The sequence below is a fragment of the Macaca mulatta genome, chromosome X (assembly GCF_049350105.2).
Source record: "Macaca mulatta isolate MMU2019108-1 chromosome X, T2T-MMU8v2.0, whole genome shotgun sequence".
NCBI lineage: Eukaryota > Metazoa > Chordata > Mammalia > Primates > Cercopithecidae > Macaca > Macaca mulatta.
The window spans coordinates 136,359,208-136,412,047 of record NC_133426.1 but is presented as its reverse complement, the minus strand read 5'-3'; the positions used below and the strand labels follow the sequence as shown (position 1 = coordinate 136,412,047).

Sequence of the window (52,840 nt, the reverse complement as noted above, 5' to 3'; positions counted from 1 at the left end):
CTCGGGCCCACTTCAGAGATTACTGCCCCCATTCTGAAGATGAAAGAAACCGAGGCTGCCCAGAGAGCCCAATCTTTTGCTGAGCTCACACAGGGAATTAGGAATAGAGGTTTAAAACACAGCTTGAGGCCGGGCGCGGTGGCTCACGCCTGTAATCACAACACTTTGGCAGGCGGAGGCGAGAGGATTGCTTGAGGCCAGGAGGTCGAGACTGCCTTGGCCAACATAGCAAGACCCTATATAAAAAAAATTGTAACAAAACGCAGCTTGGGAATGGGAGCAGGGTTGATGCTTAAGACTCAATTAAGCAACCGTATCCCTCACCAAGTCTCTTCAGACACCCACCCCACTAGCTGAGTGCTACTTTAGCAAGCCTCGATTATTCTCTCTGATGGCACACTGCCGTAGGGCTATTTGACTGTGTTTTCGTCACCTGTGCTAGATTAGGAGTACCTCAATAATGGAGATAGGGTCTCAATATTTATCATCTCACCTCAGTGTCTACTAAAGTGCCTGGCACATAAAAGACAATAAATGTTTCTTTGTTGAATGATAGAAATTAGGAATCCAGACTTCCAGCCATTTTCTTTTCTCCTTCCTTCCTTCCTTCCTTCCCCTCCCTTCCTTCCTTTCTTCATTCTGTCCTTCCTTCCTTTCTCCTTTCTTTCTTTTCTTTTCTCTTTCTCTTTCTTTTCTTTCTTTCTTTCTCTTTCTTTCTCTCTCTCTCTCTCTCTTCCTTTCTTTCTGTCTGTCTGTCTGTCTGACAGGGTCTCTTGCTCTATTGCTCATGCTACAGTGCACTGGAGCGATCATGGCTTACTGCAACCTTGACCTCCTGGGCTCAAGCGATTCCTCCACCTCAACCTCCTAAGTACCTGGGACCACAGGTGCACGCCACCATGTCCAGCTAATTCTCAAAAACATGTTTTTGTAGAGACAAGTTCTCTCTGTGTTGTCCAGGCTGGTCTCAAGCTCCTAGGCTCAAGTGATCCTCACGCCTCAGGTCTCCCCAAAATGCTGGGATTACAGGTGTGAGCCACCATGCCCGTTCATCCCTTTTTCAAGTCAAGTGCTGCCTTATCTACCCATCCACCTACACACCTGGCTTAGAAGCACCCCATTTGGGGCAAGGTCTTTCTATTACCACACATCCCTGGTGCTGGGCTTTGCACTTAAGAGGGGCTTTCAAAAATAGACACAAAGAGTGAGGGGCCACCTTTGGCTTGCCTGGCCAGGGGCAGGATCAAGCTGCCCAGTTACAAATCTGTTATGTATGTTCTGTGCCCTGGTGCCCTTCTTCCAAACCAAAATATAGCAGGCAGTGCAAACATGTATGCAAATGAGCCAGGAGCCCTGCTGCTTTCAAAAATAAATGATGGAGCCCGTATCAGTAGTTGCAGTGTGTCTTGGCAGGGTTTAGAAGGGGCCCTGCCCACCCCTTGCTAGTTCTCTTGGGAAGCGCAGCACAGTGAGAAGCAGTGTCTCCTACCCCCCTCGTTTCCCCCTCCCCTCCAAAACTACAAACAGCCACAAACCACATGGCCCACAAGCAACTGAGATTTGTGGCCTTTGGAACCTCCCAGGGCAGGGGTCAGTCAGCAGGTCAAAGCGGGTGTAGGCATCACACAGTCCAGAGTCATTACTCTAATGCCCTCTGGGAGAGTTTCGAATCAATGGGCCTATTTGTCCTCCCTCCAGGGAGGACTGGGGGTAGGGCAGCGGGGGTCCATTATCAAGCTCACCCCCACAACACTGCGTTCAAGAAGCTCACCCTTGGCCTGGCATCCTGCAAACCTTACTGCTACCCAGAAGACAGAAACCGGAAGTGGGATGATGTCTGTGGGGTTGGGCAGATAGGATGTCTCCTTTGCATTCTAGGTTAGGAATCTAGGAGTCTGGACTTTTATGTGGGAGTCTCTGTGGCATTTACAAAGCCAGCCGGGTGACTTTGGGCCCCTGTTGACCTCTCCACATTTTGGCAAATAGCCAATTTCCAGCAAGACCATGCCCTGACCCAATTGTCTCTGTTATTTCTGGGAGAGTTTTAGAATTACTCCTTGTGGGAAAGAGGTTGGATAGTATAGTGATTAGAGGCCTGGACTTGGGCGTTGGCCAGACATGGATTCCAAACCCAGCTCTGCCACTAACCAGCTGTGTGACCTCTTCAAGTTACCTTCTCTGAACCATAGTTGCCTTATGTGTTGAACGGGGATAATAATAGTACCTACCATATAAGACTGTTATTGGGATTAGTGTGCTATGTACTTGGCAGTTTGTGAGGGTTCAATAAATAGTAGTTGTGGTGGCCATTCTTACTAGGTTTGGTTGCAAGCATGTGCTATTCTGCCTGGTGCTTGTCAAGCCTGAGGCCCTTCTCTGCTCAAGTTCCTCCCTGAGATACTGGAGATGGAATTCTTTCTGTCACCCCTCCCCTCCCAGCATTTGGGTCTTTTGTTCTGGGATTGGCCAGGGCTATGCCTAAGGTGCAGCAAGTGTGGCTCTGGCCACAGGCATATCCCCTGAGGGCACTTAGCCTTATTGACTAAAATGGTATTAAGTGGTCAGTGGGGGGCTGCGGGGGGCGGAGGAGGACTAAGGGAAACAGTACCTCCGAAGACTCTCAAATGCATGCACATGGTTTTTAGGGCCAGACTAGTGCCACGGCTCTAGACCCTAGCTAAGAGTGCATTTGCACTGAGGCTGCTTTGAGAATGTTTTGTCTGATTTACTGGATAACCTTGATCTTCAATGGCCTTGGTATGGAATGGGAAGGAGCTCACTTTTCATTCCAACTTTTGGTGGCAGGAGTTGGTAGGATGGGAAGGGCCCCTCGCTAAGTGCTGGGCAACATGGCCCAGAAACAATCTGGTTCAGCCAGAAGTTCACGAACACATAGGCCAGCTCTGCTTTTGTAGGGCACCTTCAACCCACTTTTGGATTCATCCTTACTGTTGAGTTTGAACTGCTAAAGGGAGAGAGACTGGGTCTCTCCTATCAGACCTGGAGCTCCCTGAGGTCGGAGATCTTGTCAACCCCACTGTACAGGGAACCTTCCGACGGCAGGGGCCGAGTCTCTTCCCTTAGGCTGGCCGTTCTCCAGCCTGGGAACCGAGAAAGCTGCCTCCGCCCCCGGAGCGTGTCCCCCACCCGTGACCGGTGTATTCCTTGGTATTCGAAGCACCCGGAGGCTCAGCACCCGCGGCGGAGCGATTGGCGCGAACAAGGCCCGGAAGGATGCTTCGGGGCCCGAACTCCCCAGACCTCTGGCTGGACAGGGGAGAGGGAAGCTGCCGGCTGCCCGAGGAGGGAGGGGCCACGTGGTGGTGGTGGGGAGCTGCAGAGGGGTGCTCCCGGGTCCGTCCAGGCCCTTTTGTCTGTCCCCCGCGCCGAAGCCCCCTCCCTAGAGTGGGCTGGCTGCTGGGGAGAAGGGAGGCCCCGGCGTTGGTGGGGGGGGGGGGCGGTGCGGAGGGGAAGGGGAGAGGGAACGGCACTGTGGGGGCTGGGAGAGGCTGGAGGGGTGGAGGGCCAGAGGCCGCGCCAGAGAGAAGCCGCTGGAACTGCCCGAGAAGGCCAGGAGGAAAAAGCGGAGGAAGGAAACCCATCCTGCCCCCAACACCCGAGTGTCTCCTGTTACCAACCGAAAGGTGCTGCCTCAGGAAGAGGTGATCGGAGCCGTTGAGAGCAGGCGGTCACGTGAGCCGAAGAGGCAGAGCAGAGAGAGAGAGAGAGAGAGAGAAGAGAGAGGAGAGCGAGTGAGCGAACGCGCAGAGAGCCAGCACGAGAGAAAGCCGACGGACAGACCGACAGACAAAGAGCCCAAGAGGGAGGCCAGCGTGGACCGCGAGAGAAGGGAGGAGCGCGAGGGAGGAGGGGAGGGCGGCCCCGGCTCTCCTCTTCCCTTTCCTTATTTTCCCCAGCCTCAACTCTCTGGCCTCACACTTGGGGGGCCCAGTGACCGAATGGGGGCCAGAGAGCCCGTCCTTCGGCAGAAGGAGCCCTTTATTCTCGCTATCTCACTCTGCCCAGGCAGCTAGTTTTGAGGCTTCCCCACTCCTGGAACTACCAATGGGGCTGTAATTGGGCCTGGTTAATACCCTTGTTTAGCTTGCAAAATACAAGCAATTCCCTGTTATCCACAGGCGGCTTCCCCAGGGCCTCTGGAATCTGGAATCTCCAGGACCCTACAGTACCCCACCCCAAGCCTTCTGGGAATTGGGGCCCTGGGTAGGCCCCATTCCATTCTGTCCATTTCACTGGGCAACAGCAAATGAGGCTGGGGGAGGAGTCCACTGTGCCAAGCACGGTACTAGGTCCAAGAGGCTGCTGAGATGGGCCAAACGGCTGAGCTGCCTTCTGGAAGCTTTTACTCTAGAGGGAGAGGAGGTCACGGACAGACAGAAAAGGCTGACAGTGGAAGGGTCTGTGCCCTGTGCTAGCAAAGTGCCAGAGGGAGTATGGAGAAAGGAGAAATGACAGGAACTAGAAGACTCCTTGGAGGAAGTAGGATTTGGGCAGGCCTTGAAGGCTGAGAGCTCTGGAACCCAAGGGCTGCAGGGGCAGGTGGAGGGATTATTCCCGGGGAGAAAGACTGGAACCAAGGCCGGCTCCTAACAGGAACCTGGACTGGTTCTTAATTATAAAGGTAAATCTGTTGTTTTAAAACAAACTGGGGGCCGGGTGCAGTGGCTCACGCCTGTAATCCCAACACTTTGGGAGGCCAAGGTGAGTGGATCACCTGAAGTCAGGAATTCAAGACCAGCCTGGCAAAACCCCATTTCTACTAAAAATACAAAAATTAGCCGGGCGTGGTGGCACACGCTTGCACTCCCAGTTAGGAGGTTGAGGCAGGAGAATTTCTTGAACCCAGGAGGCAGAGGCTGTAGGGAGCTGAGATCGCCCCAGCACTCCAGCCTGGGTGACAGAGCAAGACTCCGTCCAAATAAACAAACAAAAAATCACCAACAACAATAACAACAAAAATTGGGGCTGGGCACAGTCAGGAGTTTAAGACCAGCTTGTCCAACGGTGAAATTCCGTCTCTACTAAAAATATAAAAATCAGCTGGGTGTGGTGGCAGGTGCCTGTAATCCCAGCTACTCAGGAGGCTGAGGCAGGAGAATTGCTTGAACCTGGGAGTTGGAGGTTGCAGTGAGCTGAGATTGCGCCACCGCACCCCAGCCTGGGCGACATAGAGAGATTCTGTCTTAAAAAAAAAAAAATACATTAATTAATTAAAATAAATTGGATTGTAAACATTACTATTTTTCTTTAATTGCAGGCCCATCGTTAGTGCTGATTACTGGGAATTGGCTATGATTTTCCAAAGTGCTACAAGTCCCATGAAAACTTTCCTCAGCCTGCTTTTTCCATTGAGGAAACACGGGCCAGAAGGAAATGAAGTCAGTATCCTGTCCCCTGTCCCCCTGCCCCACAAGGATAGGAGGTAGCCACCCACTCAGTAAGTATGGTCCAGGGGCACTAAGAGGTTTGCCTTGGCATTGCCTTTCTCTCTTGTCGCACATGTGGGCTCACAATTGGAATCACTGGGGTTGGACAGCCCAGCCAGGGATTCCAAATCCAGATTCCAGGTCCCTATGAGCAGGTCAGGTGTTCCTTGGGCATCTTGGTTCTTTCCGACTGGCATCTTAATCATGTGAATCACATTATCTGTTATTCCTTTTTTTTTTTGAGACAGGTTCTCTTTGTCACCCAGGCTGGAGTGCAGTGGCACAATCACGGCTCACGGTAGCCTCCACCTCCCAGGCTCAGGTGATCCTCCCACCTCAGCTTCCTAAGTAGCTAGGACTACAGGTGTCCACCACCACAACCGGCTAATTTTTGTATTTTTTTTTTTGTAGAGATGGGGTTTTGTCATGTTGCCCAGGCTGGTCTCAAACTCCTGGGCTCAAGCGATCCACCTGCCTAGGCCTCCCAAAGTGCTAGGATTATAGGCATGAGCCACTGCACCTGGCCATGTTATTCTTTTTAGTTTGCAAATTTCAGTCAACTCCCTGTTTGCCACAGGGGGCTTCCCAAGGGCCCTGGGAACCCAGCATCTCCCTGAGCTTAGACCACTCTCCACTCTGGCTACCACTGGGCTGCACTAGGAGTTGGGGCCTGACAAACACAGGGGTATTTCAGTGGGGAGAAGGACATAGCTACAAGCCCAGTGGGTGGCAGCCCAGAATGTGGGGTCCCCAAGGCTAGGAATATCATTTGAGAAATTGCTGGCTGGGTGCCCAGGGCCATGGGGACCAAAGTCTCATAAGAAGGCTGTAGACCTAAGGGCACCCTTCTCAACGTTGTAGTGAAAGACTATTCTCTCACCAAACACCTTGTGTATACAAGCCAGTAGCATCATCACAATCAATGTTTTTGTGACTGTTACTCATTTATTCCTTCCTTCAGTCCTTTATTCTATAAACATCTATTCAACATCACCGTGTGCCCCTCTGTGCTCAGGACTGGGGACAGAGTGCCTCCCCACCAGGGACTCTGGGCTCTACTGAGAAAGAGGTCACAAATTCTAAGGAGCAGGAGAGAATGCTTTCTTTTATTCTTAATATAAGGATTAATTAGATGAGGAAAGGGACTGTTGGGAAAAGGCAGAAAGCAGATGCTCATTATCAAAAGTTTAGAAGACAGAGAAAAGAAGAAAATAACAATTTCTTTTTATTTATTTATTTTATTGAGACAAGGTCTCACTCTGTTGCCCAGGCTGGAGTGCAGTGCAGTGGTGCGATCTCAGCTCACTGCAACCTCCGCCTCCTGGGCTCATTCGATCCTCCCACCTCAGCCTCCTGAGTAGCTGGGACCACACGTGGCCGCCACCACACCCGGCTGATTTTTGTATTTTCACTAGAGACGGGGTTTTGCTATGTTGCCCATGCTGGTCTCAAACTCCTAAGCTCAAGGGACCCACCAGCCTCGGCCTCCCAAAGTGTTGGGATTAGAGGTGTGAGGCACCGTGCCCAGCAATAATTTCTTTTTGAGACAGGGTCTTGCTCTATTTGCCCAGGCTGGAGTGCAGTGGCACTATCATGGCTCACTGCAGCCTCAACCTCCTGGGTTCAGGTGATCCTCCCACCTCAGCCTCCCGAGTAGTTGGGACCACAACAGGCACACGCCACCATGCCCGGATAATTTTTTTTGTATTTTTTGTAGAGACGGGGTTTCACCATGTTGCCCAGGCTGGTCTCAAACTCCTGAGCTCAAGCAATCTGCCCACCTCAGCCTCCCAAGGTACTGCGATTACAAAAACTAATTTTTTTTTGAGATGCAGTCTCACTCTGTCACCCAGGCTAGAGTGCCATGGCACGACCTTGGCTCACTACAACCTCTGCCTCCCAGGTTCAAGGGATTCTCCTGCTTCAGTCTCCCAAGTAGCTGGGACTACAGGTGCACGCCACCATGCCCAGCTAATTTTTGAATTTTTAGTAGGGACAGGGTTTCACCATGTTGGCCAGTCTGGTCTTGAACTCCCGACTTCAAGTGATCCACCCACCTCGGCCTCCCAAAGTGCTGGGATCAGAGGCATGAACCACTATGCCTGGCTCATAAAAATAATTTTTAACTGATAATTTTAATAAGGCTATTTCTGAGCTTTGTGTATTTTAGCATGTTAGTCTCTGGGAGTCTCACCTATAAACTGGGAGTGGGAGTAGTTGCCTCACGGGGTCATTATGCAAAGACGTGGTGATTATTTATTTATTTATTTATTTGAGAGACAGTTTCGCTCTTGTCGCCCAGGCTAGAGTGCAGTGGCGCCATCTCAGCTCACTGCAACCTCCGTTTCCTGGGTTCAAGCGATTCTCCTGCCTCAGCCTCCCGAGTAGCTAGGATTACAGGCACGTGCCACGACGCCTGGCTAATTTTTGTATTTTTAGTAGAGGCGGGGTTTCACCATGTTGACCAGGCTGGTCTCGAACTCCTGACCTCAGATGATCCGCCCGCCTCGGCCTCCCAAAGTGCTGGGATTGCAGGCATGAGCCCAGCCCATGATGATAATTTATGTAAGTAGAATGACAAACGCAGAACCTGGGGCTTAATAAATCCTTACTATTTTGCAGGTATACTGTAACATAACTATCATCCAGAGACAACTGCTGTTAACATTTTGGTGCATTTCCTTCCAGGATTTAAAAAAAATGCTTATTTTTTCCACGTAGGTTTGTGATGTAACTCAATACACAGTTTTATAGCTTGCCTTTTTAAAAACTTAAAATTATAACAAGAATTTCCTCATGTTATTAAAAAAAGGTATTTGTAAACATCAGTTTAGTGGCCACATAATAGCCCATTGTGTAGATTCCTGTTGCTTTTTAAAAGTTCTCAAGCCTACTGTCTCCTTTGTCCTCTACCCTTTACCACCCAGCAGTATTCTTGACTCTGAGGTGGAACCACCTGTTCCCCCTCCCCCACATTCAGATCCAATTATTTCCTGAGACATTTATTGGGATCCGTACTTTCACTGAGGCATTTCCACAGATGTCTGCCTTTATGCTTAGTGGCAGCCAAGAGATCCTCAGACCTTGTGTGTGGTGTCTCCCTTTACGCTTAGTGGCAGCCAAGACATCCTCAGATCTTGTGGTACCATGTTGTAACTCAATCTGACTCTTGCCTCAGCAGACTCTCTCCTCTTTCCCCTGGCCATCTTTGCCTCTCCTCACTCCCTAGAATGCCCCCTGAGCCAAGGCTGGGGACTTCCTCAAGGATTCCTTGGAGGCCAGTCCTGTTTTCGCCCTTCCAACCAGAGATAGCACTGCTCTGCAAACTCAGTTTTGATGGCGCCAAAAAAGTAAATCACGGGGGAAATAAAAGTAGACCAAAGGGTGAGCACTGTAGCCATCAGCAGGCCTCAGGAGAGCCAGATCAAGCTCCCATGTCTGGAGGAATCTTCCTAGATGTTCTTCTCTCCTGGTGTTGGTGAGAATGATAATTACATAATAGGGAGCCAGTGAGGGGATGGGGTGCTTTAATTGGGTCCTTCCTTCCTTCCTTTCTTCTTCCTCCTCCTCCTCCTCCTTCTTCTTCTTCTTCTTTTTTTTTTTTTTTTAACGGACTTTCACTTTTGTCGCCCAGGCTGGAGTGCGGTGGCACGATCTCGGGTCACTGCAACCTCTGCCTCCTGGGTTCAAGTGATTCTCCTGCCTCAGCCTCCTGAGTAGCTGGGAGTAGTGCCCACCACCATGCCCAGCTAATTTTTGTATTTTTGGTAGAGACAGTGTTTCACTATGTTGGCCAGGCTGGTCTTGAACTCCTGACCTCAGGTGATCCACCTGCCTCGGCCTCCCAAAGTGCTGGGATTACAGGCGTGAGTCACCGCACCCAGCCCATTTCTTTTTTTTCGAAATCAACTCCTCTTGTTTTTTTGTTTGTTTGGCACAGTCTCGCTCTGCCACCCAGGCTGGAGTGCAGTGGCGTGATTTCTGCTCACTGCAGCCTCTGCCTCCCGGGTTCAAGTGATCCTCCCACCTCAGCCTCCCAAGTAACTGGGACTACAGGTGCATGCCACCATGCCCAGCTATTTTTTTTTTTTGTAGAGATGGGGGCCTTGCTCTGTTGCCCAGGCTGGTCCTGAACTCCTGGCCTCAAGCGATCCTCCCACCTTGGCCTCCCAAAGTGCTGGGATTACAAGCGTAAGCCACCAGGCCCGGCCACCCCTTTTATGCCTTTGAGGTTCTCTCAACTGGGGCTGGAACTGTCAAATAGATAGCTTGCTATGGGAAAGCCTGAAGCTCAGCAGACGTACTCCTGAATGCAGCCCTTCAGCTTCAAGACAAGCACTTTTTTTTTTTTTGAGATGGAGTCTCGCTCTGTGGCCATGTTGGAGTGCAGTGGCCTGATCTCGGCTCACTGCAACCTCTGCCTCCCGGGTTCAAGTGATTCTCCTGCCTCAGCCTCCTGAGTAGCTGGGACTACAGGGGTGCGCCAGCACACCTAGCTAATTTTTGTATTTTTAGTAGAGACTGGGTTTCACCATGTTGGCCAGATGGTCTCTATCTCTTGACCTCATGATTCACCCACCTCGGCCTCCCAAAGTGCTGGGATTACTGGTGTGAGCCACTGTGCTTGGCCAAGACAAGGACTCTATAGATATCCAGAGGGTTCACTACCAAGCAGGCAGCCAGGAGTTCTATAATATGAGACTTTCCTTGTGGAGAAGGGAATAAAAAACCTAGTGGGCTTCTAGGAGAGGCTTGGGATTCTAGTCAACAGGACAGTCCCAAGGACAAGAGCTCGTTTAATGGAAAAAATAGCCCAAGTTAGTGGAAAAATACTGCATTATTTAACCAATGGTTTGGGGATATCTGATTTGGAGAAAAAATGTTAACAGCGCCAGGTGCAGTGGCTCACACCTGTAATCCCAGCGCTTTGGGAGGCCAAGGCAGGTGGATCATTTGAGGTTGGGAGTTCGAGACCAGCCTGACCAACATGGAGAAACCCGTCTCTACTAAAAATACAAAATTAGCCAGGCGTGGTGGTGCACACCTGTAGTCCCAGCTACTCGGGAGGCTGAGCCAGGAGGATGGCTTGAACCCGGGAAGGTGAGGTTGCAGTGAGCCAAGATTGTGCCACTGCACTCCAGCCTGGGTGACAGAGCAAGACTCTGTCTCAACAAAAAAAAAAAAAAAAAAAAAAAAAAAAAGTTAACACTTCATGATCTTTGCCCAAGTAAATCCCAGAGGAGCCTAGTTAGGTTCTTGGTTGTAAACTACAGACCCTTACTCTACCATAAGCTGAGAAAGAGTTTGCTGGAAGGCTATGGGAATCTCACTGTGACTGGAAGGGTGAGAAACCAACCTCAGGAAAAGGGTAGGAACCAAGGAAGGCAGCGCCAGGATCATGCCACAGGCCTGGCTTGTTTAGGATGCCGTGATGCCACGGGCCCCTCCAGAGACTTGCCACTGCTCTTCTGTGGGTCTGGCTGCTGAGACATTCAGAAAAAAAATGCTGCTTTTCCCTGCAGTACAGTATTGCTCAAGTTCTAAAGTCCGGAGAGAGAGATAGCATCTGGCTGGCCGACCCTGAGTCACAGCCCCACTACCTAATTGCCAGTGGAGAGGGAGAGGGATATCTGCCTTCCATGTTTCTTGGAATTTGTTTGGAATCATCAGGGTGTTTGTATACTAAATAACCAAAACCAAAAATGCCAGTTAAACTCAAGGATGTTTGAGCACTAGCTTTGATAGGTCCCTGGCCAAGTGCTCTACAAACACTATTTCCTTTAATCATTAAAACAAACCTGTAAGTTGGAAACCATTATTATCCCCATCTTATAGACAAGGAAGTTGAAGATGCCTTTGGTCACACAGCTAGTGCGTCCGGGATGGAGCTGAGACCTGGCCCTAGCTCCATCTCACTCCAGAGTGAGATGCTTATCCACTATGCTCCAGAGTGATCAAGAATGGCCAAAAATAGGCCAGGCGTGGCAGCTCACACCTGTGATCCCAATGCTTTGGGAGGCCAAGGCAGGAGGATTGCTTGAGGCCCGGAGATCAAGACTAGCCTGGGCAACATATCAAGATCCTGTCTCTACAAAAAATATAAAAGAAAGAAATTACCTAGGCGTGGTAGTACCTACCTGTAGTCCCAGCTACTTGGGAGCCTGTAGTCCCAGCTACTTGGGAGATTGAGGTGGGAAGATCACTTGAGCCCTAGAGGTCAAGACTGCAATGAGCTATGATTGCATCACTGCACTCCAGCCTGAGTGACAGAGTGAGACCCAGTCTTACAACAAGAATGGCCAGAAATGAAACCATAAACAATTTAGATGAAAATAGGTGAATGTCCTGATCCTGGGAACAGGGAACGTCTTTCTAGGCATAAAGGTAAAATAAAAAACAATAAAGGATGTGATGAATAGATTTGGCTATGTAAAACTTCTTATTTTAAAAATAATAACTCCACAAGCAAAATCAGAAGGCCAACTGGCAAGGAGTATTTGCAATGTGTGACAGAGTTTTAGTATCATTGATATATAAAGAAGTCTTGGCCGGGCACAGTGGCTCATGCCTATAATCCCAGCACTTTGGGAGGCTGAGGCAGGTGGATCACAAGGTCAGGAGATCAAGACCATCCTGGCTAACACAGTGAAACGCTATCTCTACTAAAAATACAAAAATTAGCCAGGTGTGGTGGTGGGCTCCTGTAGTCCTAGTTACTCGGGAGGCTGAGGCAGGAGAATGGCGTGAACCCGGGAGGCAGAGGCTGCACTGAGCTGAGATCACGCCACTGCACTCCAGCCTAGGTGACAGAGCGAGACTCTGTCTCAAAAGAAAAAAAAAGTCTTACAAATCCACAAGAAAAAGATAAACACCTCATTAGAAAACTGGGCAAAGGATATGAATTGGCAATTCTCAAAACAAGAAATATTAATAGCCAATAAACTAGGAAAAACATTCAGTATTAATAAAGAAGCACAAATTCAAATACTGAGATATCTACATATCATTTTTTTACCCTTCAAGTTGGAAAAAATACATATATACTTGTTTGTCTATTTATTTATTTATTTATTTATTTATTTATTTATTTTTGAGACAGTCTCACTGTGTCACCCAGGCTGGAGTGCAGTGGTACCATCTCGGCTCACTGCAACCTCTGCCTCCCCTGTTCAAGCAATTCTCCTGTTTCAGCCTCCCGAGTAGCTGGGACTACAGGTGTGCATCACCAAACCTGGCTAATTTTTTGTAGTTTGGCGGAGACAGGGTTTCGCCATGTTGGCGAGGTTGGTCTCAAACTCCTGACCTCAGATCTGCCTGTCTCGGCCTCCCAAAGTGTTGGGATTACAGGCGTGAGCCACAATGCCCAGCCAAGTATTATTATTATTATTATTATTATTTTGAGATGGAGTCTCGCTCTGTTGTCCAGGCTTGAGTGCAGTGGCTTGATCTTGGCTCACTGCAACCTCTGCCTCCCGGGTTCTCACCATTCTCCTACCTCAGCCTCCTGGGTAGCTGGGACTACAGGTGCTGGTCACCACGACTGGCTAATTTTTTGTATTTTTAGTAGAGACGGGGTTTCACCGCGTTAGCCAGGATGTTCTCGATCTCCTGACCTCGTGATCTGCCCGCCTCAGCCTCCCAAAGTGCTGGGATTACAGGCCTGAGCCACCGCGCCTGGCCGGCCAGCCAAGTATTATTAAAATAAAATTTAAAAGGCTGGACATGGTGTCTCATGCCAGTAATCCCAGCTACTCGGGAGGCTGAGACAGGAGAATTGCTTAAATCCGGGAGGCGGAGGTTGCAGTGAGCCGAGATGGCGCCATTGCACTCCAGCCTGGGCAACAGAGCGAGACTCCATCTCAAAAATAAATAAATAAATAAATAAATAATAAAAATTAAAAATTAAAATCAGCTATATTGAGGGATAATATAGCTGCAATTAGCTGAGTTCACTTAAATCATACAATTCAAAGAGTTTTGACAGGTGTACCCACTCATGAAATCACTGGCACAATCAAGATACAAAACATATCCATCACCCCCAAGACTTTGCTCATGCCCCTTTATAATTCATCTCTTCCTCCACCTCTGTTCCCAGACAACCATTGATTTTCTTTCTGTCACTATAGCTTCATTTGCCTTTTCTAGAATTTTATATAATGGGTTTATACTTGTTAAAAATATGCATGCCCAAATTATCTGATATCCAGTATTTGCTTAAAAAACAAAAAATAATCCATTGGCAGGTGGACATTGGTGGGAATGTAGGTGAAACAAAATCAGGGCTGTTATACTATTTTACTTTTGTATGTGTTTGAGTTTTTCCATTATAAAATTTTAATATGCATCATCACCTCTTGATCTGGTTGTTCCTAAAATCAAATATGCACAAAGGATGCTAACGAGATATTATATTTGTAATAACAGGAAAAGGGTAAACAATCTAAATACCCAACAAAGGTTGGATAAATAAATTACAGCACATTCATTGAATGGAACACATGAGGCCCTTAAAAATCGTGTTTTCAAAGGATATTTAATGACATTGAAAAATGCAATGTACATTTTATGTGAAAAACGCAGGTTACAAAACAGTTACAGCATGATTTCATTTTTATCTAAAATATATAGTAAATATAAATAAAACACTGGAACGTTAATGGTGCTACACTCTATGTGGTAGGATTACAAGTGATTTTTTTTGGGGGGGGTCAGGGGAATGGAGTCTTGCTCTGTTGCCCAGGCTGGAGTGCAGTGGTGCCATCTTGGCTCACTGCAACCTCTACCTCCCTGGTTCAAGCAATTCTTGTGCCCCAGCCTCCTGAGTAGCTGGAACTACAGGCATGCGCTGCCACGTCCGGCTAATTATTTTATTTTTTATTTTTTTGAGACGGAGTCTTGCTCTGTCACTCAGGCTGGAGTGCCGTGGCATAATCCCAGCTCACTACAACCTCCACCTCCTGGGTTCAAGTGATTCTCATGCCTTAGCCTCCCAAGTAGCTGGGATTACAGGTGTGCGCCACCACGCCTGGCTAATTTTTGTATTTTTAGTAGAGATAGGGTTTCGCCATATTGGCCAGGCTGATCTCGAACTCCTGGCCTCAAGTGATCTGCCTGCCTCAGCCTCCCAAAGTGCTGGGATTACAGGTGTGAGCAACCGGCCCCGGCCCCGGCTAATTTTTTGTGTTTTGGTAAAGATGGGGTTTCACCATGTTGCCCAGGCTGGTTTCGAACTTCTGAGCTTAGGCAATCTGCCCACCTCGGCCTCCCAAAGTGCTAGGATTACAGATATAAGCCATTATGCCTGGCTACAAGTGATTTTTATTATCTTTATAGTTTCCAGTATTTTCAAAACTTCTACAATGAGCATGTGATACACACACACGCACACACACACACATATAGTAGAGACAAGGTCTCACTGTGTTACCTAGGCTGGTCTTGAACTCCTGAGCTCAAGCCATTCTCCTGCCTTGGCATCCCAAAGTGCTGGGATTACAAGTGTGAGTCACAGTAGCCAGCCTATAATATTTTTAATATAGAAGAATAGTCTTTAATTTATCTTTGGTACTTTGCATTTTTCCAGATTCTTTTCTTTTACATTGTCTTATTTTTAACCCTATGAGACCATAGAATAACATTTATTATATTCCCATAGACCCAAAGTAGTATATTTTCAGAACTAGATAGGACCTTAGAGATAAAGACTGATTCCCCCATTGTTTAGATGAGGAAACTGAGGATCAGAGAGCTGAAGTAACTTGCTTGATGCCAGAAAATTAGTGTCAGAGTCGGAACCAGAAGTCAAGCCCCGTAGGGCTGACTCCTTTTCACTGCTTCATAGAACAAAGGATCCCAGTTAAACCCAGTTCCTGACAGAGACCACTACTAGATATTCTTGAATAGGATGCCCCAAGAAGAGATAACTTCCTTGACTGTTTTATGTGTGTGTGTGTGTTTGTGATAGAGACAGGGTTTCACTATATCGTCCAGGTTGGTCTTGAACTTTTGGCCTCAAGCAATCTTCCCACCTTGGGCTCCCAAAATGTTGGGATTACAGGTATGAACTGCTGCCCCTAGCCAATTTCCCCGATTTATAATCCTAGTCCTGAATCTCATCTGAATCCAGGCCACAATGGACTCCTCAACTTTATACACAGACCAATCTCCCTAACCCTGGCCAGGGTCTGAATCCCGATCTGTGTTGCACAGTCAGCCGTTTCCCCACCCACTTACCCCCATCATGTAAATCTGTGTTGTTGAAAGGGATGTGGGGTGGAATATGAGTGAATCAATACAATCTCCTCCCTTCAAGGGTCAAGGGTGACACTTTCTTACAGGTGGGCGGGCAAGCACTTTTTAACCAGAAGGCAAGGGCAAGTCCAGAACTCCAGTGGAAGATGCTCAGGGGCAGCATTGGAAGTTGCGGAGAGTCTAGAAAACCTCTCTTGCCAGTTCGCATGGATATTCAGAGCCCTCAGCCTGCTGATCAGAAAGGCCTGGCCCAGAGGACTTTTCCCGGTCCCGAGTTAGCTGAGGGATGGGAGCAGCCCAGCCAAAGGCAGTTCTTGAAAGGCTTTTGGGAAGCAGGGGCGGGGCCCAGGGGTGGAGACTGTTGAGAGAGCTGCTGGAGGAGCGCCAGAAAAGATCGAGGGAAAAGATGCGACCCATGATGCCTGGTTAAAGGAATTGGAGGGACAGAAAAGAATGGACCATTCCATCTTTACCTCCATTCCTGGAAACTCTGTCAGAACTCCTCAGTGCTGGGAACCCCAGCCGAGGTGACGGGGCTCCCCCAGGGATAAGGAGGTCTGTAAAACTGGAAAGGAATTTCCCTTCCTGTGAGAAAATGGAACCAGTTATATCATCCCTCAGTGCCTCAGTTCCCCCATCTGTGCAATGGAGCAGCAATAGCCTTCCTGCTCCTGCCACCTTGGGCTGTGGAGTGGGAGGAGAATGTGTGAGAATGCATAAGACAGAATCAGGTACAACATGCTTGAATTCTCTCTACTTTCAACCCCAGCTGGGGAGTACAGGTAGCACTAAGAGCTATAATTCAATTTTGGCTTTTCCTACCCACCCTCAGTTTAAACTTCCGGTGGTGGGGCGGCGGGGTGGAGGGGGTGGTGTGTGGCTCAACCCTTGCCTTTCTCAATCCTGCCTGGCCTGGTAGGGAACTCTTATCCCTATTGTCACTGCTCAGATATTAGGGTAACTCCTCAATGCCCAGCATTTTGCCAAATGGAAATAATAACTCCTTTGGTGGCATGAGGTGGCCCTGTCTGCGTCTTTATTCAACACTTCTCTGTTTCAAGTTCCTGACATTTGGAAGATGGGTTGTCTCTTTCTACCTGTAAGTGCATATGTGCTTGTGGATTTTGGGGCAGGGGTGTGTGGGGTGGCGGTGAAGAGAAGGAGGAGGGGAGGTGAAGTAGATAAAGGGGAGAAAAGTAGGAGGTGGTGCTGCAGGCATTAACAAGCCCAATCGATTTTGGTAGGTTTTTCTTTTTCTTTTTTTTTTTTCTGATGGAGTCTCACTCTGTTGCCCAGGCTGGAGTGCAGTGGTGCCATCTCAGTTCACGGCAACCTCTGCCTCCTGGGTTCAAGAGATTCTCATGCCTCAGCCTCCCGAGTAGCTGGGATTACAGGTGTGCGCCACCACGGCTGGCTCATTATTGTATTTTTAGTAGAGACAGGGTTTCACCATGTTGGCCAAGCTGGTCTTGAACTCCTGACCTCAAGTGATCCACCTGCCTCGGCCTCCCAAGGTGCTGGGAATATAGGCGTGAGCCACTGCGCCCAGCCCTAATACATTTTGTTTCCCCTCCCATAAATGCTGAGACTAGAAAAACCTGAGAGTAACTTCAGGGTGTTTTAAGGCTTTTCAGACCCCAGTTAGCCCTCGGCCCACCTGGGCAAATGAAAGACAAGAATGGAAAAATAAAAAGGAGCGATCAAGATAAACATGTGAATCTCCTTTTTACCTCCTGGTCTTTGTAGAAAAGATGCCAGTGGCAGCAAAGACAGAAACCCAAGAGGCAACATGGAGGACGTAAGAGGACCATGGGAAGAAAAAGGCAGCCGACCACATGTCTTTCCTGAAAGCCTTTCCTTTATTTTTCTGTAGCTGAAACTGTGAGCTCAAGGGGCTTACAGTGTGGTCCAGGAAACAGCTTACAAGAAACAACTAGATAACAAGGAGAGAGAGAGCAGAGCATCAATATTCAGGTGAAAAAAAAATCAGACCACATCAAAAGGTTGGAAGGTGGGCAGGATCAGGGAAGGCTTCTGGAAGGGGGTGAGATTTGAATCTTGACTTGGAGAATGTAAGTATAGAGAGTGGTGAGGAGGGCATCCCAGGCTGGAGGAACATCGTGGATCCATGTTGGGAGGTGGAGGGTGGGGGCTGGTGGTGCAAAAGAACAAAGGCTGCAAAGAGCAATGTCTGTTGCGGGAGGCAGGAAGCAGACAGCGGGAGGCAGGGAGCAGACCGTCGTGGCTGAAGAGGAGTGCTGAAGAGGAGTGCGGGTTACAAGGTCATTTTGGAGATCTGAAGAGAATGTACTGCACTGGTGGCAGCAAGGAGAAAAACTTTGTTTCCCTTTTGAGAGTATGGCCTTCAGCAGAGGTGGGGGAGGTGTTTGCCCTCTTCCCTCAACTCCTGGGTTCGCCCCCAGCCCCCCACCCAGGAGACATCCCATGGACAAAAATCAGTGTGTGACCATGTAGGTCACTGCACAGGTGTGCATGTGTGTGTATGTGTGCATAGTACTCTGCAAAGCATGCACAAAGCATGTTGTGTACATTGTGAAATGGAAGCAGAGCAGGTGGCAGCCTGTTCGGCACCCTTTGAGGCAGGCTGCAGGGCACAGTGAGAAGGGCGCAGGGCTTGGATTTAAATCCCAGCTGTGCCATTGCCTATCTGGGTGACCTAGGGAGGTCCCTTTCCTTCTCTGAACCTCATTTCCTCATCTGTAAAATTGGGATAATAACAGTACCTACTCCATAAAGTTGTGGTGAGGGTGAAATGAGATGGCCTGTAAAGCACCTGGCTCATAATAGGTACTCAGGCATGGACAACGTTTTATATTCGTTACCCACATCCCCATCCCATGCCACTCCCAGAAGCCTGTTCTGCAAACCTGAATTCCCACCATTTCCCACAGAGTCCTGGCTTCTTTGTTCAAAGTGCTGTTCAAGGCAGTGCTAGGCACTGTTTTGGTGGAAGTGGAATACAAACGTGAAGTGGAAACAAATGTTGCAAAATCTTAGCTGTGGAATCTAGGTGATGGGAGTTCCTGTTACAATCCACTTATTTGTGCAGATTGGAAACAAACAAAAACTATAAAGAAACAGAAGCACCCTTGGTCTCTAAGAAGCACTTCTTGGCTTGGAGAAGATTATGTCTATCCCGTCTATCCCATGGGAGATAAGTCAGCAACTAATTTGTATGCCAGGCGGAATGTGCAAGGGGGCCCTCAAAGAGGGACATAGTGTGTGAACCCATAGGAAAGGGGAACATGGCTTCACCTGGGGCACTATTGGCAGCTTCTCCGAGGCAGGGACAGGTCAAGTGGTCCTTTGAGGAAGAGAGTTTGATTTGCAAGTAACAGGGTGGGTGTCCTGGTTGCAGTGGGCCAGGCTCAAAAAAGCAATTGCCAACAGCACAGACTCTGGAACAGAACTGTGATAGTGTGCTTTGAGAACTGCAGTTCAGCTGGGTGTGGCAGGAGGGAAAATACATTAACCCCTTAGCACTCCACAGACAGTTGTGGAGAGGGCTTAATTGATCAAGCTAACCTGCTATTTGCTAGTTAAGTGCTGAGCCAGGAGGGGGCCTACTTCAGGGCTCAACTGGGAGAGGAGGGTGAAGAATGGAGCCTGAGAACCCATCTGGTTGCTGGGGAGGGGTTGCTCCAGGTGTAGAACTGTACAGGAGGGTGCCTCTTGGGGTTGGTGTGGGGCTGTTCAGGGCCTCAAGTTCAGGGCAGAATAAGGAGACAAAACAGGACCTGATGGAGTAAAACTTTTCTCCTCCCCATGCCACCTCAGCCTGTCAAAGGGCCACAAGTCCCCTGATACTTGTTTTCTTTTTTTTTTTTTTTTCTTTTGAGACGGAGTCTTGCTCTGTTGCCCAGGCTGGAGTGCAGTGGCATGATTTCGGCTCGCTGCAACCTCCGTCTCCCAAGTTCAAGCGAGTCTCCTGCCTTAGCCTCCCGAGTAGCTGGGATTATTGGTGTGCACCACCACGCCCAGCTAATTTTTGTATTTTTAGTAGAGACAGGGTTTCACCATGTTGGCCAGGCTGGTCTCAAACTCCTGACCTCAGGTGATCACCCGCCTCGGCCTCCCACAGTGCTGGGATTACAGGTGTGAGCCACTGCTCCTGGCCCTGATACCTGTTTTCATTCCTTTCCAGGGACCTTAAGGATTTTTTTTCAAGTTGAGGAGGCTCATATGCAATTACAGGACCTGGGAAGGGGTGGCATGTTAAGCCACTGTCAGCTCAACTCCTTACTTGCACAGAAGGAATTCTCTAAACTTACCAACCTTTCTGATAGAGGGAACCACTCTCCTGGAACAGGAAGGGAGGAAAGGAGAGGGCTAGGAGACTGTCTATGAAGGAGTGTAGGGCTGGTGATGAAGAGGGAGACTCTGTTTGGCTGAGAACAGGCCTTCTTGGCAGGTGACTGGGAGGACATGGGGCTTCAAGAAGGTAGGGCAAGGCAGCGAAGACCAAGGACTTTGTCTAGGTCACAGTTACTTCTGGGAGTCCTGTGTGCCTCTCCCTGCTTCCCTTCCTCCACAGTCTGGCCCCTCTCAATATTGTGATCACCACAACAGGAAGGAGGCAACCAAGAACAGCCTGCAATACTCTGCAAGAATGGGCCTGGCTGACTGGAAGGATGCTCATCATTGTACCTGGCTGGTCCCCACCTGGGAGGGCTAGCTTAACCCAGGCTTCTCAGCCAGGTGCCAGGAGAGCAGACCCCAGAGCCCAGCAACCCTCGGGCAGGACAGTCCATCCTTAAGGAGCTGGAGTGAATTCCAGGTTAAAGGCATGGCCTGAAGAAGTTGGAATTAACCCACCAAAAGCATCCCCTTTGCCAGTAGTATTTGGCAGGGGGTCTGGAGACCATGTTCACCATTTTATTGCTAGTATCTAGCAACCACAAGTCATTTTTTTCATCTATTTTTTGAGTGTCTTCTGTACACGAGGTATTTTATTATGATCAATAACAGCCAACAGACATCAAACATTTACGATGTGGCAGGCTCCTACATTGCACCAAGAACTTGTATTATCTCAGTTCATTCCTATAACAACCCTGTGGTGTCGGTACTATTAATGTCCCTATTTTACAGAATGTGAAACAGCGGCTCAAGGAAATGAAGTAACTCACTGAAGGCCATACAGTTAACAACTGATCGAGGCAGGACTCAAACTCAGGTCTCATTGGCTCCAATCCCACGTGCTTCTGCACGTAAGCAAGTCCACTCCACAGCCTCCAGCATGCTTTGCTGCCTTGCTCCTCACTACACCATGCCTTCTCCCAATTAGTAGATTAGTCATGTGTTGACACTTCTAGTCTCAGTCTAATGGCTTGTTTATTTAACTGATGGATGCTGCTCCCCATTTGAGGCCATTAGCATTTAAACAAAACAAAACAAAACTGTTGAGCCTGGCAAAGTGACACTGTGTTTACTGTTTTTCTCCCAGTGTTAATTGTGAGCATTTTCCAAATATGTATTTTGATGTGCTAACTGTCCCTAAAGAGGCCTGTAGAACAGTTTAGCAATCTTCTCATGCAGCTCCAGCCCCACTCCCCATAATCTCCTTGGTGAGGGGGAGATGTCTCCGCTAGGATGGGGAAGAGGGATGGTGACCGTCTCAGTCTGATTAGGGGGTAGGGGAACTGGGCTGGGCTGGCGACTCTGTCCTTGGAGGCTAAGTCCCAGAGTATCCTCGCTTCATGCTTGGGGAGGGAATTTGGTATTTCTTTCCAGGACAATAAGAACATCTGTGCCAAGGCAGAGGAGGAGGCCGGGCGCTCCGAGGCATCTCTGCCGGAGTCTCTTGACACTGTCCGATTGTTACTGTTTCAGTTTCTGCTTGGATCACTGACCATGTCCATTTAGAGCAGGCTGACTTGGGCGAAGACAGTGTAGGGCTGAGGAAGGACAGAGAGGACCCGTCTGGTTGGGGGTGGAGGTGTGAGGTGGGCAGGGAGCTGGACCAACTCTAAAGTGACCAGGTTACAAATGAGCTGCTGCAAAGTACAGGGTGAATCTTGCACCTGTAAATGGGAGGAAGGAGTGCTTCCACTGTCCCCCCACCCCGTCCCCGCCTACTCGCCCCCCAACCCCTGGGGTAATTGCTGTTGACCTCTGGTCCAGTTTGTTTGCAGCCTCCCTCTTCTGACAGATTGGGCTTCAGGTCGATCTTGGGGCAAATGGATGAAGAACTACAGGTTTGATCCTTATATGGGACAGTTAGCTTCACACTGAGAAAAACCTGGCTACTTTCTGCCTCCCAGCTCCAGTTGCAAACTGGAGTTAAAGTCGAGTTTCTGGCTCCCTGCAAACTATTCCCAGCACTAGAAAGTCACGTTACCCGGTGTGTTCGTGTGGTGACTGCAGCTATGTCTAGTTCCCAGCGAGTCGGCCTCCCATTGGGGATGAGCTAAGACGGCTCGTTAGTTTCTTCCTCGCTCAGACTTAGCCCTGGAACTGGCAGTTCTGGGGACCAAGAGGTAGGCATCTGCCTCCGGCATAATTAGTTACATCAGTCTCAAAAAGCATTGATGGCCCATCCCTTTGGGTATCATGCTGTGCCTGGCACGAGCTAGTAATCCCCACCCGGTCCTGGCCCTCCCGAGTTTACAACCTTAAGTCACACAATAATGACACAGATCCCAAAGGCGAGCAGTTAACAAATACATCCACTTGTCCGCCAATCACAAGGGATCCATTGAGTGAGCCACTGCGACAAACAGGGCCCCCTTCAAAGAGCTTCCAGTCTGGTGGGTAAGTAGGTAAGACTAAGTGAGGGCTTGGAGAAGAGGTTGGGGCGAGAAAACACGGTCAACTTGGGCATCATGGAACAGACTTTTTATTCCTTTCTTTTTTTTTTTTTTTGAGACAGAGTCTCACTGTGTTGTCCAGGCTGGAGTGCAGTGGCGTGATTTTGGCTCACTGGAACTTCCGCCTCCTGGGTTCAAGCGATTCTCATGCCTCTGCCTCCGGAGTAGCTGGGACTACAGGCGCCCACCACCACGCCCGGCTAAATTTTTGTGTTTTTAGTAGAGATGGTGTTTCGCCATGTTGGTCAGGGTGGTCTCGAACTCCTGACCTCAGGTGATCCGCCCACCTCGGCCTCCCAGTATTGGGATTACAGGTGTGAGCCACCGTGCCCGATGCGACCAGACTTTTAAATAAAAGTGTCTACTGGCATGTGGGTGGGTGGCTGGGTGTTCTGTCTACTTGAGCCACGTCCCTCACTCTGGGTCCGGCGGGCTCTATACAAAGAGCTCTGCAATGCGTAGTGGGGAGAACCCGGGGTGGAGAGGCAGCGGTCCGTGGCGCTTGGCATGGGCTCGCCCTCTCTCCCTGGGTGGCCGGGACGTGTCACTAGACCTCGCCTCTCCGGGTCTGACGGTTGGCTTAGGGTCCCTCAAGGCTCGGGCATTTTCAGGACAGTCCCCCGCCCTCCTCCCGCAAGCCATGAGTCTCAGCTGCGCGTGGCGCGTTGGTGGCACAGGTTTGGGGCGGGAGCCGGGAGGAGGCTCCGGGTCAAGTCATCCCCGGAGGTAAGGTCGCGGCGACTCCCTGGGACGCGCCGGCCCTGCCTGGGCTGCGGGAGGAACCGCGGTCGGCCCGTCCCCCAAACATTTCCGACGGGCGCCTGCGCCCCGCGAGGCTTCCGAGGGCCGGGCTGGGCGGGGGAGACCCAGCACGGCCCGGGTTCGCGCTCCCGGGCTGCCTGCCCGCCCGTCAGCTAGGTGCCCGCGGCCACGGGGCGCCGAGGCTCCCCGAGGGCGGGCTGCGGGCTGCGCGCTGCGCTGGGCCGGGCCGCTGCAAGGCCTGGGCGAGCGAGCGAGCGGAGCGGGGCGGCGGGGGTGCGTGTGTGCGGAGACCGCGCGGGAACGCGAGCCGCCGGCCCGGGAAGGGTGGGTCGGGGAGCGGCGGCGGCCGCAGGAGGAGCGACCCGGGAACCGGAGGCCGGCCGGGCTGGCGGGCAGGAGCCGCGGGGGGGAGGGCGGAGCGCGGAGGGCGGAGACGGGGCCGCGGAAGGGAGGGGGCCGCGGGGCGCGGCCGCGGGGCGGGGCGCCGGGACCTGGGGAAGATAAGAGCGTGCTCGGGGGAGTGAGGGCGGGAGCGAGGGAGGGGCGGGGGACTTAGAGACCAAAGAGGAGACAAAAGGACGGGGTGGGTGGGAGGGGCATAGACGAGCGGGGTAGGGGAGGGGCGCCGGGGGACGCCTCGCGGGGAGGGGTGTGTGTGTACCGCGGGGGGGCATAGTGTGGGAGGGACTTAGAGAGGGACATGAAGGGACAACATAAGAAGGGAGCGCGGGGGTACGGAGAAAAGGGGGGCGGGAGTGCTCCACCACGCTCGCCACGAAGGCAAAGGGAGGCCGCGAAGGGGAGGCCGCTGGGACTGGCCACACACAGGGACGGGGGTCCTGGGGATGGACAGTCCGCGAGGGAAGGGGATCGGAGCTTCCGCGGTCTCGGGAGGGGAAGGGGGAGCCGACACGGGGAAAGGGGGTGGTGCGGGGACCCGAGGGTGGAGGCGGATGGGCGTGTGTGCAGCGCTGAGGGCAGGGATTTAACGCCGCTGTTCAGGATGACCCAAAGACCACGGTGGGGGCTGCACAGACGGGACGGGGCTACCGATGCAGGAGAACTGCCCAGGGGAAAGTGGGACCTACAAGGGTTAGAGAAGGGTGGCGGGGGCGGCCTCGGACTCGGCAGGAAGGCGCCACCACCGCCCTCTGCCCGTCCCCAGTGTGCCCCGCCCCGTCCGGGGGCCCTAAGGGCAGCGGCCTGGGCCGTGGGGGAGCCGAGCCAGGGCGGAACCATTCGGAACAGAGAGGGGGGCTTGGGGGGAAGGGAGGAGCCAGGGGTCAGAACCCTGTTGGGGGCGGGGGGGCGCCACACCCTGGGAAAAAGGCTTGGGCACATCCAGAATGGACCAATCAGCGAGCAAGGCCAGGGTGGCGTCAAGGGGCAGCTTCGGCCAATGGGAAGGGAGAACACTTCGGAGGTTCGGAGGAAGAAAAGAAAAAAAAGCCCCACGAAACAACAATCGAATCCGTTTGGGGGCTTGGAAGGCTGGGAATGGGCGTCGTTTATGGCACGTTCCGGCACCTGCCCTCTCCTTTGAAGGATGGGGTCGCTTGCATCACTCCTGGGTAGTGGGGAGCAAACGGAGCTGAAGAGGGTCCCGGGAAAGTAGACGGGGATTGGCCGTTTACCGGGGACACTTGATTGGGTGCTTCAATTTGGGGGGTGGGTGGGACAGAGGTAGCAGCTTTGTGCTCAAGAGTGCAAGAGAATGTTGTGGTCTCTTAAACGGAGGCAGGAGTGGGCAGGGGTCCCGCATCCCCTATCACTGGCTACTGACTTAAGTGTCAACCAGCGAGTGGATCGTGGATAATCTCAAGCCAATGGATAACTTAAGCATGCCTTTTGGGCACTGAACACTGCTCAACATACTCATTTCTCTTCCCTTTCCAGAGGATGAGCAATGGTAGGGGGCCACAGGGGACCGCTGGGCAATTCATAGAAATTTATCCTTTGGCTTTTCACTTCAGTTTGATGTGTAACACTAGATACATCGCTCTATTCTGAGAATTTTCTCCCGTGAAGATACTGGGACTAGCTACCATTGAGGTCTAAACATTTTGGAACTGATTTGGAGAGTGGTGTGCTCAGAAGAGAAGGCCGTATCTGTTGGGGGGATTGCAAAAGAAAATTTGGGAGTGGTACAACTTTTGGCCCAGGGATTCCAAATGTCTTGAAAACCCCTGAAACTTTATGTAAAATGCCATACAAATGTGTGTGTGTGTGCACATTTTTCTGGAGATAGTTCATAACGTTCAGCATATTTTTAGAGGGACCTGTGACACAAAAACGAACCCACTGTGGTCTAAGAATGCTGGGGATGGGACTGAATCTCCAAGGCAGGAGGCAAGGTGCAGTAGTGGTATCATTTTGGAATTAGGTTTCCCAAATTCCTTGTTAGGAAATTGAGCTGCAGGGGCTCTTTCCATATATTTCTTGCCATCCAAAGGCAGGCCAAGTTCCTCAGAGCTGAGAAGCCCATGTGAACTGTCACATAGCAAAGCAATGCTTGAATAAACTACACTTTCAATCAATGGTGAGGAGTGGGCCCTGAGTTAGGAAGGAAAGGCAGTAGAGGTTTACTTCTGAAATCACATCTACCTTTATCTACAAAATAAGGGTAAAACCTCCTGGTCTTCTTATGAGAAAATAAGTAGAAGGTTATATGCGAGATATTGTAGACAGCAGCCTGTACAAGCCGGGAAGCTGACACACGTGAAAAAAATGGCTGTGGCTAGACTTGTGGGGACAGAACCCAGCTTTGGCACCGTCCTGGTCTTAGGATCAGTCTAGGGCAGAATCCAATTGCAGTTTGTACATCCTCTTTCTAGGTTCAGAGGTTAAAATATACAATATTTTATCATTATTAACCCTGTCTCTTCCAGTTGGCAGTTATCAATGGTGGATCATATCTGATGTGATATATTTGATTACAGACTACAGTGAATTTTCTCCACTTCGATTTAGGACCAACTACATAATCCTTGGTAAGAAAAGGAAGTCCCTGACAAGTGCAACTCGAGAAATGCAATGCTGGAGAATCCAAAGGTGTCTGACTTGAATGAAATGATTCCACTGGGGGACAATGCAACATATACTCCGGGTAAATAGATTAAAAAATGCCTTTATTTTTAAAATGTGGCTCAACTACATGCAATGTACTGAGCCAGTTTTGGAATCCACCCTGTACCAGAGTAAAAGTGGACCAAAGGAAGTGAAGTCAGGGCTCCTGGCTGTCACTCCTCCAGCAACTCAATCTACAGAGCTTTTCTTCAGCTGTTTTTTGTGACGTGTGGTGATTCGTTTTGGATTCCTCTGTATGACAGACAGGTCCGACCTTGAGGAAGACCGGTAGCCCACATCCTCTGCTTTTATGGGGTTAATGATATGGCCTGGCTTGGTGACGACCTTGGGAGTAGTCAGCTTTTGGAAAGCCCTCTGGGTGTTCCATGTGGATCCTATGGGGGTCTGGATGGTCCTTTCAAATTGCCAATGGTGGGTAAATGGATATGGAAGCACTCGTACCTGGAAAGGAAGGAGAATGATTTGGTATGAGGCAGGCCTGGGGTGCAGTTATACACTGTTCTGACAACTCTCATCAGGTACTATTTTGGTACAGGCCACGGTTCCACATGATGACTGCAACTGAAGAGACTGAGAGGTTAAGGCATCCCATCGCTCCCATCTGCTCTTAGGAGTCAAATCTGCTTGATGACATTTGGGAGTAGGGGGGCCTAAGTTGGCTCTGGATCCCCTGTTTATTCAACAATTCAGGGTCTAAAAAAACCAACCTGACACTACTTCTGTCTTTGTTTTTGTTTTCTTTTTTGAGACAGAGTCTCACTCTGTTGCCCAGGCTGGAGTGCAGTGGGGTGATCTCTGCTCACTGCAACCTCTGCCTACCAAGTAGCTGGGATTACAAGTGACACTGTCCCTATCCAGCTACAGGAGCTCCAGGGCTGTTGTCCCAGAGTGAGCTTTCCTATGTAACACTGTGACTGCAAGAATCCAGACCATTTTGTATCCCTGTGGATTTTATAACTTTTCTACCCTCTTTATGCTCTCAGTCTCCTCCTTCCCTCTCTTAGGATTGATGTTTCAAGGAACCCGAATCCTGAACTCTACCAGGCCATTACACTTAAAGTTTCATCTTTTTTGTTTGTTTGTTTTTGTTTGGGTTTTTTTTTTTTTTTTTTTTTTTTTTTTTTGAGATGGAGTCTCGCTGTCGCCCAGGCTGGAGTGCAGTGGTGTGATCTCAGCTCACTGCAAGCTCTGCCTCCTGGGTTCACGCCATTCTCCTGCCTCAGCCTCCTGAGTAGCTGGGACTACAGGTGCCTGCCACCATGCCCGGCTAATATTTTTGAATTTTTTTTTTTAGTAGAGACAGGGTTTCACCGTGTTAGCCAGGATGGTCTCGATCTCCTGACCTCATGATCCGCCCACGTCGGCCTCCCAAAGTGCTGGGATTACAGGCGTGAGCCACCACACCCGGCCCACTTGGCTTCATCTTCTTTTGGCACCACAGAATGTAGAGCTGGAAGGCCCTAGATATTGGCAATGGTCATCTCTGGCCTGAAAATTTGGCTTAGAGGGAGGAAATGATGGAGCTAAGTAAATGAGGAGCAGCATTGGAGAACAGAACCCAAAGCTCCTGTTTCCTTGCCTGGTATTCCTCCACCACATTTCTACCTTCAGACATTTAAATAATCTTTCAACACTTCCGCAATGGCCAAAGGAGGAAGACACGTAAGCAGAAAATGGGGATGTAAAAATCAGTAGTCTTTGGCAGGGCACGGTGGCTCACACCTGTAATCCCCGCACTTTGGGAGACCGAGGCAGGCAGATCACTTGAGGTCAGGAGTTCAAGACCAGCCTGTCTAACATGCTGAAACCCCGTCTCTACTAATACAAAAATAAGCTGGGCGTAGTGGCGCATGCCTGTAATCCCAGCTACTCAGGAGGTTGAGACAGGAGAATAGCTTGAACCTGGGAGGTGGAGGTTGCAGTGAGCTGGGATCATGCCACTGCATTCCAGCCTGGGTGACAGAGTGAGACTCCATCTGAAAACAAAACAAAAACAAAAAAAGCAAATCAGTAGTCTCTGGAAACATTCAGTGGAATACTCAAGAGAAGCTAAGCACTATCTGGTGGTCCTGGTAGTAGCGAAGGAAACAAATTCTCTTTAAGTTAAGGGAATGTCTTATTTGGGTTGACGGCTACATCTGTGCTTGTCAACCAGGGCAACAGAAAAAGAGAACACCTGGACAAAGAGAACACCTGGACAAAGTATTCAGTCTCAGAAGTCCCCCCTAGGCACCTTGAAGCACTTTATTCTACTGCATGTTGGAACCTGCAGTAACTTATTAAAAAGATGAAAATCAGGGGAGATTCCTAGAAAACTATTTGTCAGTTTGCCATGACTGCATTAAAAAAACAAATAGACCCCTGGAAGGGAAGGGTCGTCTTTATTGAGCTCTATACTCTACCCATCACCTGGAATCCTGGCCCACTGAAGCACCCTTTCCCCCCTTCCCTTATCGTGTAACTGCCTATTTTCTAGTTATATAGCCTTAATTGGGACTGCAGTAGTTACGTTTCAGTTTCTGCAGTGATTGGTTCACAAAATAAGATAAAAAAGAATGTTACTGAAATGTATATCTTCTTACCTCTGTTCTGTAGCCATTAGTTCCTTATTCCTTCAGAGGGAAAAATGTAACTCATTTCAATATACTGGCTGGGGACAGATGTCAGAATTGAAGGGAACATAAAGGTCATCTAGTCCAATCTCATTCTTGAGTCCCCTTTACATGTACTCATACTCCCAGAGCAGCCTTGAATTCTGTATCTCCTCTAACTTCTACTTTATGTGACTTCATACAGTAACCTTCGATATACTTGAACACCGTAATCACGCTCAAATTTTCTTCTCTTGTAAACATCCCCAGCTCGTTATCATGTGACACAACTTACAATCTTCTCATTCTCCTGAACAAGTACCGGTTTGTCTTCATTTTTCTTAAGCTACAGCTCAAACCTTATAGCCTCTGTTTGAGCATTACCTTGACTCTAAACTTTTTTCCTGGCTAGTAATTAAAACAGCATAGTCTATCTGAGATGATAAATGTAACAGCCATTCAGCAAAAACAATAGATTTGATTCTGTGGTCAAGATCACACGTCCCTCTTGACTACAGATCACTAGAATACTCCTCTCAAGCAAGAAAGTCAGGCAGCTAAAGAACTCTCTAAGTTCTCACCTGATGAGCCGCTGTGTGGATGTTGCGCTTCTCATTAATAATCACATTTGGCAAATTCTTATCTTTTCTTGGAGGACCCTCAGGGGCTTTAATGAGAAACCTGGAAAGCAAAACAACAGGACATCTGACTAGGAGCATTAAGGACTTAGTCAAAAGGGTAGGGAGGACACCGAAGGGCGATGGGGGAGAACCTAGTGCCCTTTTGACAGACTTTCTTCCGCATTCTTACCGGCGTCTTTTCTTGGCACTGGGCTTTAGGCCCACACCACCCCACTCGCCCCAGCCAGGTAGCGTCAGGTCCACGTCCTTTGGCTTACTAGCCTCCACGGCTTCCCTCTTCTCTTTCAAGAAATCTCTGATGACATCATCCCCAGCAAAAGCTTCCTTTATCATCTGCCTTTGGTTTCTCTCCTCTTCATCTTCCTGGGGAGAAACAAGCGAGAGCTACAGCTTGGCTTATGAGCTGTGGTTCATGGCGAGAACGGTTGAATTTTGGGTCGTGACATTTTAGCGCCCCCTAGAGGGAAGTGCTGAACAATGATGGTCTTGAGATACAAACTAGTGCGCAGCCAATCATGCTCCAGTTTTCTTCCCTCTAGGGTAAGTATCTCTAGCTCATTATCATATGACACAATTTTAAACTTTTGAGTAACGAAGCTGCAGGGTGGAGGAAAGAATGGCCCGTGTTAGCAGCAGGAGCTCTAAGTGGCCAGACTGTAGGCTTCGTCTAGCTTATATCCCTTAAAAGACAGGTGCCAGGATGCTTCAGTGAGTTTCAGATTAACTGGGGAGTCTTAGACCATTTGAGATCCCACTGAATAAAACTTTGGCAACAGTTCAATGACTCACCTTCGAGTTGTCCTGCCTGGGATCTGGTCAGAACTCTGAGTTACTCCCTCTTTCCTCTGAGAGCAGTATTAGAGTCACCCCAGAGGAGTTTTGGTGGATCAGGGTTTCGGAAATAGGGGTCTTGACAGCACCCATAGATCTGCATCTATTAAAACATCACTGTTTTAGGACCAGCCTGGCCCTATACTATTCTGGACTTCTCAATTACTGAAATGTGCCCGCAGCGAAACAAAGCTTCATTACTCCTTGTGCAAGGACACTTTCTGAACAATGGCCCACCACCCTGGCTCTGCTCACCAGCTCCTCTATTGTGGGAACTGCCAAAGACTTCACGGAGGGAGACTGTGTGGTTAGGAGGTTCTGTAGGTCGATCATTTGCTCCTTCTTTTTCTTCTTAGGGGCATCAGGGCGATTATTTGGGGTCCTCTCTGACTGCTGCCCTTCTAACACAGGTCTGGAAAGCTCCTTATTTTGAAAACATTCTTCTTTTCCCAGCTCTTCTAGTTCTTCCAGCGTCTGTACTCTCTCTGGCCTCTGTAGCAACAGGGGCTCCTCTTCTTCTGTGGCAGGTTCCTCTCTCTGGACCTGGGGAATAGTCCCCTCTGAACTTGCTTTTTGCTTCCTGGACTGATCATTTTCCTTCAATTTCTGAGATAGTACTCTCAATTCAGACAGCACTTCCTGGCTGCTGGAATCTGGGGGAAAAAGAATGAAAGCTGTCAGAAAAGGCCGGGCGCGGTGGCTCACGCCTGTAATCCCAGCACTTTGGGAGGCCGAGGCAGGCAGATCACAAGGTCAGGAGATCGAGACCACGGTGAAACCCTGTCTCTACTAAAAATACAAAAAATTAGCTGGGCATGGTGGCGGGCGCCTGTAGTCCCTGCTACTCAGGAGGCTGAGGCAGGAGAATGGCATAAACCTGGGAGGCGGAGCTTGCAGTGAGCCGAGATCGCGCCACTGCACTCCAGCCTGGGCAACAGAGCGAGACTCCGTCTCAAAAAAAAAAAAAAAAAAAAAAAAAAAAAAAAAAAAGAAAGCTGTGTCAGGAAAAGGAGGTATGTACGTTGTCTGGTTGGTAAGCATTTGTTGAGCACCCACCAAGTGCTAGGTACCACATAAGACATTCTAACGAGGACAAACAGGGAAAAGAAGATTCTGTACATTGAATCTCCTAGAGAGTACACTAATCATAGCAGGCAACGGAGTTTGGTAATTAAAAGTAGCATGTGGCCAGGCGCGGTGGCTCATGCCTGTAATCCCAGCACTTTGGGAAGCCGAGGCGGGCAGATCATGAGGTCAGGAGATCGAGACCTGGCTAACACGGTGAAACCCTGTCTCTACTAAAAATACAAAAAATTATCCAGGCATGGTGGCATGTGCCTGTAGTCTAGCTACTTGGGAGGCTAAGGCAGGAGAATCACTTGAACCAGGTAGGCGGAGGTTGCAGTGAACTGAGATTGCGCCACTGCACTCCAGCCTGGGTGACAGAGCAAGACTCTGTCTCAAAAAAAAAAAAAAAAAAAAAAAAACGGAGCATGTGCGATGTTGGATATGGTGGCTCACGCCTGTAATGCCAGCATTTTGGGAGGCCGAGTGGGGAGGACTGCTTGAGCCCAGGAGTTCGAGACCAGCCTAAGCAACATAGTGAGAACTCATCTCTACCACCTCCACTCCCCCAACAACAAAAAATTTCCAGGCATGGCAGTGTGCATCTGTAGTTCCAGCTACTTGGGAGGCTAAGCTGGGAGGATCGCTGGAGCCAGAAAGTCAAGGCTGCAGGGAGCTGTGACTGTGCCGCTGCATACTAGCCTGGGCAAACAGGGCAAGACCTGTCTCAAAAAAAAAAAAGAAAAGTAGCATGTTGGAAAGCAGACGTCCTGGGTCCTATTCCCAGCTTTGCCAATGATCCACTGTATGACTGGGACTGTGGCTTAAGTTCCTCGTGCAGTAAACCCCACTTGGGAAGATTGCCCCAAGTTCCAAATTTTAAAAAAGGAAGCCACTTTAACAGGTGGCTTCTGAATGCAACTTCATTGTAATTTATGCTTTACTGCTTATAAAAACCTTATCCAGGATTTTCATCTTTTTTTTTTTTTTTTTTTTTTTTTGAGACGGAGTCTCGCTCTGTTGCCCAGGCTGGAGTGCAGTGGTGCAATCTCGGCTCACTGCAAGCTCCGCCTCCCGCATTCACGTCATTCTCCTGCCTCAGCCTCCTGAGTAGCTGGGACCACAGGTGCCCGCCACCGTGCCCGGCTAATGTTTTGTAGTTTTAGTAGAGACGGGGTTTCACCGTGTTAGCCAGGATGGTCTCGATCTCCTGATCTCGTGATCCACCCATCTCGACCTCCCAAAGTGCTGGGATTACAGGTGTGAGCTACCGCACCCGGCCAGGATTTTCATCTTGACTCAAGAATTTCTACTCCGTATCTTAAAGCAGTATTTCATAATCTGCTGTTGCTGAGTCAAGGGATGAAGTAGCTGCTTTATCCAGTGGAGGTAGCTCACACTTCCACTGGCAACATCTGAGCAAATAACACTAGTCTTAAGAGTCTGGAGGGGCTGGCTGGGCACAGTGGCTCACACCTGTAATCCCAGCACTTTGGGAGGCTGAGGTGGGTGAATCACTTGAAGCCAGGAGTTTGAGACCAGCCTGACCAACATGGTGAAACCCCGTCTCTACTAAAAATACAAAAATTAGCTGGGCGTGGTAGCGCATGCCTGTAATCCCAGCTACTTGCGGGCTGAGGCAGGAGGATTGCTTGAACCTGGGAGGTGGAGCTTGCAGTGAGCCAAGGTTGCACCACTGCACTTCAGCCTGGATGACAGACACCTGTCTCAAAAAAAAAAAGAGTCTGGAGGGAAACCTGGCAGTGACATGGTTCTAAACTGGCTTTTTCATTGACTCAAGTTGCCACCATTCCCAAGTTGATCCTGCTCTCTAGCTTTGGCATGAAGCCATTGTAGCTCCTTAGATCTGGCCTTTGGACACATGGATGTTTATTTCTCAAGAATCAGGTTTCCTTGTTCATTTTCATTGGGGTCCGTGACTTTCCAGTATTTTAGGACACTCTTGGAAGGTCTGAGAAAATTTGATTTATTTACTGTCTAAAGAAATGCAAATCTGTCTTTCATCCTTTCATATCACAGTCAGCCGCTCTGCACATTTAGATAGATGGTCAGTTGTTGAGGGGGCTTAAGAGAAAGCCACTAGGGTCCTGTGGCCATATATGGACACCCCAACAATCTCAGCCCACTGTGCTGCTTTCCAAAATTCTCTCAGAAGTGACTGCTTGCAATTATTAATCCCAGAAATATCCAGCCAAAACTATTAAGTAAAGGTCACCACAATACATTCTAAATTATAGCTCTTTTAAAATAAACTTTTGTATGTGGAAACCTGAAAAAAACAAAGGAAAAAAAAAAAAGGAGTCTGGGTGCGGTGGCTCACACTTGTAATCCTAACACTTTGGGAGGCTGAGGTGAGAGGATAGCTTGAGGCCAGGAATTCAAGACCAGCCTGGGCAACAGAGCAAGACCTCAGTCTCTACAAAAACGTAGCTCAGCATGGTGGCACATACATGTAGTCCCAGCTAGTTGGGAGGCTGAGCCAAGAGGATCGCTTGAGCCTGGGAGGTCTTAGGCTGCAGTAAGGTATGATTGTACTACTGTACTCCAGCCTGGATGACAGAGCAAAACCCTGTCTCTTAAACAAAAAAAAGTAGAAAAAAAATAATTTTTTTTTTGCCATGTAAAACCAGATTTTTGCCGTCATCTAAATGCATTCCTATGTGGAACCAAACCAGACCTGGTAATTTGTCCAGATAGCCAAGTGATTTCTCAATGTAGGTAGTTTTCCTAGGCAGGCTTTTTAGTGTCCTGGTTTATTGCCAGAAATGGGAACTCTGACCAATCTCACAGGTGCTAACACTGTTAATAAGATCTCTTCAAGATAACAGGTAGAAAATATAAAGTACAAATAGAGCCTGAGCATGGAGTCACAATTCTAATTTGCCATGTAGCCCCGTGGAGTCATTCATTCCATAAAGTCTCACCCCATGTAGACACACATAAACTAGAATTAAGAAATGCTAAAAATGCCACTCCTACTTAACCAACAAAACAAAAAAATCCGGCAATTAGAAGATGTTTCCTAATGTCTCAAAATTGACCTATCTGTGCCTATAGGTGTGAATGGACTTTCAGATTTGCCATTCTACCATATGTACTTCTCCCTGGTGTGTAGGTACCAGGAACACTAACTCACACCCTAACTTCAAGGATGGTTTAGTTATTATGGCTTTCCGAAGGCTGTAAGCCCCCCAAAACAGAAAATGTGCCTGAACCACGTTGCATGGCCATGCAGATGAGTGCTTATTAAATGCCTTCAAAGAAGAGTAGTTATGAATGTAATTTCTCTACAGGGATCCAGTGCATGCACTCTTGCAAGTCCCTAGAGCCTAATCACTATGCAGTTGTGTGTGTGGGTGGACACATTTTTTTTTTCTCCCATAGTCTGTCCACAGCACTAGGAATTTCTCCCTTCCATTTGATCACAGCTCACCTTTTGTTTCTTGACTGCCTGCTGGCTCAGCATCCTGGCTGAGCTCAGACCTTTTTCTAAGGGATCGCCTTTCCTCAAATTCTCTCAACAAAATTTCTTCTTCTGCCACTGGTCTGTCTTCTCCCTCACTTTCAGAAACTTCGTGGGCCTCAGGCTCTGGCAGTTGCTCAGGGTCCTCCTGGGTTGCAGCCTCTTTGGTGTCACTGGTACAGCTCCTGAGCATCCAGGGATTCGGCCCGTCTGCATTCATCTGCACTTCATTCACTACATCAGGGACAAGGAGTTCTTCCACTTTTTCTTCTGTGCCTCCCTCCTCTTCCTCACTCTCAGAGGCTACCTGGAGTTTCTGTGTTAGTTCTTTGTTCTTGGCCAACTGTTCCTGCATAGCTTGGCGAGCCTGGAGGAAAGAGTCACAGCATGAGAGCCCTGTCATTAGTGATTGCAATAATACCTTTCCTGGTCCATTTCATAAAGCTGCCTCCTCTCGATTTGACTTGGTATTTCTTACTGGTACCTACTGTTTAAACTGCATATACAATGCTGGGTTAATAGCTGTGGTATAAAATGGAAGACAAATTCTTTGTCTTCAAGGAATCAACAGGTGAAATAAGATTTTAAAAAGCTCCTCTCCCGCTTTGGACTTGCCTTCAATGCTGTTTCCCTTTCATCTCTCCTTTTCCACCTTGTTTCTGGTCATTTTCCTTTCTGCCTTAGAGATTTTTCTGATGCCTTTTTAGATTCCTGGTTTTCCATCCATCCTCATGGCTCTTCCCCAACTCTGCTTCTGCTAGCATCCTCCAATTCCAGATCTTCTCTCACCCCAAAGGTCTCTTACCTCCAGGTCATATTTGGCCATAATTGCCTTTGACTTGGCCCATTTCCCACTGTTTTGGTGCTTAAGGCTCATTCTTTCCTAGAAAGAAAGAACAGAGTGAGATTTAGACCTTTAGTGGCTTCCAAGGAAAGCTGGTTCAAAGGGGTGGGGGTGGGGCAAGAGGTAGTCTCACCATCATTCTGGCCTTTTCAATTTTTTCCAGTTCTTCTAGTGCCGCAGCTGGGTTAACCTTCCGCAGCTGTTCAAACTCTTTTAGGGCTTTCTTGGCCTTCCCTTTCTTCACAACTTTGTGATACCTGTAGGGTAAGAGGGGTAGGAGGGAAGAGTTCAGCAATTTAGCTGAAGCATGGATGTCATAGGCACAAGTGCCCATACTACCCAATGGGTTCCCTAGGCAGGGGGCTGGAACGGGCATCATAGAGCTAGTTGGCTATAGGGAGTCAGTTTGGGACCTGAGAGGACTGGCAGGATTCTTGGTACCCACAGTCCTCAGGGTAGACCTCTGTGGCTCAAAGAGTCTCCTTTGCCTCTATAACTCAAGGGAGGAGTAGAATAAGTTTCTTTTTTTTTTTTTTTTTTTTAAGACAGTGTCTCACTCTGTCACCCAGGCTGGAGTGCAGTGATGTGATCTTGGCTCACTGCAACCTCCACCTCCTGGGTTCAAGCGATCCTCCCGCCTCAGCCTCCCAAGTAGCTGGGACTATAGGTGCACATTACCATGCCTGGCTAATTTTTGTATTTTTAGTAGAGATGGGGTTTTGCCATGTTGGCCAGGCTGGTCTTGAATTCCTTACCTCAAGTGATCCACCCACCTCAGCCTCCCAAAGTGCTGGGATTACAGGCATAAGCCACCGTGCCCAGCCAGTTTTACCAGTTGCCCAGGTTGGTCTTGAACTCCTGAGCTCAAGTGATCCATCCATCTTGGCCTCCCAAAGTGCTTGGATTACAAGCATGAGCCACCACATGTGGCCAACAAGTTTCAAACAGGCAAAAAGGCAGGAAGGAAGCCCTATTGGCCTTAACAGCTCTGGAATTCAGAGCTCATTCTGCAGAACCACTCTGTGATGCCTTGGAAGGTAGAGAAAGTAACTGAATAGTCCTCTTTTTGGCAAAACTGTATGAGGTTGGTTTGTGGGGAACAAAAGGCTAGTCACGCCTGTTTGGGACCTCATCTACATGACTCCAGTTGCCGCATCAAAGGTTCTCTCCAAAGAATTTATGATGAGCCACATGACTTTCTTCTGTGGAACCAAAGGCCAGTTCACAGGGGCCTCCTTACTTTTTACTTTTGATTTTCTTCTCTCTTCGAGCCTTGGCCTCATAGTAGGACTGCAGAGCCCGAGCCCTCTGAAGCTCTGCTCGGCGCATCTTTGCCTACAACAAATGATATTTACAGTGACATCTGGGCCAGAAGACAAATGCTAGGAGAAGCGTGGCATGCCTGGGTGTGAAGGGCCTATGACACACTTACCTCTTCCAGGCTCATAGCTTGGAGAGAGGCCTTTTCCACGGGGGTCAGTAAAGGGTCTGCCACTGGCTGCTTGTTCTTATGGAGGAGGTTGAAAATTTCCTGCTCCAGGGGAGTTCTTGCCTTAAAGAAGCAACAAAACATTCTGAGTCTTAAGCCATGCTCTTACAGCTTTCTCTCTTTACTATGATTATCTAACTTATGACACTATAATTGGAATCATAAGTGGATAGGATTGGCTGTTACAGCAAGAGAAGGGGGTTCCAGTCTTGTTGTCAGCAGTGTAAATAAAGCCTTATTTGATTCTTATATGACAACTTCAGCAGGGAGATGCTGAGGCTACTCTCTAATACTGCTGAGAAGGATCACTGTGTTCAGGTTACCAGTATGTTTTTTCTTTGAGACGGGTCTTGCTGTGTTGCCCAGGCTGGAGTGCAGTGGTGCAATCTCGGCTCATTGCAAGCTCTGCCTCCCGGGTTCACGCCATTCTCCTGCCCCAGCCTCCCGAGTAGCTGGGACTACAGGTGCCTGCCACCACGCCTGGCTAATTTTTTGTATTTCTGGTAGAGACAGGGTTTCACCATGTTAGCCAGGGTGGTCTCGATCTCCTGACCTCATGATCTGCCCGCCTTGGCCTTCCAAAGTGCTGGGATAACAGGCATGAGCCGCTGCGCCCGGCCCAGGTTACCAATATATGTTAAACAGATTTCCATTCTCTTAAGAATCTAGGCACATTGCCCTTGAGTCCCTATATTGTTATGTATTATTTGAAGCACATAACTATTACTTTATAGTTAGGAATCTCAAATGCATATCATAAGCCTTCTTTTAGAATACTTCTAGAGGGAAGGGGCGGTTATTTTTTTTTTTTTTTGAGACAGAGTCTTCCTCTGTCACCCAGGCTGGGGTCCACTGGCACTCCAATCTCAGCTCACTGCAACCTCCACCTCTAGTGCAAGTGATCCTTCTGCCTCAGCCTCCTGAGCAGCTGGGACCACAAGTGAAAGCCACCATGTCTGCTAATGTTTTTTATTTTTTGTAGAGACAAGGTCCTACCATGTTGCCCAGGTTGGTCTTAAACTCCTGGCCTCAAGCAATCCTCCTGCCTTGGCCTCCCAAAGTGCTGGGATTACAGGCGTGAGCCCAGCATGCCCTGTGAGGTTAGATCTTAAGATAAGCATTATTTGCCATTGATGATATACCTAGGAAATAGATCTGCAAATATCTCAGAGGGGAAGCCCAACTTTTTTTGACCATAGCCCACTGCTATAAACCATGCATATAAGTGTTCTTGGTATCATTAATTACTGATGAAAGAAAATGAGAAAAAACATGACATTTTTTTGGCACAGTCTTCAAATGTAGTTTGTGGTGGGGTGTGTGTCTTAATTTCTTGAGCACAAAAGGATATTGCCTTTAAAAAAATATAGGATGGGCATGGTGGCTCAGGCCTGTAATCCCAGCACTTCGGGAGGCTGAGGCAGGAGGATTGCTTGAGCCCACAAGTTTGAGACCAGCCTGGGCAACATGGTGAAACCCCATCTCTATTTATTATGTTAAAAAAAAAAAAAAAAGAAAAAAGAAAAAGACCTTCATGTAATTAGCCTGTTTCCTGATGGTTCAAATTGAACTCTCCTCATTTTCTAACTTTGGCTCCAATTCCTCAGTTTCCAGTTAATTTTGCATGCTAGGCAGAGTATGTATGAAACGAATGTACTGTAAACCAGTTATTCCACATGCTATCTTGAGGATGGCTAAATAATCAGGCCGATCATGCCACGGTCCACATTCTGGCAAGGCACAAAGACAGCCCTAGGCAACAGAGCTAGTTTCAAACCTCACACACATATTATGTGTGGTTTTCTTCAATAGCCATATACATCATGGTCAGTATTAAACTTACAAATATTTGGATAAATGCATAAACGCACATCATCACATGTTACACGATGCTATTGATTTAACCATAAAACTGTTTTACTGAATAGTAAAGGTACGTGTTCTTCCATTTTTAGTATTTGCAGTAGTGATCAATCACAGGCTGCAAAGTGATTTATACTACAATGCTGTAATGTCCCTTCAATTCAAATCAGTTTACAAACATTTGTTGATTGTAGCTATATTCCAGGCACTTGTGTGGGGTGCTAGGAATACACAATTGATTAAGATAGTTCCTGTCCTCATGGAGCTCACAGCCTTTCAGAGCACAGACATATACAACACAAACAGCATAACATAATGGGTTAAATACATACTGCTACGTTATTCTATAGGGGTAATCACAGAGGAAATCACCATTAAATATTATTAGGAGGTAGGTTAGGCTTGGGGAAGGAAGTGACCTTTTGAATTAGGCTTTGAGGCCTAAGTACAGTTCTGTCAGGAGGAAAAAAAAAAAATCCAAACAGATGAGCATAAGCAAAAACACAGACACAGGGAAAGGAGTGGTATGTAATAGAATGTGTTGTCCAACATAGCTAAAATGCTAGGTAATTTTATTTTATTCTGTAAGTGAACAGCCTTTGAAGGATTTTAAGGAGAGCAACAATCAATTTCGTGTTTCAGCAAGAAAATCCTGCTGATTGTATAGAGGATATATGTAAAGTTCCAAAGGAAAGGTTCGATGAGGGCCTCAATTAGGGCAGTGAAAATGAAAATGAAGAGAAAATAGGAGCCTAAGGGCTATTACAGAGACAGAATTTGCAGGCCTAGGCCCCTGTATAAGCTGGCGGAGAGGGAGATAGTGAAGGGGTCAAGTAGGAATCAAATGACTGAGGGTCCAACCTAAGTGACTGGGGTAGGAAGTTACGCTGTTAACTGAGTTGCAGAATGAAGGGGTATAGGTTTTGGAAGTCTGGGGAAAGGAAATGCGAAGCTTACTTTGGACTGGACTAAGTTTAAGGTGCACATGGGAGACCCAGGTGACTCCTGCTAGTCACATGGAATATAAGACTGGAGCTCCAAAGAAGGGGTTGAGAGTGATAGTCAAGAGTTATGGAATTTTCTTTTTTTTCTTTTTTGTTTGAGACGGGGTCTCGCTTTGTTGCCCAGGCTGGAGTGCAGTGCCGCGATCTTGGCTCACTGCAAACTCCGCCTCCTGGGTTCACGCCATTCTCCTGCCTCAGCCTCTCGAGCAGCTGGGACTACAGGCACCCGCCACCACGGCCGGCTAATTTTTTGTATTTTTAGTAGAGCCGGGGTTTCACCGTGTTAACCAGGATGGTCTCGATCCCTGACCTCGTGATCTGCCCGCCTTGGCCTCCCAAAGTGGTGGGATTACAGGTGTGAGCCACTGCACCCAGCCAAGGTATGGAATTTTCACGCCTGTAATCCCAGCACTCTGGGAGACTGAGGCGGGCGGATCAAGAGGTCAGGAAATCGAGACCATCTTGGCTAACCCGGTGAAACCCCATCTCTACTAAAAACTACAAAAAATTAGCTGGGCGTGGTGGCGAGACTCCATCTCAAAAAACAAACAAACAAACAAACAAAAGTATGGAATTTACAGAGCAAGCATAAAAAGGACTAAGGAAAGCCAGAGAGAGTAAATACCCAGAGTGTATCACAGAAGCTAGAGGGGAGAGATTTTTAGAATGAAATGTGCTAATGGTGTCAAATACGCTAAAGACTAAGAGGGCTTGGGATCTGGCAATTCGGAGGCCCCTCACTAATGCCTTTTGAGAGAAGTTATAGTGGGGCAGTAGGGGAAGAAGGTGAGGGAGAGGAGGCAGCAGTGGAGACAGACCAGCTCTTCCCCAAACACATTCCTTATCAGATAACAAGATTTGCTTCCCCTGTTAAAAGCTTAAAATTCAATTTATTGAAATTTTAATAAAATCAGTTTGTATACCCTAAGTTAAATTAAATCCAACAGGTGTCTTCACCATTGTTTCATAGCCTTTATTTTTATTTTTTGAGACAGAGTCTCACTCTGTTGCCCAGGCTGGAGTGCAGTGGCACAATCTTGGCTCACTGCAACCTCCACCTCCTGAGTTCAAGTGATTCTGGTGCCTCAGCCTCCGGAGTAGCTGGGATTACAGGTATAAGCCACCATGTCCAGCTAATTTTTGTATATTTTTTTAGTAGAGACAGGGTTTTGCCATGTTGGCCAGGCTGGTCTTGAGCTCCTAACCCAGGTGATTCACCCACCTCAGCCTTCCAAAGTGCTGGGATTATAGGCGTGAGCCACCACGTCCGACCGGCCTGTTTCACAGCCTTTAAAATGCTAAAGCATGTTGTGACTCTCCAATCTCCAGTAGGGGCATGCAGCATTTTCTAGCAATGCCTCCTCTCCTCTTGTGAGGGCATACTGAGAGACTAAGGTTTCAAGGAGAATACCTTGGTAAATAGTGGTGTACACAGAGAATAGTGAGGAGAGGGGTGAAAGAAGTTACCTTACAGCATTTCTAGCACTTTGCAGTTTACAATTGCCTTCTCATGCAATATTCCACTTAATTATTTGCAGCTAAACAAAATTTTAGGAAGCTGAACCAAAACTATAGTACAGACTTTCAATTTTCTTCTTTTTTTTTTTTTTGCAGGCTGGAGTGCAGTGGTATGATCTCGGCTCATTGCAACTTCCGCCTCCTGGCTTCAAGAAATTCCCCTGCCTCAGCCTCCTCAGCAGCTGAGACTACAGGCATGTGCTACCATGCCTGGCTCTTTTATGTATTTTTAGTAAAGATGAGGTTTCACTATGTTGGCCAGGCTGGTCTTGAACTCCTGACCTCAGGTGATCCACCTGCTTCAGCCTCCCAAAGTGCTTGGATTACAGGCGTGAGCCACCGTGCCCAGCCTGAGACTTGATATTCAATCTCTAGAAACCCTAATACAGCATATACTAGTTGTTGGTACTTTGCACTGTAAGTTGTAAGGAGAGACCTAGGAGTTGCTAGCCACAAAGCACCCTCTGAACTAAGCACTTCCTTATTTCTCTGTGCCCTACTAGCATAATTTCTCAAAAGTCAGTCTTAGAATGAATGAATGGCATGGCATATTCAATGTATAACATCTGAGCCTCACTCTATCTTGAAGAGGTTGTGCTATTCTTAGTGTAACCTCCTCCACTACCATCTAGTTTTTATTTTTTATTTATTTATGTATATATTTTGAGATGGAGTCTTGTTCTGTTGCCCAGGCTGGAGTGCAGTGGCACGATCTCGGCTCACTGCAACCTCCGCCTCTGAGGTTCAAGTGATCCTCCTGCCTCAGCCCCCCTAGTAGCTGGGATTACAGGCACACACCACCATGCCCCGCTAATTTTTGTATTTTTAGTAGAGATGGGGTTTCGCCATGTTGGCCGGGATGGTCTCAAACGCCTGACCTCAGGTGATCCACCCGCCTCGGCCTCCCAAAGTGCTGGGATTACAGGCGTGAGCCACCACGCCCGGCCCCATCTCGTTTTTAATAACAAACTTGGCATTTTCCTGCTATCTCCAAGATTACACTGTCATTTGGAAAAAGCAAGGTGGAGGACAGTGTGTAGTAGCATGCTACCATTCTTTTTATTTAAAAAGGAGGTAAACGTGAATATAAAAATGAAACTCAACAACAACAACAGCAAACTTATGCAAGTGGTGAGTATGGGGGTAAAAATGATCAGATGGGGCAGAGGGTGGAGTCAAACTTTTCACTACATATCTTCTATGCTTTTTTATTTTTGAATCCTACAAATTGTATTACCTCTGATTTTTTTTTTTTCTAAAGTCTCCCTTCATCCTGCAGCCACACTTTAAACCTGATCTCTTTTTCATGTAGAAAAGGAAGCCTCCTAGAAAGAGAATGGTAGTGACTTCAGCAAAAACATCAGAAACAGCTTATCCCCATAATAAGCAACTACTCGCTCAATTTCTAGCTATTGTGGCAAGCAATGTTTACTTTGATTAGCTTTAATTAGCTCAACTTCCCAACACCTAAGAAACTACTATTCTTGGGTTTTTGGAAAGTAAAGAGGAGAAGCACAAAGAGGGCATCTATTTAAGATTAATCAGCCCATTATAGACTATAGACTCCATACCAATGGTGTATTGGAAAAGTAGGCTAGCTGTTCTAAAGCAGCTATTCAGACTAAAAACCGAGACTTTAGGGACCAACATAGGATTTCCAACTTCTAATTTTGCCAAGAGCATAACTACCATTTCATCCCCAATCCCATCATTTACTACCACCATCATTTCATAGAAGAAAAGACATTTCAACACCACTAAAATAGAAAGAATAACCTCATAATAAAAAAGAACTGGCAACATTACACCCACCAAACAAACATACTTACAATTATCCTTTTGTTTTAGACAAAAACTTTGTTAGGGGTTAGTGTTTGGGAAACCCAGCTCTAAACCCCTGCCCTGCAGCTCAGAGTCATAATAAGTCACCTGCTGAAGTTCTAGTCATTGCCAGCAACACATATTTTAATGTGGTATTCATTCCTGTACAAGCAAACTTTGGCTTCTGTTGTTCACATATCCTCACTAAGGCATCATTAATACTACCGAGTTCCTGATTTCCCTAGGATCAGAATGTGGCTTTAAATGCTTTTAAAAAACTGGAGTAAAAGAAAGAAAACATTATTATGTTCCCGCTATAAGGGCAATCACATGGTTTAACACAAAAACATGGAAATAGCCAAGTACTGTATACTACAAGCAGATGAAAAGTGACACAGAGACTGGGCGCGTTGGCTCATCATTCCTGTAATCACAAAACTTTTGGGAGACTGAGGTGGGCGGGTCATTTGAGGTCAGGAGTTTGAGATCAGCCTGGCCAACATGGCGAAACCCTGTATCTACTAAAAATCCCCCAAAAAATTTAGCTGGGTGTGTTGGTGCGTGCCAGTAATCCTAGCTACTTGGGAGGCTAAGGCAGGAGAATCGCTTGAACCTAGGAGGCGGAGGTTGCAGTGAGCTGAGATCGTGCCACCGCACTCCAGCCTGGGTGACGGAGCGAGACCCTGTCTCAAGAAAAAAAAAAAAAGTGATCACAGAGCTATTGTGACTGACATGTCAGTCACATGACTGACAATGACTATGGGCAATCCCTTCCTTCTGAGCACTAAGCTAAAATGACTTATGCTGGGGTTTAGCTTAACATGTCCAATCAAATCAATTGCAGGCTCTGAAATCTCCAACTTATAAAATCTCACCTTTCAATGAAGTTCAGTTTCATTTTGTTGTACTCACCTTCCAGCCACTGAGCACATGTTCAATGGGAGCAATGGCTGGCTCCTCCTTCTCCAGTGGAAAAACCAGCTGCTCTGCCTGCCGGTTCTTCAGGACGACAGGGTCCCATTTGGAGAGGACTTTTGCGGTTTTATTGAATGCTACTTCTCTGTGGATCTGAAGCAGACAAAGTATGTAAAAGGAAAGAGCCACAAGATTAAAGCATCAAACCCAAAGGACTAACAAGAAATTAGGAAACAACGTTTCTTAGCCCACGAAAGAATCAGGATGCTAGAGGTTACTGCTTGCTTCTCAGGACTGCAATTTCTCCTAGATTATTATTATTTAGATGGAGTTTCACTTGTGTCGCCCAGGCCGGAGAGCAATGGTACGATCTCGGCTCACTGCAACCTCTACCTCCTGGTTCAAGCGATTCCCCTGCCTCAGCCTCCCAAGTAGCTGGGATTACAGGCGTGTGCCACCACACCAGGCTCATTTTGCATTTTTAGTAGAGACGGGGTTTCACCATGCTGGCCAGGCTGATCTCGAACTCTTGACCTCAGGTGATCCGCCTGCCTCGGCTTCCCAAAGTGCTGGGATTACAGACGTGAGCCACTGCGCCTGGCACTCCTAGATTATTTTTAATCTTATCCATAGTGGGGAAATCACAGCTCCCCCTTCTCCCATTTTTCAGGTCTTTCCCTTCTTTCTATTACCCTATTTTCCCTTGTCAACACAATTTCTTTCCCTTAATAGACCACCTTCTGTATAGCTTACCCGTTCAATCTCTTCTTTGTTCAGAGGTAACTCCACTGTCTTCTTTGATTTGACTCTATTCAGTTGCTTTTTCACAGTGGCCAAAGAAGATGAAGTTTTAACAGGCTCAAGCAGATCTGCAAGGACCAGCTTTTCTCCTGATCCTGTAGAAAGGTCAAACTTTCTAGTCAGACCAAGAAGTGAGGCAAGATCTCAATATAATGTAGGCAGAAGCCTCAGTAGAAAATGCCAGTAGATGGCAAATGTGCAGAGAAGCAGGAATAATTCTCTTACTTCAATTGCCTATTTCTAGCCAGGCCAACACTATCACTCTACATTTATCCCCAAACGTGTTAGGGGGTAGAAGATAGGGGAAAATGTTTATTCAAAACTCATTTTCTTTTCTCCTGGTGCTTCTACTCTTGCCCTATTGCAATTCATTCTTCACATAACAGCCAAAAATAAAAACAACCAAAGTGGTATTTCTTTTGTTTGTTTTCTTTTGAGACAGGGTTTCACTCTGTCACTTAGGCTGGAGAGCAGTGATGCCATCTCTGCCTCCCAGGCTCAGGCAATCCTCCCACTTCAGCCTCCCAAGTAGCTGGCACTATAGGCATGTGCCACCACGCATGGCTAATTTTTTGCATCTTTTTTTGTAGAGATAGGGTTGTGCCATGTTGCCCAGGCCAGCCTCAAACTGCTGGGCTGAAGCAGTCTGCCCACCTCGGCCTCCCAAAATGCTGGGGATTACAGGTGTAAACCACTGCACCCAGCCCAAAATGATCTTTTGAAAATATAAACCACAGCATGTCATGACGCTGCTGAAAATCCTCCAGTGACTCCCCATTATACTTTGAATCTCATCTACCTAAACGACACGGTCCTATGAGATCTAATCCCCATCTGCCTCTCTAACCTCATGTCACCCCCCACCCTCCACCATGCTCTTGTCACAGGGTCCTCTTTCCCATTCTTCAACATGCTGTGCATGTTTCTACCTTAGAGCCTTTGTGCTAGCTGTTCCCTGGCCTGAAATACTTTCCCTAATCTTTGCATGGTTCACTTGACTTGTCATTCAGATCTCAGCTTCAATTTTGCCTCTTCAGGGGCCTTTCATGACCAACCAATCTAAAGTAGCCACTTAGTCGCTTTATTGCATCATCCTCTCTTATTGTCTCCCTTTATTAGAAAGTAAGCCCCAGGAGCTCACATCTTATTCGCTACTGTGGCCTTGGTATCTACAACACTTCCTGATACTGCTACCTAGTAGAAACACAATAAATATCCGCTGAATGAGTATGCTTGGAATACATTGTTATTTGCCCTAGGAGGCTACACCAGTGATTACTACGAATGCAAAACCCATTCTAGCTGCCTAAGTTGTGAACAGGGTGAAAAAGATTTGGCATCTAGACTCAGTATTAGGATAAAATCCCACGGCTGCCACTTATTAGAGCATGTATTCTGAACAGGGGCAATTTTTACCACCCCCCCCACCCCAGGGTGAAAATTGGTTCTTTCTGGAGGAGTATGAAAAGAATCTTAGATATTACAATGTTTTGTGTCCCTCCAAGGCTCAACTCTGTCCAACAAACTCTTATTCCTTAGGACTTGATTTCCTGGGGAAGGGGCATAGTGGGAGGGATACAATGAGGAAAAAATGTCTTAAAAGGCTCCTCTCAGGGGAGCAGTAAAAAAGCAAAGGTTGAAAAACACTGTACTAGGCAAAGGCCCTTGAACAAGTAACTTGACTTCTCTGAGCTCTGGCTGAAGAGAACATTTGCCTGTCTCCTAACTCAAAGCATTGTTAAGAGAACTGAAATTAAAATGAAATTGTACAAATATGAATTATGACTAAGTTACTAAGAGGCAGCTGTCTTCATTCATGTCCCTCTATCCTAGAAGTATCTCATCAAACTCGGTAGCATACCTTGACCACAGCCTTCTAGGCTTTGAGAGATGGAAGAAACTGAAGGGCATCTGACTACACTTCTTCACCCACTCTCCCAGGTATTTATGGTATGAGTCATTAACCACATCAAAAACAGTTCCTGGGAGGTGAGGTGAACACTATGCCCTTGGAACCCCACAAGTTTCATGCATGGGTATCTTCTTTTGTTCAACTTACCTTCAGAACTGACATTGAACTCTGACACCTTCAGACTAGCCTCAGACCTCTCAGCCAATTTCCGCCTGAAATTAGGCAAAACGATATAATAGGAATGGATAAATTTTATGGGGGCTTAGGGGTGGGAGAGACAAACACTTCTCTCTTCATACAGGGCTTTGGTTTCTTGTATTTCTTCTAGGGTCAGGTTTTGTCATGATGCAGCAAGGAGATCTGTTCCTAACTTGGACTTGGTTATCTAACCCTCATCTCTTCTCTTTATTACAAGGTAAGCATAGTGGAAAACATATTGGACTTAGATTAAACACACCTGAACCTATAACATATTAGCCAGCTGACCTTGGGGGTAAGTCAATTTACTTCTCTAATGGGGTTAAGTAATGCCTACTCAATGCTTTAAAAGATTTTCATTGTGGAATAAGACTGCAAATGCTTACAGTAATAGCACTAAGACTAGTAATAGCTAACAATTACATAATGCTTACTATATGCTAGGCACTGGTATTAAGGTCTTTACATGAAGCACTCAATAAATATTAGCTGCAGAGAAATCTCATGGAATCAACTATATAACCTGCCGTAACTGACAGGAACGTTACCTATTCTTTCCATCAAGGGAACTGATTGCTTCCAGAAGCTTTTGATGCTCTCTCTCTCCATCATTGTCCCCCTAAGACACAGAAAAGGAAAAACCATCACGATGAGGGGGAGGGAAAAGACAACATGGAAATTGAGTCTCACATAAAATCTCTTGCTCTTTATTTATTTATTTATGAGACAGAGTCTCGCTCTGTGGTCCAGGCTGGAGTGCAGTGACATGATCTCAGCTCATTGCAAGCTCCACCACCGGGTTCATGCCAATCTCTTGCCTCAGCCTCCTGAGTAGCTGGGACCACAGGCGCCCGCCACTACACCTGGCTAATTTTTTGTATTTTTAGTAGAGATGGGGTTTCACTGTGTTAGCCAGGATGGTCTCGATCTCCTGACCTTGTGATTTGCCTGCCTTGGCCTCCCAAAGTGTTGAGATTACAGGCGTGAGCCACCACGCCCGGCCAAATCTCTTGTTCTTTTGGTCAGTAGAGAACTGGGGAATTGGAAGAGGTCTGGTGTGCAAGCATTCCAGCTCAAACTAAAAGGGAGCTAATGTCATGTGTCTGTCCTAACTTGCTTCTAGACAAAAAGGGCTTAAAATGGTGTTTCTGTATAAAATATATAGTATGATCTAACATGGAAACCCTGACATATAGTGTAAGTCATAGCCAGTTACAAAGTTAGCTTTTTTTTCTTTGAGACAGAGTCTCGCTCTGTTGCCCAGGAAGGAGTGCAGTGGTGTGATCTCAGCTCACTGCAACCTCCACCTCCTGGAAGTGATTCTCTTGCCCCAGCCACTGGAATAGCTAGGATTACAGGCGAGTGCCACCACACCCAACTAATTTTTGTATTTTTAGTAAAGACGGGGTTTCACCATGTTGGCCAGACTGGTCTTGAACTCCTGGCCTCCAGTCATCCACCCGCCTTGGCCTCCCAAAGTGCTGGGATTACAGGTGTGAGTCACCACACCCGGCCTCCAAGTTAAGTTGGCTTTTCCTACGAAGAACACGACAAGCAGAAAAAAATAGACAAAAAAAAACACCCTCCTTGTTATTAAAATAGATGTGTTGTGTGCCCCCAACCCAAGGGAAAAAAAAAGTGTTTTTTTGTAAGGGAAATAAAGAATTGGAATTCTTATAGCATCTGTTGGAGATCCAGCTTAAAATACATATGCATATTTCAGTCAGATAATTAAATAACGCTCTATAGAAATCCAAACTTGGGAAATCATATCATATGAGGACCATGTGTTTCAGTCTTTTTTTTTTTTTTTTTTTTTTTTTTGAGACGGAGTCTTGCTCTATTGCCCAGACTGGAGTGCAGTGGCGTGATCTTGGCTTACTGCAACCTCCACCTCCTGGGTTCAATAGTAGCTGGGATTATAGGCACACACCACCACACCCAGCTAATTTTTGTATTTTTAGTAGACACAGGGTTTTGCCGTGTTGGCCAGGCTGGTCTTGAACTCCTGACCTCAGGTTATCTCCCTGCCTTGGCCTCCCAAAGTGCTGGGATTACAGGCGTGAGCCACCAGCCGGGCCTGTTTTGGTTGGTTTTATAAATTATACTTATGCAACTTGCGGGTAGTGAGTGTAACTTAGTTTCCAAATCCTTATAGCACTTAATATGATACAGTAACTTATATATGAAACACTAACCATTTGTAATTAATTTGAGAGACCTGAACAAATACATAGAATATTGTCACACCTTTCCATTCCAGGAATGTGCTCTCTACCCTAATTTTGAAGGCAGTTTAGCAATTGTCACCCACCTCATCTTCACTCCCACTCAAGAGGTAGTCTTTTGGCAAATCTACTAGTTCTTCCTGTTGGCTCAAAGCCAGAAGGCTGTTAAAAGAGGCAACAAAGAAATGTGAATGCAATATACCCATGTAACAAACCTGTATATGTATCCCTTAATTATAATAAAAGTTGAAATTTAATAGAGAAACATTGTTATTTGAAGCAATGTCTAATCTATTAAAACAATCTCGTAAACATTGTAACTTCAACACAGAATAGCCCTATCCCTCAGAAGATATATAAAGCAGCATGAACGCCTTTGAAAACTTGTCAAGACGTGAAATTTAGACTGATGTCAGGCATCACCTCCAGGAATGATGCCTGACTCAAAACTGCATGTAAAAGAGCTAACACTTTTCAGTGATTGGCACAACATTTCCTATGACCTATGGGAAGCTGTAAAAATGTCAGACCCTAGAATAATATGGCCAAAGACGCTGTTGCTAGCCCTGGAGGCAAGGCAGTTTCACGATTAATATTTCTAAGCATCCTCCACATGTTTGACTCTTTGATAGGCAGCCTGATCAAAAGTGTCATCTTGATCACTTGTTCCCAGGAATGGAGAAACAGGTCGAAAGCAGCTGAGTAAGCCATTTTCCCTGGGGCCTGCTTAGCAAAGTAGGTGCTTAACTAAGGAGACTGGTACCCACAAATTACAAAATTTACCGTTACTTAACAGCATATATTATTAGTATTTGCAAAGCCAACATTCCTAAACGGACTACATTTAGTTCCGGGGGCGGGGAGGGGAGGCACAAAACATCATAGGAGCCAAAACGTGGCGATGACTCCAGTCAGCAAAGCTTTCGAAGATTCGGGGAGTTTATAACGCCTGCACTGCCTGCGCAGAGGATTAAATCCGGCCGCGGCAGAGGCAGAAAAAGGGGTCACGTGACGAGGAATGTGAAACATAGTAAATGAGCTGGGGAGGCAGAAACAGCATCAGGACCAACAGGGATGCGGCTATACAGCTGAGGAGCGGAGTAAGTGAATGAAATTAAAAGGGCTTTAAAGGCTGGATCGCGGAAAACAGGAACAAGTGGCCAGCTCTTGAGGGGAACCACTGCCATCTGTTAAAAGGGGGCGCCCATTTCCCAAAAGCTGGGGAACCCGGCCCCCAACGAGACCCAGAATCCCCACTCCCCTCGTTGCCCTTCACCTCTCTGCAAGCCGGTTCGCAGTCATTTCAGCAGCCAGCTTTTCTCACATGGACCAAGAACGGAAGCCGAAGGAAAGCAATTTCCGTGCCGGCCGCAAAGCAATTTCTGTTTCCGTCAATCGCTCGCGACGTACACGTCAGTTCCGTTGCGTACAAGGCGTGTGAGAAGCAGGAGCCGTGTAGGGAGGGGCCTGCGTAAAACGGCGAGGCTGGAGATGAAACGGCTGTCAGCGGGTGGGGCTTTCTTTTCTCCACCCACCACGTATTTCTCTGGTGCGCCGGTGTCTGTCCTCCTGGTCCCTGGTTTCCACGCGGCCCAGGGTGGGTTAGCTTAGGGCGAAGGTACTGCGCTGTCAGGGACTGAGCCCGCGCCTTCATTCGTCCCTACATAATCCAGAAGGAAAGACTCCAGCGCCCGTCCTTGTGCGACAGCGTCCTGCAAGCCGGCCACCAGCCAGCTCGGGGGTTTATTGAATGCCCATTAAGTGGCCAGATTGTGCCGGGCCCCGGAGATCCGATGGTGAACAAAACAAGTTTCCTTCCATTTAAGGAAAAATATCTTTCGATCCCTTGTAATTGCAGCTCTGTTCTTCATTTCCTGAGTCAAAATATTTTATCCAAGAATGGGCCGTCAGTAGCTACGCTTCCTCACCTCCTATCAACTTTAAAAAAATTATTTTAAACAACTTTTTTTCTCCCATCAACTTTTAAGAATTTATTTATTTTTGAGACAGAGCCTTGCTGTGTCGCTCAGGCTGGAGTGCAATGGCGTGATCTCGGCTCACTGCAACCTCTGCCTCCCAGGTTCAAGCGATTCTCCTGCCTAAGCCTCCGGAGTAGCTAGGATTACTGGCGCCTGCCACCATGCTCGGCTAATATTTGCATTTTTAGTAGAGATGGCATTTTGCTATGTTGGCAAGGCTGGTCTGGAACTCCTGGCCTCAAGTGATTCGCCCGCCTCGGCCTCGCAAAGTGCTGGGATGACAGGCGTGAGCCACTGGGCCCTGCCTAATATATGTGTGTGTATATATATATATATGATGATTGTAGAAAAATAATAGACAAGAACATTCTTTTCATTCTTTTAATCCATTCCCATTTTTGCTTTTGCCCCATTATTCCACAGAAATTGCTCTGGACAAGATCAGCGACACCCAAAGTTGCTAAATAAAATGGATACCTCTCAGTCTTTGGGTTCCTAGAACTTTGTCTGGTATTTAATAACTGTCTGTTCCCTCCCTCCCTCCCTCCCTCCCTTCCTCCCTTCCTTCCTTCCTTCCTTCCTTCCTTCCTTCCTTCCTTCCTTCCTTCCTTCCTTCCTTCCTTCCTTCCTTCCTTCCTTCCTTCCTTCCTTCCTTTCCCAGAGTTTTGCTCTTGTTGCCAAGGCTGGAGTGCAGTGGCGCGATCTCGGCTCACTGAGACCTCCGCCTCCCGGGTTCAAGCGATTCTCCTGCCTCAGCCTCCCGAGTAGCTGGAATTACAGGCGTGCACCACCACACCTGGCTAATTTTTTTATTTTTTAGCAGAGACGGGGTTTCAGCATGTTGGTCAGGCTGGTCTCGAACTCCTGACCTCAGATGATCCTCCCACCTTGGCCTCCCAAAGTGCTGGGATTACAGGCGTGAGCCACCACGCCCAGCTAATTTGTTTTCTTATTCATGAAATGTTTTTGGCCATCTACTATGTGCCAAGCCTCTAGGCATTGGGAATACATTGGTGAACAAAGCAGATATGTCCCATAGTTTCCTAGAGCTTACTTTCTAGTGGGATTAAAGACAATTTTGTCATTGTTGAAACTCCATCCTGAGATTTCATGACACCACTCTCTCCTGGTATCTTAACCCTATGACCATCTTCCTCAGTCTTCTCTGCTGGATGTTTTTAATATACTTACTCCCTAAATGATGATGTTTCTTTTTGTTTGTTTGTTTTTTGAGACGGAGTCTTCGCTCTGTCGCCCAGGCTGTAGTGTAGTGGTC

The 52,840-nt window shown here is 47.7% G+C and overlaps 1 protein-coding gene across 1 annotated transcript; it reads right to left on the bottom strand.

Moving 5' to 3' along the window:
* Positions 1-26,404: 26,404 nt before the first annotated feature.
* On the bottom strand, positions 26,405-50,944 carry UTP14A (UTP14A small subunit processome component). The gene is made up of 15 exons (XM_015128180.3): positions 50,862-50,944; positions 49,672-49,747; positions 47,906-47,976; positions 47,307-47,371; positions 45,200-45,342; positions 44,444-44,599; positions 37,269-37,388; positions 37,077-37,171; positions 35,970-36,093; positions 35,798-35,875; positions 34,963-35,359; positions 30,699-31,096; positions 29,782-29,975; positions 29,553-29,652; positions 26,405-26,821 (listed from the first exon to the last, which is right to left on the bottom strand). The coding sequence occupies exons 1-15, from the start codon at positions 50,885-50,887 to the stop codon at positions 26,549-26,551; spliced, it is 2,316 nt and encodes a 771-aa protein (XP_014983666.1). The 5' UTR covers positions 50,888-50,944; the 3' UTR covers positions 26,405-26,548.
* Positions 50,945-52,840: the final 1,896 nt, after the last annotated feature.

Bases quoted from the DNA above. Each gene is read 5' to 3' on its own strand.
- UTP14A (XM_015128180.3), bottom strand. From the start codon at position 50,887: ATGACTGCGAACCGGCTTGCAGAGAG. The intron at 49,748-50,861 runs GTGAAGGGCAAC...CTCTTTTAACAG, and splicing joins GCGAACCGGCTTGCAGAGAG to CCTTCTGGCTTTGAGCCAAC. The intron at 35,360-35,797 runs GTAAGAGACCTT...TCTTTCCTCCAG, and splicing joins TGGCCAAATATGACCTGGAG to GCTCGCCAAGCTATGCAGGA.